Below are 72089 nucleotides of genomic sequence, written 5' to 3'. Positions count from 1 at the left end.
AGGACCTTGGGTTTCTGGTGGTCACAAGTGGAAAATGAGCCAGCAACGCACCCTTACAGCAAAGAAGACCAACAGCATCCTAGATTACATTAGGAAAAGCATTGCCAGCAGGTCAACAAGGTGAGCTTTCCCCTTTACTCTTCCCTTGTGAGACACATCTGGAGTGCAGGGTCCCGTTCTGAGCTCCCCGGTACAAGAGAGACAGGGATGTAACGGAAAGAGTCCAGCAAAGGACTACAAATATGATTAAGGAATCAGAGCATCTTTTTTATGAGGAAAGACTATGAGAACTAGCATAGTTCAGCCTGGAAAATAAAAGGCTCAGGAGCATTTCATCAATATGCATAAAGTCTTGATAGGAGCAAATGATGGTGCCCACTGGCAGGACAAGCAGCGATGCATACAAATTAAAAAACAGGAAATTCCATCTGAGTATAAGAAAACACTTTTTTACTATGAGGGTGGTGAAACACTGGAAAAGGTTTCCCAGACAAGCTGTGGAGTCTCCATTCTTGGAGATATTCAAAACATGACTGGACATGGTCCAAGGCAACCTGCTGTAGGTGACCCTGTTTGAGCAGGGGGGTTAGACTAGATGACCTCAAGACATCCCTTCCCACCTTAAACATTCTGAGAAATGGGCTTTGCAGCTTTCTGAAAAAATTCTGCTGGGGCACAAACACATCATTAGCCAGGACTGTTTTATAATCGGAAAGTCATCGATTGCCACATTTGGATCTTTAAATATGTATTTTGACCATTCCTTTTAAACTAATGTCAAATATTATAGGATTTCTAAATATGATTTCCAAACTTGAATTTTAAAAGAGATCCAGAACAAATTATAAAATTAAAAACAAGTCCATAAGTTATTTAAAAGAGCAAATAAAAAGATCATTATCAACACTGAAACAAAAACAGTTTTGATATAGCAAAGTCCTTTTATGGAAACCTATTTTTTTAACCCTCTCAGTACCAGAATTCAATTTTGTTTTAAGAAGGCAGACTTCTAAAGCAGGATTTCCTCAGTAATTTTCCTGTCTCTGATTTCAGATATAGAATTATTTTGCTTTTCTAGGTGGTGAGGTGAAGGAAATAAAAGTAAAAAAAAATTTAAAAAAGTTTATTCTATGGTGTGTAAGTTCTCCAGAAGAACTGATAAGATTGAAAGGTTTATAGAATATCTAATGTTATGGAATTCAATTTTACGAATAAGATATATAGCATTCAGCCTTTTTCTATGATGTTCAAAGTATTCTTCCTCATTTTTCCATCCTAGAAAAAACTAGAAATAGAAAACAAAATCCTGATTCTTCTGAGATGAGAGACAAAACACCCTAAAGAGGTAGGATTTCACCTAGAGGTTATCACTTTCAGTTTGATTAGCTCTTGCTACTCCATGAATTGTGCTTAGAAGTGGGTAGCTTTCAGGCCACTCGGCATAGTTCACCCTAGGCATAGATCCACTGAAACTCTGGAAGTTATATGAGGAATATGCTGTGTCTATTCTCTAAGAAAGGAGGAAGAATATTAATATGGAGATTTTAACAGACCTATGTATCCAGATGACTTTTTGTAGCATTTAAAAAGGAAGAAAAATTTCTGTAAGGTCAATAAGAAGTTAGGTCATCTGAGCTGGAAGTAACACTGGCAAAAAAGCTTTTGCCTGGCAACATTAAGAATATACTGCACTGAGGATATGTAATGGGGGGGGAGGAGGGCAGAGGTGTTTGGTTTGTTGTTTTTTTTAATTGATTTTGCTTCCCTTATGGATGAAGCCTTTTGACTTTTAAAAAAACTCACAAATTTGCATAAAATTACTCCTGTCATCTCATGTTAGGTTTGAAATGTGACGTACATGTGTGTGTATGCACACATACACACCTGGTTATTTGGCTGTCATTTAGTATATGCAGAATTCGAATTGAAATTCAGTATACATTATTTATACTAGTCTTTTTTACTGTTTAACATGGTGGTATGCACTTGCTCAAAAAACTCACTGAAAAAGGCTTAATCTCATATGTTTCACACTTAATATAGAAATCTTAAGATCTTGAGAATGATCCCTTCTCAAAGATATCTAAGAAAATGAGCAGTAAGGATAGACAGCACAGTGCTCATCATGGTCCAACTTCTGGGATATTTGTTACAGGCATTTTCTTATTAATACTATTTGTATTTTAACTAAATAAACTAGGTATTGGTTTTCCCAACTGTCCTTAAAGCATTAATTAAAGGAACTTTTCAAGTTTTGCATTCTGAAATGAAGACATTGACTTTGCCTTCACAATAATGAAGAGACGAAAATTTTTCTCTTTCATGATCCAGGGAGACAACTCACTTGAACCATTTTTAAAAGCAGTGTAGGGTTATTTTTGCACAATTTCTAATACACTTTTTAAAGCTGATGAATTTTAGCAACTGGGAAAATAAATATGCAATCAAAAAATGTTACTTTTAATAGTTTGGATATCTTTAAAGACAGCAACAAGGCAACTGTGTTTCTATCCAACCACTTAAAATTATAAAGAGTCTTGTTTTATGTAGTGAGAAGCACAAAGAGTAGAAGTTATGATCATAAGGGGAGATGTACAATGATGCAGTTTCTTTTAAAAAGCTTGGATGTTTTTCTCTTCTGTTGTTTCTATATATTGTTACATTTCTATATTTGGTGGGTTCACAACAAAGGTAAGGATTGTTAATAATCGGGGAAAATGTTTGAAGGCATGAAACTTATTCCTACCACTCTTTGCAGCTGTAATTCCTACAGTTTGTTCCAACTGTAAACTGAAGGTAATTATAAGGACTCTTAATAACAATATAAAAACTTCAGATGATGAACAGTCTACGATGCTCTTAAGAAAACTGGTCCGAAGATTTATTATGCTTTTAGACTTTATTGTTAACAGCTGTCATCTTATTTGCAGACTAAATCTGTTTGTTTCCTCTTCCAGGGTTAGGAATTGTCTTTGCCTTCTACCCATCTACCCTTACAAATTGTCTTCTCAGTATTTCCTTGCTGACTATGAAATTACTTTTAAACCTTGTCTTTTACAAAATCAATGGCCTAAAATAAGGTGAAAATAAAACAAAATATAATCGCATTTTTAATTGCAGTAATTGCATTTTTAATTGCAGTAACAGTTTCCCAGACCTAGATCCTGGCAAAAGGTAATAAAACACTTTAATTAATAAGACACTTTTAAAACCCCCTAACACAGAGTCACTGTGCATCCGTTATGCATAGGACACATTGATTTTGTGTTGTCACATTTTATTTAAAGAAAATGTCCACACAATTTTAGCGTGTAATGCTTATATCTTCTGCATGTCACCTCCCTCCCCAAACTATTAAAAAACATAATATGAAGTGCTTTCCTTCTCCTTTCCCAAGAAATCATGAAGTCATGCAATTAGAATGTAATTGGCCTAAGGTGAGGGTCTTGCAAGCAGATCTGAATTATGTCATCAAGACTCCACAGGCAGAGAACACTGAGCAAAATGATGGCTGGAAGATATTGTAGGCTTTAATAAGAGGGACATGGTTTTCAGTAACTCTACCATGTAATTACCCAAAGCAGGAGGTGATATCATGCATGTCAAATATGAAAATTATGATCTCAGAAGAGGTAGAAAGGTGTTTACATAGAAGAAAACAAGAGGTAGGTAGATCTAAAAATATCAGATACATTCCACGTGTTGTCACAGCTGTCTTTTAAAATATACATGAAGCACAGGTATAACACATTACAGAACAGGGGCAGATCAGAATACTTTGTAAAGCAACATAACTCTGCTTAATTGCATTTTATTTTGGTGTTGTGATTGCAAGTAAAGGAATGTTGACCTCAAACTTGGCAGGTCACAGCTAATACTGTTGCACGTTTTTTGACCATATTTGAAGTAAATTGGGTAAGGGCTATGGAGGTGTCCACAAGAGTTCAAAAAGTTTTAAACACTTTTTTGGCACTTCATAGGGAAAAAAGATAAAGAAATCATACTTAATTTACCCCGTGCCTTTAGTTGAGAACTAGTGTAAAGGGGAAAAGTTTATATGGTTTTTCTCTAATTTTAAAGCATAATAAGATTTAAAATGGAATGTCTCATTTGCCCTAAAATATGTTACGTAGGGTATTCAAGGACTGATAAGATTTAGAGACTAAACTGTTGATAATATTATATAACCACTTTAGCATAAATTACTCCTGTTTATAGAGGGCTTGTTTTATAGTCTTGGATGTGTAAACAGAGAGGTGAAAGCACAGTTAGAAACAAAAAGAATGGTTCCTATGGCAGGTATTGGTAAACAAACACTCTGTAAATTGGAAAAAAAAAAAAAAGAAAAAGAAAATGCAAGCATGAGAATTCTAGGCCTAGCTTTTCTAGAATTATGCTATAATTGGGACAGAAATGAAAACCATTTTGCACTGTGAGTCTCAAACCAAAATATGTTCACTTGCTCCGAATTAACCCTTCTGTAGCTGTGTTGAAAAGGTTTGCCAAGGAAAAGGAGACTTTACAAGCTAAGCAGATGAACCATTTGGACATTTAAGCTATTAAAATGATAAAGAATGTTTCTATGCATTATCCAAATCTGTTGGCTCTGTAAATAGCTGAAAACTTTGAGAGAATGCATTTTCCACTGTGATTTCTGGAATATTGAATTGTACTTGCTTTGAAAAATCACAGGACAAAAGAGTAGAAACTTCCTATTTTAAAACTTCAAGAAGTGAAAATGAGGGAGATAGATTGAAAGTTCTTTTCCCCTCAAATTCTTTATTAACTGTGCTGGCTAATTATATAGCACAACTCCTTTGCCCATGATCCTACAAACATTAGAAATTTGTGACAGCAAGCCCAGGCTATACTTTCCTTGTAATTTCTACTGCTTTTTTTATACTTCTTCCTTTCATATAAAATTAAAGATAGGTTATACTGGAGATAGATTTCTACTCTCAATTAATAGGAGTACATAGAAAATGCTCTTTAGCATTTCATTTCTTTCTGTTTCCCATTTTAAGTCTCTTTTTTCCACATTTCCTTAGTTACAATAATAGTGGAGAGCAAATTTAACTATTCATATTAAAGTTCCTTTTTTACCTTGGGTTCCTCCCTTTAGTCCTGTTTTCTGTGTTGATTGCTAAGGAAACAAGAACTTAACAGAAATCGTGCTTCAGATCATTCTCACTAGGTTAAAGAACCAGATATAATGAAAACCAAGTAAACAAGAAAGTGAAACAGACAAAAGATTCACTTCTCATTTCCAGCAAATTAAAAAGTATGGTTGTCTGAACTGCAGAAACCTCTATGGTTAATGAACATGTCTCACAATTTGTCAGAAATTTATAAGTAGAAGCAAAATCCGTTTCCAGTGTGGTGTAACTGGAATGCACCTACTTTGTTTAACTAAAAAACTTGAAGAATAAGTTCTATCTAATAAATGCTGAATATCAGGGTAGTTTGACTTCTTGAAGGAAAGGAAGAAGGCAAATTTATTTTATTATCCTCTAGTACATTAACATCTCTTATTTTGTGTCAGTGTTATTCCATGAGGTTTCAGAGTCTTCTCTTCTGCCAGAGTTACTTTTTACATATGAACCTGCACATTAAAAAAAGAGAAAGCAAATGCAAGTTAAAAATAGAAATGGAAAAAAAAGTTTAAGAAAAGTATAAAGACTAATATGACAAGGCAGATGAAGTAGTAACTCTAAGCATGATACCATTGCCAAAACAGACAATGCTGCTTTTGAATTTAGAAATCTTATTTGAGATAAAGGGAAAAAATGTCACTGGAGAAAAACTTTATTCTGTCCCTGCATTTACAATATTTTTTCTTCATAATCAGGAATGCCTATTTTTTTTTAAAAAAAAAAGTTCTAATAAAGACAACAAGTACTACACCACTCCAACGAAGCAGTGTGTAGCATTTTGAGAGACAGCAAGATCAACTGTATTCTTCAGCCTTCTCATCCTCAAACAATAACAGATTTTAGCAGGGGAGTTATAGATGCCTTTTATGCAAAAATGTTTTGAATAAGGAGAAGTTCTGCAGTCAGTGGCAATTCATTAAGGGATGTAAAAGTTCTGGAAGAAAATGTAATCTATATCAATAGATAAAACAAATTGGTGCCCATCCTTTGGCCCTGAGGGCAAGGGCCAACACATGGCATGTGTCCTTACAGTTTGGCACACTCTCAAACAACTCTGAGGCTTCTTTGTTCCAGGTTTCTCATGTGAATACCCTACACACTGTGATAAGTGGAGGTATGGGTCAACATTAGTTTTCAAATGTATTCTAAATTGCATATGATCACTAAGCCATTGACTTTTGTGATCATGAAATAAATTAATTGAGGAATATTACCTGGGTAGTAATTAATCTTCATATTCAGAATCAAATAAATGAGTTCACAGACAGGATCTTTTGTTTTGAGTTGTTATCTGCAATTCCCGTAAAAACGACAAGAGTTCATTAAAGTGGATGATTAGCATCTTCTATTCCGGTGAGTATGTGCATATTACCTTACACCCCCCATACACACACACACAAACATGACCATGTGCTAGTTGTGTATTAACACATACATTCATTATGTAAAACACAGATTTAGAGTATGTGACTAATTTGCAGAACAGAAGATGAGACTATTTTTCCTTTCACAAGTTCATCCTTGCAAAATGCTTGTTTGTTTCATTAGATTATAGCTCCATGGGGAGAAAGCTGAAAAAAAGAATCCTACAAATGCTTTTTGTAACTTAATCTCTCTGGATTAGGTGTTCATAGAGTAGGATTTGCAGATTTGCTCTTGGTTAAGCTCACTACATTCTCATCAAAGTCAATTCTGTTGCCATCATTAATTTCAAGGGAAACCAAGAGAGGACTTTCAAAATTCCAAATCCTGAAGTCAGTATTCAATTTTTATTCAAGTTCCTGCTCTCCTGACTTTTTCTACCTTGATAAATATCCTGGTAAACTTCTACCTTTGGAGGCAGGAAGAGTTTGTCATTTGGCTTTTACTGAAGACCCTAAATTTAACACCTGAAGAGAGGCTAAAGGCAGTTTAATCAACATTTGAACTATCTCAGAGTAGAAAAGAGTTAGTTTCATTTAACACATTTATTTAATTTTTTTAAAAAAACTCTTTTCAGGGTATGACTATGGAATTAATGGATCATGAAACAGTGGTATCTTAAACAAATCCAATTTTATTTGCAAAAAAACAGCAGGAGAGTAAACTACATCCTTCTACACCCTTTACAGAAAGCTGCCTTGATGCTTAGGTCCAAACCTAGAACTACTTGCCAAAACAAAACCCATCCTACCACTATGCAAAATGAATCTTTCTTTAGCCCTCACCTTTTGTGGGAATTTCCCTTGGTCCCTGGTTTGAAACCTCATGTTGTAAGTCTCTGTCATATGCCAAAGCGCAGTGTGATTTGTATGCCACAACCTGCTTCCCTAATCATTTTGGCAATAGCCTTCTGATGTTTTCACTTGTGTTCTACCTTAGGACATGCAGTCATCTCTTTCACTGGCCCCATACGACAGCCAGTACATGCTTTGCATGAGGGAGAAAACCTTTCTTCTAAACTCGTGTAGTAATTTCCTCTAACATTTCAAGCACTCCTTTGATCCTGTGACATACAATTACTTGCCTTGCCTACACAATGGTTTCTTACCTGTTGGAGCTCATCCAGTGTGCTGTGACTTTCCCTGATGTAAGTGTAAATCTTTCACACTGTTAACATTTACTCCTGCAGAAACACTTTTCTACCTCAGTATCCCTTTGAATGTTAATTAGGCTGTCACCATTCTGATTTCAGATGGTAAACTAGAAACAATTTATTAGACTTTCTCTTTTCAGTCACATAAAGGTGTATCTGTTTTTTTCAAATAATTTCAGTTTATCAATAATCCAAGTCAATAACAAGTATGATTTCTTGTCAGTTCTTGTCCATTCTGATCCACGATATAATTCAGTGATGCTAATTTTGAAGATTCTGAGCATTTTAATCCTGAGGAAGGACAAATGACTTTACTTGCTATTAGTTGTTTAAGATTCAATAAATATGTAGAAAGTATAGAATATGCAAAATAAGACACAAACCTTCTGCTTTGTATAGGCACTTTAGCAAAGACTCTAAGTTCACCACCTTAATATGATGTTACAACCCATGCAGAAACTTAGGTAGTTCCAGGGGGAGAGTGGGTATATCTAAGCTCTCAGTGAACCTATGGGGAAATTTCTCTTGCTCCACTGAAAAAACTCCACTGCAGAGGAAGCTTAGGGCAACTTAGAGCTCAAACATACATGTTCCATCCATGTGCCTCAGGTTACACTTTGTAGAATACAAAAAATGCAATTTGTATATCTTTGGAACAACAAGATCTATTACTAGGCACAAATTATTAGCATTTGAAAGTCTTATAAAGGACTTGATTTTTAAGCATATCTCAGATTTTATTTTTCATGATAAATAAAAAAAAACACTGAAAGGTAATGCAGTGGATTGAAGAGAAAACAACAAATACCATGTGACTTTTCACCATGCCTAAAAGGTCTGAAGAAAAGAATAAGCAATTGCTTAAAGAAATATCCTTTTCTACATCAGTCAACAAGATTTATTCCACATTTAGCAGAAGATTTTAGGTGTGTTATATCAGCAGAAAACAAATTTTAATCAGTTGGATATCCCGTTATAATCTCTCAAACGTGAATTGCTGGAGCTGAAGTAGAGTCTGAGGTTTAGCACATGTCAAAATCTCAGGAATTCTGCAGTTCTTTTTTCTGCCGTTTATATGTTGTGTGAATGTGGATGCTTTGCTTTAATTTCCTGTAGCTCAATTCCCCCACACACACACCCCATGATAAATGCAAGGACCTCTGGATGGAAGTATTCAATATCATTATAATGTCCTCTAATTTGAGTTTGAGAGGTTTTTATCAAGCAGCATTGTGAATGCTAAATGGTGTGCTCCTAGCTGGATCCAGGTGGGGAAGAGGTAGGCAGAAAGGATTAGAAGGTTTGGTTCCAGTTGTTTTTTTTCCTTCAAAATCTTATCTTTAACGCAACAGTAAAAAGAAAGTTTGCAACTTTTGTAACTACAAAGAAAATTAGGATTTTTCCTTTTTGAAACTGGAATATGTCTGTTTCAGGTTAAAAAAATTTAACTCCTCTAATAAACTCTATGGAAAAGATGATAGTAATTGTATATGAATCTAATTTTCCTTGAGGTGCTACTTCAGAACCCCCCTCTGCCAGACAGATGTTTACCACCTTTTTCTCATAAATTTAGTCAATTAATATGTTTACATTATTCTTGATTTTTAAGCATACCTAAGCCTGCGTGTCCCAGTATTGTTACATAAAATACAATAAGAAGGGGGGGTGGGGGGAAGGGTGAACACAAGGGACAACGGGATAACTGCTGTTGTATAAACTTAGACCTATGCAAAGTTTGCTGTTTCTGTTTCAAGTCTGAAGCAAGGCTGGTGCAGTCCTTTGTTCTACACGTCAGGTATTCTAAAAAAAAGATAGTTACCTGTCTCTACAAATTTCTTTTCTACTATAAACAGTGGGCAGACGGGAAAGAAAGTAAAAGTCGTGTTAGTGCTCACTGCTACAACAGAATAAATCCTAAATAAAACTACCCTGAACCTGTGAACATTTAAATCACTTAAACATGTGTGGAGTTTCATTGATGTCGATGGTATTATTCCTTTGCTGAATTTAAGCACATGCTTAAAGGATTTGCTTGGCTGGGGCCTGTGATCAGAAGCTGACCTTGTATTTTTTTCAAGTTAAGTGTGCATAGACATATGCAAGAAGTGTGTAATGTAAACCAGTGCACCTAATACAGACTTGCAATGGTAAAGAGAAACGCAGTTGTGTCAACTTTCTGCCTTTTGGATGTATCTTTCAATCATCTTTTTTGATGTTTTGAGAATCTAAACATTTTAAGGGAAACGACTTCTCACTAGATTGCAGTTTCCATTGCCAGAATTTTAATATGTGTCAATCTTTTGCAAAAACTTACCAAGTAACTTACACACTTTAATGTGTCCTCGTAATTGCTAGTGTTTCTGAAAGACACAATCATGTTTCTTTGGTGCCACTTAATAAAATTAAACAAATCAATCAGTAGTTTTCTCCTTCAATTTTATATTAGCTTTTTGAAACACAGGCTGCTTGTGTCTGCTCTATTGTGTCCAGGGAAAATGGTGAGAGTGTATATTTCTTTCAGAATATATAACTTAAGATCATAAACCATCTATCTACAAAGTGCAGAAATATTTTATTAACAACCTTTCTGGGCACAGTCTGGAAATTAAATGTTCCCCACATGAATGGGAGTAGAGCTGTTATGAATCACTAAAACATAAACGTACTGATGATATTTTGGTTCCTATGCACATGTTATATGGCCCCTTGCTAAAGACATAACTCTGAGCTGCGTCGTTGCCAAGCAAGAAACAGTGGCAAAGGGAGTTGAAAAAGGTAACTTCGTATTAAGGTGGGGGGAAAGAAGCAAACATTTTCCACTTCTCCTTTAACAGAAGAGACACTGGGATAAATTTTTTTGATTAGCAAGTTCCTCTTTTCAGTACAGATCTTTTCAGTGTTCTACTTTACAGCTAAACTCACTCAGACCTGACATGGGATTTAGTAAGCTTTAGATAACATAATCTCCATCTAATGGGAATTTCTGAAGCCAGTCACTAAGTGTATGAATTATTATAAGAGAAGAAAATCAAATTTAATATCAAAGAACTAACTTTAGAAGTTCAAGCAGCGGACAATATTCATTTTCCTTTGACTGAATTGTTTAATAAGAATCTATCAGCAGTACAGGAAACACTAGGTACTCCAGCAATAAGTGAATCATGATGGCTTATTTCCTTTTAATTCTATGATCCCAGCTGGAACAAGGTGTGATTGGAGAATGGTTTAATTGTTCATAGACATCTGTCTTTGGATTCAATTGAAAAATAATATCCTGGGCATAAAATGGCCCACAGAATTTTTGACATTTTTATATCTTTCACAATCAAGGTATTGTCAGAAAGTCAGGTAGTGGAGCTCTGAAAAACTTATGGATATATTTAAAGTAGAAGAGAATAAAAACCTGGTAATATATCAATATACACAGCTGGAAAGCAGATGTCCAATTGAGTGCACTCAATACTTAGAGAAAGCTATTAAAGCTGTTACTTACTCAAATGAGAAATTTCTATAATTTATTGTTCTCGCATTTTTTATTTCCCCCTTTCGCTTTGCGTTAAGCAGACTATAGCAATTTTATTTTTCATATTGTTGAAGTCAATTACCCTAAAGGTCTGACTTAGTGCAGTATACTACATGATTGCTAAAGAATGCCCAAGGCTACTGTCAATCAAATTAGCCAGTGACTTATGAGTTGTTTACTGTACTGTGAAATGAAGTGATAAATGTGTGTCAACCAGTAAAATGTGACATTTCGTATTGGATATACCCACTTGAAATAGGTTTTGCGTCAGCTTTATTCATTTCTTACGATGCTGGCACATATTTTTAACTGAGTTCTGATTATCAAAAGAGACATATAATATTGAGCTTTATAAGGTATTGGTAATCATGCAGCTCAAGCCTTGAAAGGCCTTGTGTGGTCCAGTAACTGAAGTGGCATGCCACTAGGAGGTCACATTTGGCATCTGCCTGATAAACCATGGCAAAAACAATATAATTTTTGTCTTAAGTGTTCTTCTTTCTTTGATTCAAAACAATAATTTTGAGGGAGAACCTCTGGTTCAAGTTATTAATGAAATGGTGATCCAGAACGAGGTAAGGGTTGGGGTTTTTTTAATCCCTTTTGTTTTTTTTTTAAACTAAGTTTGAAATTAAAATCAGAGTGGGATGTCATCACTTGATGTAATCTATTAAGAATAAGATTGTATTGCATGATTTCCTAGATAATGACTTACCAAAGTACCTCTCTGAGGTCACAATGAAGTGAAACTCTAGCCTTCTGGAGCTGTGAAACCTTAATTAGTAGTTTGTGAAAGAAAATCAGAGCACTGGAAGTCCAAACCAAACAAGAGCATTTATGTTTCCTCCAGAGGGAGATGGCTTGCCATTCCCACCAAATGTTTTATTAAAAAATAGATTTAAATGCTGTAAAATTCCTCTTCCCTACAGAAGAGAGCTCACCTCTTGGCTTGCTCATAACAGCCAAGCATTTCTGTAAAAAATATGTTAGAAACACAAAGGAAAAGCTACTGATAACTTTACCTATCATCTTCTGAATAGATACATTCTTGCTATAGTTCCAGAGAAAACTTTTCTCAAACACAATGACGATTTGACAATGTCTGGCTTTAAAGTTTTGCTGTCTGTGATGGATGACCATCCTTTACTTCTGCCATATTATTTTCTATTTTGAAATAGTTATTATGATAGATGGAGCCCTTTTTACACGTATTTACTATCTGAAAAGCAAAAACAAAACCACCAAATCCTTAAAAACCTTAAATATTAAGGCAGTCTCAAATAAAGTGTATTGACCTACAGACACAACTCCCAGGCAATTATCATACAGTTTTGCTAAGTCTTTAAACAGAAGAATGGAAACCAATCATATTCTTGGGCCCAAATCAGCTCTTACATATATGGTCGCTCATTAGATGTTTGGTCATTGAATGCAACAGGAGTATTAAATTAGGCCTTTTCTGTTACATTGAAGCTAATCTAATATTATACTGGAGGCGCTGCTATGCTATATACTAGCTTTTTCTTCATTAAGAAGCTGAGCTGTATATTCAAATTCTACCCATTTGTCTTTCAGGAAAAGCATTTTTGTCCAACTTTTTGAAGAGTGGTTGTTAGGATGACATAACAAATACATTCAAATTAATATCTTCTTTAAAATAATTAATTCCATTCTGAAAGGGCTGCAATGTGATATGGTAAGAATTTTTTTTTATCTAAAGGAAAACAGATGTGGAGGTAAGAGGTAGATGAGATATCTGGGGAGTTGATTCAGGTTTCATTTTTTGTTGCTCATCCATATTTAATGCCATTTCTATCCATAGTCTGATATCATTGTTTTAAAATCTGCAAAGTAATTTTTAAAAGGATGTTTATACTGACTGCCACAACTGTGGCACTGATCCATTTCATTTTATGTTTTGTTTTTTTTTTAGTTCTCATGCAGTGCAGATCAACTTGATATAAGACTGCTTATTCTAAATGCATGTGCACTATTCAAGTTCACAAATATCTTTATGAAGGTAAAACCAAGTAAGCTTAGAGATGGTCAGGGTTGAAATCATTAACATATAATTTTCCCTATTGGTTTGTACACCTTAATTTAATCTTTCAGTCCTACCTTTTTGCACGTAATATGACATCTGGTCCTCATGGAGTAATGCCCGAGTAAGGATATCTACTGGGGACCCAACTGACTCCTCAAGAGCAGACTCCTCAGCTTTTAAGATGCGGGGGCCCTCCTCATGGTGCAAGTGAGAGCAGGCAAGGTCCTTTGCTACTCCTAACATCATCACTAAGCTGACATGGAAATGTAAGAGCAACTATGTTGTCTTTTCCAAGATTTTCCTTTCTTCTCACCTCAGGGGAAATCTTGAATGGGCAACAGGAGCCAGCTGCCAGTTTCTTTTTACAACTGTCCAACAATTCAAAAGAGCCAAACACAGCAGAAGGAATCTGTTCCAATACATTTAGCTTTTCTGAGTGGAAACAATAAAAATAAATAATGATCATCATGGAATATAATGTACCAAAATGATTTATTCACCCTAAGAAGAAAATGTTTAGAATCTTTTACAACTTGTGCTTTAACAAAATATTTCTTGACTGCCTTTGTCCTTTTTGAAAATACATTCAGTACATATCCATATATGTTAGGGAAAGCATTTCCAATCTTTTCCAGGTGGATCTAGGCCTGTGTGCTTGAGCAGTCCTCTAATAATCTGTGACCTTTCCTTTTCCTGAGTCCAAAACTTAGTTTTTCTAGGCCACTTAAACTGGAAAAGTAAAATCCTATACTGGACTGCCTCTGCTGGGCCAAAGTATTATAGCTACAATATAATGCTGTATTTTTCAGTCTTGCACCTTGTAAAAGATGTGAAAAACATGTTTACATCACTGTCTTTACATCATTTCACAAATGCTGTTTTTGACTTTTCTCATTTCCCCTCCCCTTTGCAGGCTTGTAAGTCTGCAAATCTCCTCCATCTTATCCATCATTCTTCCTCTTCTGGTCTACTCTTGCTTTTAGGTACAGCATGGGTCTTCTGACAAAGGAGTATGCAGTGCGTTGTCAGGTGTCTGACCAAAGAAGGTGCTTATTGACCTAGATTTAAAAGAAGTGGCAATGCAGCATCTCAGAGGTGAGGTTGTCATGCCAGAAAATGGAAGAAAACCTGAAGTTTTTCACATCTTTTTTCCTAGGAGGAAAATTTGAGGGCTTTCTTCTTATAGCAAACTGTTATTTTCTGTGAGTGAATTAAAAAGAGATTAGGAAATTGCATAGCAAATAGTAATAAAATCAGACAATGCAAGTATGTATGTGCATTACAAGTGTCTGGAGACAGACAGACACAAGACTGCTCTTAGAGGATTGAATCCCATGGCAAAAGTTTAACCCCCTCAATCATATCTTGACCAAGCAGAAAATCAGAGACCTGGCCAAGGAGTGTAAGAGCTCCACATGTAGAATTTATTTCTAAAAAAAAGTAAGGCTAAGAAAGGAGGGGCTGGTAGCACTCTTGGCTTTCCCTCACTGGGAAAAAGGGTCAGTATGCAGCCAGCACGAACAGCTCCACACGGCATGCAGAAGCACTCTTTGGTCAACCAATTTAGAGAAAGCCACTGAAATCAATAGTTAAAGTCCTGTTGCTTTCAGAAGGACAGGATTTTACCTAGCATGTCTGAAACTAGAGAACACAAGTGACTCCCTGCAGCAAGAGTATGTTAGCCGGTAAGGCTGACAACAAAAGCAGCAGAGTAACATTCCAATTGCAAAGGACACAACAGAGCATCCATCTTTCCAGTTTCATGACCACTCACATACGGGTGAGCTGTACTGCTGTGCTTCGTATTTTGACGTGTTTTGACACACTTGAAAAAATATGCATAAGCTAAACATCCAGGCATTCCAGCCAAAGACAGCTTTAGCAGCTCAGCTCACTGCTTGCTTTTCAGCATGTTTCTCACACCAACTGTAGACAGCAAAGCAGGGACAGCACTCTGGGGAACATTTGTTGTGATGTCGCCTTGCTGTTGTAGGCTGCACTCTCAACAAACATCGTGGTTAGCAGTTTTCAAATGTAATCAGATATTATTCTTCCTTTGGGTTTTGAATGTGTTTTCTCTTCTTTGGTCATGACTCCTGTGGAGCTCTTGCATTGGTAACACATGCCTTCTGCGATACAAAACTGTAAAAAATGTTTAACTGCTCCCTTCACCTGGGTTCAGGAGCATGTGCCATTTCCAAGTCACTACTGTTTTGCTCACTTGCTTAACACTTTATACTGAAGTCCTGATGCCAATGGCATACTTCACCTCACCCTGCTGCAATGCAACCTACACCTACCTGCTTGGGGTCTGCTGTGATAGCAATGCTCTTACCTGGCCACTCTCCACAGGGTAAACTGCTCCCCTGGAGGCAGGAATATTACTGCTCCACTAAGGGATCTTAGCAGATCCCTCTGGAGTACTTCTACTAAATTCCTCTATCTTATTGCACTAGAACTCACTGCTCCTTTACAAACATGTTCTGCTGCTTGTTCTGTTCTACCCTTTTTATGTTTTGCCAGTGTTATATTCATAAGTCACTTTCAAACACATCATCACACATATATTCATCCATTTTCTGAATGTCAGATAACATGAAGGACAGTATCATCAAGAGAGCATTATCAACCTACTTCATTTTTCACAATAAATATAAACACCAATGTAAACCTGAACTTTTCAAGGTAAGTTTCCTAGTAGGGTAGCCAGTTAAGGTGAACAGGAATCTATTTAAGTGTTTGCACATAAAGGAGAGCAGTGGAAAGGAGAACAAGATATGTAGCTATCATCTAGCCTATGCATGGCAATGTTTGTGTAAAAGACTGCCCACAAGGTTGTGTGAAGGCACGTTATTGTTTCTCCTTTTTGGCAGACAGGTTGCAGGGGTGTGAGGAGGAGGAGAGTAAGAGACAGCAAAAGCATACACAGAAATTTCCTGGAGAACTGCAATACATTTAGCAGAAGATAACAAATAAAGGTCATGACTGGGCTGTTTAATGTGTTGTTTGCAACCATAGTTACCATGTTTGCAGATGCAATTATAAAGAGCACATGGCAGAAAAAAAAGAGCCACCTAAATGCATATACTTTTCTAAGGATTGTGATGAGGGTGCTCTCTCTGAGTATTTTTAAATAGCAAGCTAACAAAATGATACAAATCTGATCAAAGGAACATTTAGAAAAGGTGAATGTTACTTTAATATCTTCTCTGAAACTGTTATAGTGGTGATGATGTGGTAAATTTCTTCCTATTTAAGCAAAATTGTTTGTACACTACTGGAACTGTTAGTCAAGTATATACCGAACCATATGCTAATTAGTATATTCTCTTCTCTAGTGTACCAGCTAATTTCTTTTTTTTGCCTTTATTAGCACTTACAAAGGAGCTAGTTAAATGTTTCTGTCTGTTCTGCAAAGAGACTCTCCCTGCTGTGGCTAATAGTTTGTGTTAAAATTTATCTTCACCCAGAACTCAGGCATCAAGTTTAAGGCAGTCATCAGGCTTTCATTTATACCTGCTGGAGAGAAATCTCTACCTGCTAACAGTTTAGGGTACAATTTATCTGATCAAATATACATTTCTTTCTTAAGGTGAGATGAGTTGCATACTAAACTTAAGTGAGAGTGTTGATTAGATTTCTATTGACTATACAGAAAGACTGTATCACCTAGCTCTGATTTAGATACCTCTATTATAAACAGCTAACATTGAGATTTAGATAAATAATTTCCAGATGGATAAAGTTAGATAAAATGAATTACATCTGGTGTGTTATCCAGATAGATGGATGAAACTGGTAAAAAAGCTTCACATTTTCCCATTTTAATCAATTATCTATAATTGATTTTCTGAGCTCTTATTTCTGCTGCTCTTCTGCAAGGTGTGTAAACAAAATACTACAATCATCCAAAATCAAGACAATGTGCCTTGTATTCCTTCCAGAAACATTTACACAGAGCAAGTGTTAATGCCGTCTGTAGCTGCATGAGTCCATCCACAAAAGTATTATTATTAATTTTTTATTTTTAGTGAAGCATTTAATGAAATGAGACTCCTGAAAAGACCTATGCATATTTTTTTTCCTGCTAGAAACATAATCAACAGTGCAAAGTTTCTTGCTGTGAAGCCTACACAATGTTTTCTGCAGCTCCTATTTCTGGGTGAAGAAAGTACACAATAAGTAGTACACCCTCAAAATGTTTAAGATAAAATAAAACATAAATTGTTAACTAATATGATATAGAATTTTCTATTGACCCGTATTACTTTCCCTTCAAAGATCATTACCCAATAGAGCAGTCTTTTTATCTAAAGCATTAGTAGTAATTTGTTTGCTAAATGAGTTTAAAGATCTACTTAGACATAATTTAAATACCATTTAAAACTCCATTAGGTGTGTTTATTGCCAAAATTTAAATAGCATTCTTTTAGTTCTTCTTCACTGCTTTAAAAAAATGGCAAATGCACAAATGTCTGGTAAAGCTAATTAACCGTCTGGTTGTCAGTCTCCTAAAGCAAAAGTTCAACACCAGCATGGTCCATTGACCACTGACATTATACGTAAGTCTCCACTGAAATGGCCACAAAACAGGAATTAAGAGAAGTAAGTAGGATGGATCATTCTGTGTTGTGTTGACGTTTGCAGACCCAAAAAGCATGAAGAAATCACAGGAATTTTTAAGACATCTGTCACATCTAAATAAAAGCTGAAATTTCTGAGGTAAAATATCATCAGAAGGAAAATAAAGATTTTATGTCATACTTAGCCTTATGTCCTGGTTTCGGCTGGGATACAGTTAATTTTCTTCCTAGTAGCTGGTATAGTGCTGTGTTTTGGATTTTAGTATGAGAATAATATTGATAACATGCTGATGTTTTAGTTGTTGCTAAGTGGTGTTTACACTAGTCCAGGACTTTTCAGCTTCCCATGCTCTGCCAGGCGCACAAGAAGCTGGGAGGGGGCACAGCCAGGACAGCTGACCTCAACTGGCCAAAGGGCTGTTCCATACCATATGACGTCATGCTCAGTATAGAAACTGGGGGGAGTTGGCCATGGGGCATCGATCGCTGCTCAGGGACATGCTAGGCATTGATCGGCGGGTGGTGAGTGCTTGTATCACTGGTTTTTTTCCTGGGTTTTGTTCCTCTCTCGCTCTCATGTTGTTTTCCTTCTCATTACAATTTATTCTTTTTTTTGTTGTTGTTCCAATTATTAAACTGTTCTTATCTCAGCCCACGAGTTTTCTTACTTTCGCTCTTCCGATTCTCTCCCGCATCCCACCGGGGGGGGAGGGTGAATGAGTGGCTGTGTGGTGCTCAATTGCCAACTGGGGCTAAACGAGAACACCTTATCATATAATAGGAGTGTTAGAACTTTTTATAGTGGAGAGTCGTTCATGAAAAATGTTTGAACCAATTGTTTTACAACAGAGTTCACAGCTCAGAATTGACAGGATACACAAGAACTGTTCAAAACTTTGTAGGAAGCTAGAGAAATCTTGGCTTACTTCAGGGGCAGAAACAGGTTTGTTTCTTTTTTAATTAAGAAAACCCATTGGCACCAAAAATAGGAGTCTAGGAAACAGAAAAACAAACAAACAACCCCCCCCAAACCTAAACAAAACCAGTCTGTCCTCTCTACCTGCATTAAACTCAGAAAAGATCCAACCTTTGTTATTTCAGTCCCCTTTAGATAAGCCTTACAATTCATGACAACTTACATGTTCAAGTACAAGGAAAGACGCAAATAAAATGGATTGCTAAAATACATGAATAAACACCATGTAAAAAGTAAAATGATTGGTAGCATGCAATCATTTTAGAGTGTCTTCCAATAAAATATCATTGTTCAGAATAGCCTGCTGGAGAATTTTTATCCAAACTGATTTTTCCAGGAAAAAGTGTTGAAGTGTTTTTCCTGCTTTTCAAACAGCTCATTATTTGTCAAGCTTACTGCATTTCTATGTATTAAAATAATCCAATTATTCTTTAGTCTAAGCATATATTATTCTATGCCCTATATTTGCTGTCAAGATATGCTGATTTACTGAAAATTCAAGAACTGAATATTTAGTTATTTTGTATACTATTAAATATTTCTACAAGAAAACAGTTTATACATGATTCTAATAGAGACATGTTTGCCACAGGAAAGAATTACTTTAAAAGGACTTTTATTTTGACAATTTTAATAACGAGTTTCTGTTTCTAAAATACTATTTTGCTGTCTAGAATAAAAGTAAAACTATATTTCTAAGGGTTAAAAAGTTTCTTTCTGGAAAGTACTAAGAAATAAGAAGTTCTACTGATCAGATCAGAAATTCTCTGGGTTCTCTGTCTAAAATTAGGAAAAATGCAGTTTCTAGAAAAATCTGTATTCCCTGTGAGGTTTGAATTTTTGGTTCACCCCGCTATAAAATTAGTCAAAAGTATGAAAAGATGGATATTTTCCCTATAAAATAATTTTATTATTTAAAGTGCAGTCATCTTTTCTGAATAAATGAAAATGTTCACAGAAAGATGCTGCACCTCTAAGTAATTTCTACCTCTCTCTCTTTTGCTCCCTATTTCTCCATATATATACACACATATGTATGTAGCTAAGGTACTGTGAGGCAAAAAAACCTTTTGGTTTTCAGGAAATATCAACTTTTTTTTTTTTTTTCTGACCAGTAGTTGTTATAAGTTAGAACTGTTTAAGGTCTTTATTATATATGTTATGAAGCATATATTCTGCATATGTCTATATGTGCTTAGATGCTACATACAGAACATACTTTGAAACCAGGGACAGTTGAAGAATGAGGTGAGAATCTGCTAACCAAGTCCAGTAAAGTCAGATCATTTGCGCAATAGCTCCTGCTAGTGTGTAAAAAAAACCAAAACTCACCTCCATGCTACCCTATTTGCATAGTTTGTCATTAACCACACTTTCAACAGACTTGACCTTTCCCTTGCTTTTATAAGGAATTCCACAGATAAATGTTACCAAAGAAAAATATTATTTCAATCAAAAGATAACAGATAGCATGCTTATCTATAAATGTCTAGCACATATGACTACCTGAAGAATTTTTAAAATAAATGTCTTGCCGTGAAGAGAATAGTGTCGGGTGAATTAATCACTGGGAAATGGCCCTGCTCCGTGTATGCTGTCTCACCTGGACAGTTACAGCTGCAGCACGAAGCTCGCCTTCTGTCTGGGTCAGTTCCAAAATCTCCTCACCCCGGCACAAAACATAAATCAGATATTGAATTGAGCAGACCTTTTGGACTCTATTCTAGTCATTTATAGTTACACTAGGCTGAATTATACCATGTGCCCTTTATGTGGCCCATGGGACGATTTCTCTGCCAAGAATTCTACCTTTCAGACCAATAAAACGTATGGCAGCATAACAGCCCGGACTGAAAAGAAGGGTTTCATTATTATTTTATTCTATTAAACAGTTTATCACAGCATACCGAGGTATTTATTCTTCTACCTAAGGATACACAGTCTACTTGAGTTAAAATGTTTGTCTAGAGATGTTATATATACTAACATATACCAATGTGATTTCATATATTTTCCTAGAAATCAGAAGCTCAAGGTCAGCAGTCACAACATGAGAGAGAGCATACACATATTCATGAAGGAATATAGTCAGGATGTATATGTATACTGAAAAATGACTGAAAATGTTACTGAAAATAACTCAAACATAAATGAAAAAACACGTTTCTCAGATACAGACATTTGCAAATCCCTGTAAAACTGGTTAAAAATTCCTGGCCTAGGAGAAAAAAAGTAGAAGCAGGATATTGTTCTTAGTTTACTACTTGCCACAAAACTTTCAAGATAACATTTGTGTAATATTGTGATGTGCTGAGGTATTATGTTAATAGAGGCCAGATGGATTGAATTAATTGATAGATAAATAGATAGGACATGTTTGACCAAGTAATATTAATGCACTATGAACTTAAAATAAGGAATAAAAGGATATGAGATTAAAACTAGATCCAAAAGAAGCTGATGAGAAGATTCCTGTTAACTTTAAGGAGATTAGCTCTACCAGACACCTATTAAGTACATTATGTTAAACATGAAATACCATTTCTGTTATGTAAAAAGATAGAACAGCTGCTTAGCATTTTTGACAATAGAAATAATATTAGGACACTCTTAAATTATAGCATACTATGTCGTGGTACTGTTGTAATCCCCAAAAGTTAACTCTTAACTTTAACAGGAGCTAAACTGAGTCTATAATAAATCTCTGTCACCTGGAGAGGGCTTTAAAAAAAGTAACATAACATAAAACAAAGTAGAGATATATAAAACTATAGAATTTTACTGTATTTATCTGGATCTGTTACCCTTATATAAATAAAGCAACAAAATTCTTGCACACTGTTGATTAAGTTGTCAGGAAAAAGTTATCAGGAGGGTTTGATTCAGTTTCTTGTTGTTTGGAGGGGTGGGGGTTTTTTCCTGGCAGGATGAATATTATATCATTTAAAACAGGTAGCTTTTCATTAATTACAGTACTTAATAGCCCCTTTGTCTCCCTTCCTCCCTCCCTCCCTCCTTCCTTCCTTCTGTCCCTCCTTTTTCTTATAAACTCTGCTATTGCAATGTAAGATTTCTGTACCTAAATAGTAACTTTGGATTGAGTTTGCTTCCAGCATTTTACTGGGTCTGGTTGGAATGGAGTTAACATTCTTCATAGCAGCCCACCATGAAGGGGGCTCCTCTGGGATGGTGCTGTCTTTTGGATCTGTGGCTAAAGCAGAGTTGATAACACAACAATGTTTTGGCTTTCACAGAAACGTAGACTGGTTGAGGTTAGAAGGGACCTCTGGAGGTCATCTGGTCCAACCCCCCTGCTCAAGCAGGGCCGCCTACAGCCAGCTGCCCAGGACTATGTCCGGATAGCTTCTGAATAGCTGCATGGATGGAGACTCCACAATGTCCTTGGGCAACCTGTGACAGTACTCCATCACTCTCAAGTAACAGAGTGTTTCCTTGTTCAGAGGGAACCTCCTGTGTTCCAGTTTGTGCTCTTTGCCTCTTGCCCTGTCACTGGGCACCGCTGAAAAGAGCTTGGCCCTGTCCTCTTTGCATCCTCCCTTCAGGTATTCCTGTACATTGATGAGATCCCCCTGAGTCTCCTCTTCTCCAGGCTGAACAGTCCCAGCTCTCTCAGCCTTTCCTCATAGAAGACGTGCTCCAGTCCCTTAATCATCATAGTGGCCTTTAGCTGGACTCTCTCCAGTACGTCCATGTCTCTCTTGTACTGGGGAGCCCAGAACTGGACACAGTGCTCCAGGTGTGGCCTTGCCAGTGCTGAGTAGGTGCTACTGGTGAGTAGTGCTTGCATAGACTCAAGGCTTTCCGGTTTTCTCACTCTCCCCTCTCAACAAATAAGCGGGGAGTGGGAGAGAAGCTGGGAGGGGACACAACCAGGTCAGCTGATCCAAATTGTCCAAAGGGCTATTCCATATCACATGGCATCATGCACAGCAACAAAAGCTGAGGTGGGTGTGGGGGATGTCTTCCAAGATAGCAGTTGCTATGAGACTGACTGGGCATCGGTCTGCTTGTGGGAGGTGGTGAGTGATTGTCTCCGCATTACTTACTTTTTTTAAATCTCTGTGCTTCACTTATTAAACTGTCTTTATCTCAACCCACGAGTTCTGTCACTTTTGCTCTTCTGATTCTCTCACCTGTCCCACCGGGGGTGGGGACCAAGCGAGTGGCTGTGTGGGTGCTTAGCTGCTGGCTAGGGTCAACCCACTACAAGTGCCTAAGAACAGAATAAGAAGAAAAGTCTCATATTTTCAAAATAGATCATCTCAGTATCAGACACTGTGTAATCTATTTTATCACGACTTCTTTATACTACCCATATGAAAATGCTATTTTAACATGCATGCAGTCTTGCATCTGATCTATGGATGTGCAGAATATTTTAAGATCTATGAAATTGGTGACTTAAATGCCTAAGGAAGTATCCCTTGTGTGCTGTATTATTTCAGTGAGTTCTTCAGCCTACATTAGCAGGAGCCTTTGGTGCTACAGTGTCATATTTAGAATGGCATTTAATATTAATTTTTTATTATTGTAATTAGTGTTTTCTTTTGGGGCAACAACTTCAAAATAAATGGTTTGTCAGGCAAAGAGTTAAATTAATCTTGTATCCTGTCTTTCCTGTTTAAATTAGACCAAAATTAGTCAAGTGGGACATTTCAGAAAGGGGTACTAAAGGGCCTCTAATGTTTATTGCTCCCTCTGAAATGAAAACAATTAAAAGAGACAGCACATCTGATGGTATTATCATGCCTTGTTCACCTAGCCCAGACAATACGTTACCTAACGCTAAAGTGACTCAGTTTGAACAGGCAGAGGCACAACTTCTTACTGAAATTAATCCAAAAATTCTTTTACTCCCTTTCCTCTATCCAAAAAAACAATTTAACCATATTCCATACATATGCATGCTTTTCAGTTTCAGAATCTAACACGCACTCTGTTATATTATTGTTCCTAATGAGAGCGAATTAAAACCCAGCAGAGACATGACCCAGAACCTTTTGCTTCCTCTTAACTGTCAGTTTGACTTTCGGTAACACTGTGATCAACTGCATCCTAAGTGGGAGTTGACAATGGCTCAACTTTCTGCAAATGCAGGTAAAATGGAATGTGAACTGCTTGAAACTCAATGCTGATGTAACCTGGTTCTGCACCATTACACATAATCGGTACCTTCAGCTTTGTATAGCTGCAATTTCATTTCTTTAATAGCATGGACTTTGATAAGAAGCGTGTTGTGGGCCTTATTTTTTTGTTGTTTTGGGTGGGGTTTTTTTCTCTTCTCTCTTCTGCTATCACAGCTAACTTCTCACACAATGCAAAGTTCATTTCTGAAAGAAATCCTGTCATTGGTCTTTAATAGCAGGTTAATGGACTGTGAAATCTCAAATTTTCAAGACTGATTTTGTTACAAGAAGAAGTGTTCCTTATATCTTTTGTGTGGACAGTAAAGATCTCTTCCTTTAAAAGACCTTAATACTCAGCACATGAATCATATCACAAATCATATCTAACAATGAGATTTTCTTTATTTTCTTCTGATACCAACAACATTTTGGAAGAACTGCTGCCTCAGGTAGAATTTGCTATTCCTCTGTGAATCAATAAAACTTTCTGCAATAGACTAGAGGATGTGCCCACTGTGAGCTTACAAACATTAGATGAAAGGATTCATATACAACACATCATCTATAAGTTGACAGTATAACCCACTGTCATCTGCTGCATGATTTCTTTCATTATTTGGCATATTTGCTCTATATTTGCTATTCTTGTCTGGACTTTTCATTAAGCATCTTCCGTATGATACATGTGTACGCATACATACATATATATATACACATACATATATATGCATGTAATACCTATGTAAGCAAATATAGAGAGACTGTAAGAGAGAAAATAAGAAAGACTGTGAATGAGGAAGACCATTCCCCTAATTTTAAAGACATACAGACTGTGGCCATTTATAACAGTGTGATACTGAGGGCAAAGAACTCCAGCAGTATTTTACTGAATCATCGAATGACTTACCCAAAATAAATGATCTACAAATTTTGTAGATCCTCAGTATGACTCCTTTAGGAAATATCAAGACAACATTTAAGGAAAAATGCACAGAAATAGTTGCACAGCTAATTAATGTCTATGTATTCAATTGTTAGTCTTGGGAAACAGATTGCTTGCATTTTTTTCCTCAAAGTTGGTAAAGTAGCATCATTCTGTCTCTTCAGTGTTACTTTTTACTGATGTAATATCTAGGCAGTCTATTCAAATTAGAGTGAGTAATTTCTAAACATGAATACTACGCGTGTCAACATAGCTTTCCAAAACACATTTCACTCAGACTAAATTTTTTTCTTTTACATAATATCTCTGTACCAAATGTGTCTGAAAGACATCAAATAAAACATGACAATATTTGAAAACAAAGCACAAACTGTCAGAATTTAAATAATAAAAATAATATTTATCAACTGCCCTGCTCCCAACCCAATATGGCTGCCTGCACCATTACCAGAAAGTCACTATATTAGGGAAAGAAGAAACAAGTTCCTTAAAGAGAGAATCCCTTTTAAAGGTTATTGGACTATTAAATCCCACCAGTGCATTCCCAGAACCTGCTCAACACAGCCAGCTCTACTGGGCAACAAGTGCAAAAGGCAAGGCTCTTGCCATTCCCTACCCAGCTCACTCTTCAGTTCATACAGAGCACATTCCTACCTACTTTCTTGCAGTGTTCAACTGGAAAAGCGATTTCCCTCAAATTCTCAAGCAGGCATTTAGTCCAGTTCAAAGTCCGACTGTCTGTATCCAGATTCAAGATTGAAGCCATGCAGCCAGATACAGTGTCACTGTCAGTAGTTATGCTTTAGGGCACATAGATATGCTGTGTTAACAACCATTCAGAGAGGATAAGCTTAGAATGATAAAAACCAAATAAATTCAGGATCCTTTGCCCTGGCTTTCTAATTTTGAATCTTTAGGGTGCATCCAGGCCTTCTGCTCTTCAGGCTCTGCTCTACAGCCTGAAGGTCAGAAACATTTTTTAAGGGGTTCTGACCTGATCAGTTGTCTGCAGGAGGAAAGTTTTATATCAAATGCCAAAAAAATTGTGAAGCTGTAAGTTTTACTGTGAGAGTTGCCAGATTATCTTTGAATCATAAGTAGTTTTTGCTTTCTTACTATGTGTAAGTAAATTTCAAGCAACTGTTTCTGTTTTTCTCATCAGACACTCTTTCTTGTAAAGGGGTGGTACATGAATAGAAATTATTTCGCAAAATAATTAAAGGACAAATATTCATCACCCTTTGGAGAAAAATAATGTCAATTCTATTTCACCTTTAAATACATCCATCAGTTTTTGAAGTGCTAATTAGACATACATATTTTATTTTACAAAACTGTTTACTAATAATAACACTGGATATGTATTTATTAATGATATCCTTATCCAGCACTCATATTACAAGTATCGTTAAGGTAACATAAAATGTGGAAGACTTACCATTCTTTAATATACTGGAGTTCATGAGAGAATATTATCCATCCCATACATTTTGTAAACATTAGAGCTTCACCAAGTTACACATCAGAGATGAGAAAGCCCCTCTAGGATTGCTTAGAACTCATGAACTCACTGTCATTCACCTTCATGAGGTGTAGGATGAAAAAGACCACCCTGAAAACTCAATATTTATACATTTATATTTAGATATTCTGACATTTCCTGTATGAGAGTGAGATCGATTCAAGAGAGATGAATGAAAGTGTTGACATTTTTCTGTTGGAAAGTTTTCTGCTGACATTAATTAAGATTTCTTTAACTCATGAACTTTGATAACATTAAGTACTTAATTTGGTATTTTAACTCAAGAGGTATTACAGAAGGCAAGTATGAAGTCTGCTTTTACTTTAGTTTTTTGACATCCATCACTAGAGTAGGATGTCCTAAGACAAGAGACCGTCTTCTTTAGTAGCACCTCTTTTTTCAGCAAGTGTTCTCATAGTCCTTCAGATCTAGTAAGTTTCTAATTATGATTCTCCCTGCAGGCTTTTAAATATTCTTCCTGGAATGTTCACGAGTACAATTGTCTTCTGGAAATCCTGTTCATAGTGTTTACCCAAGCTAATTTTAGGAATCTAATTTAGTAGGTGATTCAGAATCAAGACTAACTCAGTTGTTCTGAATCCTCTCTAGAGGTATCTCTTTCTCTTCAGTTATTATAGGTTTGTAAACATATATAAAATAGGCATATATAATAAGCAGACTTAGACATCTGTGCAGAACATATACATACTTCCCATTATTATGAAGATTATATTACTTTAAATGTGCCATAGAGATGCCAACTCAGATGTTGGACAATGCCATTCTTATGTTACAGCCCAGGCGAAGCCCAGGCTACAGCTTAAGTGATCAATAAATATGTGCTTGTGGACAGTCATTAGGGATGACTGATCTCTGTAACTAGCAGTATTCACTGCTATTTTTCTTAATTTATTCTTAAAGATGTAATGTGAATATATTAGAGAGCACCTAGAAAGCTAAAGAGTTCTGAGGATTGAAACTCAAGTAAGGAAATATAATAAGAGTGTTTCATATTTAACAGCATTTTAGAAGCTTAAGTTGATGCCAAAATCTTCTAATTAGCAGGTTGTTAATTGGATAAAGATATATATAAAAAAAAAAAGTAGTGAGAAAAGGAGTTAGGATTTAATACACATAAATATATAGTTTCGGTTAACTAGAGCTGGGAGTCAAGGAAACACAATATGCAGTAGCAAAAGGAGTGCAAAGAATACCACACAGGAGATGATGAATGGAGAATTTTAAACTGGTCTATAAAGGTGAGAGAGGAAGATGAGATGTATCAATACAACAGAGAACTCCTAGTGTTAGTCTGGAAGCAATAAGGTGGGAACTGGGGCTAAAAGACAAATAAGCAAAGGTATGGAGAGTTGAGGTGCTAACTATCTTTACAAACCAAGACACAGGAGTAAACATAGGTGTAACAAAAATAAGCTGAAACATCTAGACTTTTTGGAGAGCAGAGGCACTGATCAATGCTGAAGATAAAAAAAGCTGGTGAACACCTGAAGTGTTTGACAACATTAAGTCTCTGACAGCAAGGAGATAATATTTGGGGGGAAAAGAAAAAAAAAAAAAAGGAAGTTAGGTGGCACAAAACTGAAGGAGGCATCTAGAAAGATTTGTGTAACCAGGAAAGGAGAAAAATGCAGAAAGAAGAGAGGGTACAGACTGGTACAGAATAATGCATAAGGAGGGAGGAACTATGAGCATGAAAGCCAGATATGGTATACACGTATAAGGAGTGTGTTTTCTCACTTTTGAGCTGGGGCCAAGGCATGTTCCTGCATCATATATAGAGTCAGGAACTGAACTGAAAACCTGGTCACTGAGGAAAACATGAAATAGCAAGTTGTGTTGAATGTTTGTGTGAATATTTGAAATGACTATTTGAAAATAAATAAATTATCTTAGAGAGAGATGAAGAAACATAGGTATGAATAGAGCCATGGAGCAAAAAGTGGAAGAGTGGGAGGTGAAGAAATGGGTCAGAAATGAACCAGGGAAAGACGCAGGTAGAGAGGTGGAGATCCAGAAAACATTAGTTTTATGGGAAGTATTACAAGAGTACAAAGGTCCAGGGATAATGTTAAGTTTAGACATAAATGGACAGTGGTGAGAATGACAGACAAAGAGAAAGTAGAAGGGGAATCTCACTGGTGAACAGAGGGAGAAGGGGAGTGGGAAAGAGAAATTAGAATGTAAAAGTATATGTGGGTTTTCTGAATTCATGAAGAAAGGGGAGGCAGACAGAAGCAAATCAGTTTAATAAGGATGGAGTTACATGTCTAATCCAAATGAGGCATGAATCCATTCACTTAATGGAGAAATGTGCCCGCAAAGTCCTCACTGAAGCAGGTCATGAATAACCAGTTAATTATCTACACACTTCCATTAGCAAAGATTGATCTTCTACAATGTACTGGTGGTGTGGATCATAGATGTCTTAACCAAGGAACCAATTCCAGAGAAGTCACAGTTACATGAGTGACAGACTTTATGAATGGAATATAACAGAAAAACAGAAATCACAGTGACTATTGCACCTGGTTTCCTGCTAATTGTAAGAATCAGGGAAGAATTTAACAGACAGCAGAGGACCTTCAGAGAAACATTCAGCTGTACTTATTTGGACCCCTGTGTTTTCTCTTGTTTGATCCCTAAAATCAGTCAGCTGGATTGCATGAATAACAGGGAAACATTGGAGGAGTGATTTTATTAATCTAGTCCTCTCCTCACAGGATCAGAACAACCATCAGATTAGGAGGATTAATTTAGTGCAGACGAAGCCACAATCACTATTTTGAAAATACATCTGCACAGCACAAAGTGTCAGATAGCTTATGCATTAAAAAACATGGAACTGCTGACTTTACCATATATTCTACTCTGCTACAAAGTTCCATGTTTTTCACACCCATTAAGATTTACTGTATTGAATTCTGAGCATTTTGATGGCCTCTGACATTTGCATTTGTTCTCTATCTCTTAAGAATTTTATAATCTTATGGAAATTAGGGAGATATATAAATAACTCTCTAACAGATTGTAAGGTTTTTTTACTCAAGTTGTATGCTTGTAACCATAGTTTTCCACTAAGGAAATTAATGGGACTTTTTCTTAAGTCTTCTTGGGGAAGCAAACTTAAATTGGGCTAGGCCAGCAGGACTCTATCACAACACATCCTTAGACCCCGATCAGGCATCAATTCTGAATGCCACCCCTGTCCAGTCTGCATCTCTTCTTGTGGAGCCTGGGGTACAGAAAATAGAACGGGAAGGGTCAGTGCATATCTTTTCTCATTCTGAAGATATATGTGGGTGCACAGTCCCAGGGCTTGGAAATTAATGTAGTTCTGGGAATATACACACTATCTGTTCAGCCGTGTTCTCTTCCCACAGCTGAAGCATCATCAGAGGAAATCATCTATTGCAAAGGAACTGCAACCAGATCTTAATAACAGAAGACCTACTGCTTCTGCCTCAGACCTGCTCCCAAATTCTAACTGTTCCATAGTATTAAGGAAATCTCCAGCACAGCTGGGCTCCAGTAGCACACTGGGTGTCTTCATAAACACTCTACACTTATTTACTCCTTTGTGGAAGGCAAAGTCCATGGCTCAGTTCAACTCAAGCAATAACATTTTATTGGCATGACAAAATCTGCTAAAGTATAACTGAAAGAGCCAAGATCCTCAGGGGTTCTGCACAAGGTAAAAAAGACCTGTCCCTAATGTTCCTGCTCCCTTCTGTAAGTCCTAGAGGAGCAGAAGTTATTTATCCCAGTTTAGTGGTAATCATTTGGAAATTCCTTTTTCAGGAGGATATGGCATCACTTTCTTCTAAGGTACCAGATTCCAAATATAGTTCAGTGGTTCCTTCTGTGTGCTTACCCAAGTATTCTTAATTTTATATTGTTCTCTGTAAAAAACTGTACAAGGATCGTAATTATATAAAGCTTTTCCTCATGCTGCGATACCTAGAGCGTATTTATTCATTCAACTGACAAGCAAGGAACATTAAGGAATGAAAAAATGTTATCTGTCTTGTTTTTTCTACCAGGTTAAGGCATTGGAGCTGCAGGAGTTTGTACTAACCAAAGAACTTGGCCCTTGTATTCTAAAAAGTGAAATAAATGCCTTTCCCAGCATTGTGAATCTCAGACTGTCAAAAAGTCATACTTAACAATTATGAGATATGCAAATATACCTCACCTATTTTTGTTTTAATCTTTTGTGAAAGAGTATTCACATGTTTTGGCACAACTAAAAAAAAGTTTATTAAGAAGAAAAGGAGAAAAGTCATAATACAATAATTGCAGTAGTTTGTGCTATTAGAAATGCCCTCACCATATCTACCAAAATTGTTCATCTAAAAGATCAAAGGTATATGTGAATGTCAGAAATTTTCTCTAAAATTGAAAAATTAAACAATTCCAGGTCTTTCCATTATTCCTTGTAAGTCACCCTTTTGAGACTGCTGGTCATTCTCATAGTCTCTGAATCTTCTTCTAATAAGCCAATGTCTTCTGTGCTGGTGAGGTTTCAACCACTCCAACAGATTCAGAACAAGCTACCTCACGTATCTCATGGATTATACTTTTGTTTAGGTGTCAGAATTTACATTCACCTTCTTCACCTCTGGTTCAGGTCTGGCTGTCTGCCCTCTCTTCCAGTTCTTTCCCACCCAGAATCATTTAGCTCATTACTCTTGCCTAGGTAGAATAAATTGCACCTGCCTTCAGTGGAGCGAAACTTGTGTGTCACAGTCACTTTGAGTTTGAAATCTGTTCCCCAATCTGCTTACAGCCAGACTGAGCCTGGTACTCTCTGTAGATGTCATTAGCAAGCTCTTGATTCCATTTTCCAGACTGTTAGTGGAACTACTGTATTATTCAGGACCTACTGGACCTAAACAGATACATTTGCTACATCCTTCTGTTTTAGGAGTGAGTCATTGATAATCACACTCTTAGTACAGGTTTCTGCTCCATTTTCTGTTTCTGTTATCTAATCCATGTTTTCACAGTCAGCTTGTAAGACGCCTTGTAAAGCAGTGTCAAAAGCCTTACTGAAGTCAAAATATATATATTTACTGCTTCTCCTCTATCTACAAGGCCTGTCACCCTCTCCTGCAAGGAAGGTAAAGAGGCTTAACATGCTTTATTCTTGAAAAATTGATTTTGTCTGCTGCTTGCTATGTTTTCATCTAGGCTTTTTTTTTTTTTTTTAATTATTATTTGTTTCCCTGTTTACTGAAGAATTAAAATTAAGCTGCCTAGGTCTTTAAAAAGGGCCTTTCTTTTTCTCCATTTTTAAGGTAGGACTAAGTTTCTCCTTTTACTTTCTTCCAGAACCTCATCCATTGCCCATGAACTCTCAGAGTGAATTTCATTGATACTAAAAAGTTTGAAAACTTGCTGCGTTTCACTTGATCCCCACAACTTTACTTGTTTTCAAATCTTGTTATAAGTGTATAGAATTCTCCTCTTGATTTTTTTTTCTTTTTCTTCTTTTTTCTCTTTGATGTCAACCGTTTATTTATTCCCTGCAAATCAAGTTCTGGCTATAGCACTGTAAGCAAAACTTGGGGCATACATCTGAGCCACTACTCACTACATCAGAGTTGGTCCCAGTTCCATGGGACAGGAAGAGTGGCAAAGCTAGGATGCATACTTTGAAAAGTACTCATATACAGTCTACAGAGAAATATCTTAATGCTCCACAAATTTAAAAAAAAAAAAAAATCATAATTGCCATAACCTGTAAAATTGTGTTTTATTAATGGCACTAGCAAGACTGACTTCTACCAAGACTATAAAAACCTTCTCATTCTTATATATTCTTAGCTTATAGGTTTGCTAGGAGTCAGCTGTTTAAGGTGAAATTTGGACATATCTTCAAGCTTTAAAAATTGTTTTTTCATTTTACCCAGACTAGTCCCAGTAGCCCTCATTCCAGCCTAGGGAAGTATAATTTATTTAGCCATGTAAAAACATTCTAGTAAAATTTTCTGACGATAGCACACTCCAACTTGAAATTTAGACAGGTGTATTTTTAGGGTCATGGATATGCCTTTTGCCATCCCTCTGAAAATATTTCCTATTTACAAAGTGATATCTTAGCATTCTCATATGCTCAGTAGAGATTTTTTCGATATTTGGTTTTCCATTGATCTTTTCCAAAGGTTTTCTCTTCACTGGAGCATGCACAGCACTTTAAGGACCAGTCTGTGAATCCCCGTAGGTGACTGTTCATGTTCTATTGCACCTCCTACAAGTGCTGGTCTGAGTTGATAATTCATTAATATCACAGAGAAGTTAGGAAAGCCCCTTCTTATCCTAGTCTTCAGAGAGAAAGCAGTTTTTTTCTTGTGGTTTTGTTGAAAACCCCAGGGCTCAGCATTGCGGCCAGTCCTATTTAATATCTTTATCAATGATCTGGACGAAGGGTATTGAGTGCATCCTCAGTAAGTCTGCAGACAACACCAAGTTCGGCGGGAGTGTTGATCTGCTTGAGGGGAGGAAGGATCTACAGAGGGACCTGGACAGGCTGGATTGATGGGCTGGGGCCAATTGTATGAGGTTCAACAAGGCTAAGTGCCAGGTCCTGCACTTGGGTCACAAGAACCCCATGCAACGCTACAGGCTTGGGGAAGAGTGGCTGGAAAACTGCCTGGCGGAAAAGGACCTGGGAGTGTTGGTCGACAGCCACCTGAATATGAGCCAGCAGTGTGCCCACATGGCCAAGAAAGCCAATGGCATCCTGGCTTGTATCAAAAATAGTGTGGCCAGCAGGACTAGGGAAGTGATCGTGCCCCTGTACTCGGCACTGGTGAGGCCGCACCTTGAATATCGTGTTCAGTTTTGGGCCCCTCACTGCAAGAGAGACATTGAGGTGCTGGAGCATGTTCAAAGAAGGGCAACGAAGCTGGTGAAGGGTCTAGAGCAGAAGTCTTATGAGGAGTGGCTGAGGGTATTGGGGTTGTTTAGCCTGGAGAAAAGGAGGCTGAGGGGAGACCTTATCAGTCTCTACAACTACCTGAAAGGAGGTTGTAGTGAGGTGGGTGTTGGTCTCTTCTCCCAGGTAACAAGTGATAGGACAAGAGGAAATGGCCTCAAGTTGCGCCAGGGGAGGTTTAGATTGGATATTAGGAAATTTTACTTCACTGAAAGGGTTATTAAGCATTGGAACAGGCTGCCGAAGGAAGTGGTTGAGTCACCATCCCTGGCAGTATTTAAAAGACATTTGGATGAGGTGTTTATGGACATGGTGTAGTGGTGGTCTTGGTAGTGTTAGGTTTACGGTTGGACTTGATGATCTTAAAGGTCTTTTCCAACCTATACGATTCTCTGATTCTGTGATTCTGTGAAAATTTGAGTTGGGGCTGGGTACTGAAACAATTTTTGTTTAGCAATCCATTTTAATTCCTATACTTTTTCTATAGACGTGTGTCTATACAGTGGTTCCTTACCCTCTCTTCTGTTTAGTCATACCTAAAGAAAGAATTCTGCACATGTTCCTCTTGGATAACATCACATTCTCAGAAATTATTCATCCATCATATTGTAGGCATCTTCTTTAGGACGAAAAGAACCATACCAAATAGAAATGCTCTTTTTCATTGCGTCTCTTCAGTGACTATAAAAGAAGTCAAGGAAGTTTAGCTTAGATGTAACAACCTATAGTCCAGACATCTGTAGCTAGGAGTCTCACTCCCTGAGGGGCTAGTTAGAAAAAAAATAAATTAAAAATATGAAACTCATATTGTAATCTGATAGACAAAGGCATATAGAATTAAGATAGTAAAAATATTTATTGGGCTTATTTAGGATAAATTAAAATTTATCTTACCAGTGGCAGGCCTTATTCCCATGAAAAAAAGCTTCACTTATGTAGAGGTCATAGAAGGAGCCAGTATCAAACAACTTTAACAGTGAGAACCTTATTTTTCTGAATGTGCCACAGGTTGGAGGTTTTTCTGTTATATTTCTAATAACGCCATCATATTTATCATTAAAATTTTGAAGGTATGGTAAGGTTAGGCAATGCTTTAAAGAAGCATTAGTAGTTGGGAATTCTTTGCCAGCACTTCAGAATACTTTAGATCTAACTATCACATTGCATGTAGCCAAATGTGTTAGTGATAAAATATAGTCAGGACTCAAATGAATAAATGAAAAATTGCTTTTGCAGAATAAAAGTAGTTTCTGACTCTGCAGACTTTGGCTTTGATAAATACAGCTGCCACCTAGGATAAAGCTGATATTGCCTTTCAATGTGTGGCCTTATTAAATAGAAATCTCGCTATAGGTCTTACTGTAGCACGTGGGATATATTTGATTAGTTACCAGAATCACTCAGGGTGCATTAGTTTTCTTTTCTTTAGACATGTGGGCTGGGAACTCTTTTTCACAATGACCTACTGATTTCAAATGGCTATTTGACATTAACATTTCATATCTTCATTGATAAGGGAGATAAATAGCTCCCTGGGCTAGTAATTGCCTATGGAGTTCAATGCCTTCAGATGAAAGAGTCCAATACACTACTGACTGAGCAGATTAGAAGCTTTTTTAAGGATTTTGGATTAGTAGGGATCCCTAAATGATATGTACCTAAGGTTAGTTCTACAAAGGGTCTCCATGCTAGTCTTTGCAATGTAAGCCTCTGGGTTTCTGGCACTCAAGGTGGCATCCAGACTCTGCACTAGATGCTTTTGTTACTTGGGTGATGCCTGAAGAAAGTTTTCTGCCTTACACTGGGGATCATAAGAACCAGCACAGTGAGAAGCTCGCTATGAGCTCCTGAAAGCTGGCTAGTGTAAAAGGCTGAAAAGGAGTGCCTGGTTGCATTACTCAAGGCAAAGGAGAACCTTCCTTTGCTGCCTCTGTTGGCTATAGTCCAAAACCCTCCCTGGTGGAGTTCCTTCCTCACTTCTTTTAAACCTGGAGAAGTAGGGTGTACAATTTTGTACACCCTACTTCTTTTGTACAATTGATGACCGAACAGCATCAACAAATACCCTGAACATGAGAGACCTGAGTTTAATCTCTCCCTCTGCCTACAAATTTTCAAATCTGCTTCCCCCATCTTCTGAAAAGTGTTCTCATTGCCAGACCATTAGTCTCAGGTGGCTTATGAAGGCATCACATTCTGTGTACTATGTGTCCTCCTGGTAAAGAGCAGAAAGCACTGAAGAAGAAAAGCAGCTCTCTAGGCCACAGGAGTGGCTAGTGCACAGCTCGCAGGACTGAGACAGCTGGATCCTAGCTGAGCTCTGGCTACCTACCAGAATAAGTGATACAGCCATCAATTTTTGCAAACACAGTAAATATTTGGGTGTTATGGGAGAAGGTTGCAAGGACATCAGCTACCACAATACTTCTCTCATCAACAAAAGAGAGTGCTATCTCTTGTTTAGCAAAGAAATAGCCAACTATTGTCTGCCGTGCTGTTTATATGTCTGTTTTCCTCTTTTTTCACTCCCTGCAACATCTTACTGTTTCATTAATCCAGTTGATTCATCATTTGAGAGTGGAGAAGTACAGCTCACTGAGCACCCAGACAGTTTAATTTAATTTTCTCAGGTTTTTAGATGGGGGCTCAATTTGATGTGACCCCTTGAAATTGAACCCAGCCCTTGCTGTTGCTAATCAAATCCTGGCAGACTGTTATATCAGTGAGAAGAGTTTTAAATTGTAGTAGCATTAGTTTGTAGAAAAGTTTATTTTGTTAGAGCTGATGTAATAATGAACCTTCTCTTTATCCATTTCAGCAGATAAAAAAATTGATCTTGGATATAAGCAGCTTTGTAGTGAGGAACAAAAAATGAGTCTACTTCTTTATTTATTTATAGCAAAGTAATTTCAGTACAAGAAGGACAAAAGATGGAACATCTGACTTTCAGACGTTAGGGTTTTGCCTGCACTTACTAATTTTTTTTTAATTATTTTGTTTATTTAGTGCTATTTTGCACTTGAAAAATTATATTTTTTTTTCTCTTACCCAGGTACTCTTATCTGTTTCTGTGTGGATGAGCCTTCGTCTTCAGTTCAGTCATATGGATAGAAAGGTGATGAGTTACCCCTTATGACTTTTTCTCAGCACTCTGCTGCATTCATCAAAGTGTGCATAATTTTGGCTGCAATGAATGTAATGTACATACTTTCTAGGAAAGTAGGGCTCAGTTTTCTAGTAGGGCAGAACTTGGGCTGAAGATGAAAATAAATTGATACACAATTAAAGAGTTGTACACTTCAAACACAGATCCGATCTTACTTTCAAATGTGTATGTTTAACCCATGGAATAGATATTTCACCAAGTCACAGATATTTCACAGTCACTATATATACTGTGGATGGTAGTTTAACAGATGAGATTTTTTGAAATATTTGTTATTGATTTTAATGATGTAAAATGTGTAGCTTTGTAAACTGAGTCAATATAACATCCATTAGTCTTCAAGTATAAGTCTGGGAAAATAAAAATTTTGCACTGCCTTTCCAAATTGTTTTCTGTTCTTTCAACTTCTCTCAACTGGCAAAATATATTTTAAGGGTTTCATTTTTCTCTGAACTATCAATCTGCTGCCCAAGGCAAGAACCAACAGATGTGTGGTCAAATCCAGTATAGCAAGTCTTATTTTCTTTGATAATGGCAACTTTGATCTGCCCAAGAAACCTATTCTGGGAAATGTTCCCTGTGATTCTCACTGAAGCTTAAATTGATTAAACCAAAAACAGAAACAGAAAAATGCTTTGCATTGATTTGCTATTTACAGTCTTGAGAATTACAGTATCAGGCATTGTTCAAAGGTGACTAGATACAGCATAAGCTCAGTGGAGAAAACATACTTCAATCAGGATTTAATATAGACTTCAGTTAAGCTCAAACTAGCAGCTTTTTTAACAGATCTCAAGAACTTGTTCTGCAAAAAAGTCAATGTTTCTTTAGAAGATGACTCCATATTAATGATGATCCAATATTAATGACACAACTCAACATCATCAAGGGTTTTCTATCTCAGAGCTCTATTTCCATTTCCAGAGATTTCCAGTGGCAAATCTTGCAGTTTCTATTATTTTATTTATTTTCTGTTTGTTTTTTAAATGTTTCCTATGGTTGTACTCAATGATCTTAAAGGTCTTTTTCAACCTAAATGATTTAAATTATTTTATGTCTCACTGAAAATATAAGATAAAGATAATTTTATATTAAAACATATTAAAGAATGTATTCTAACTCCACATACATGAGGACAAAGAATAGCCAGGGCAATATCATCTACTTTGACAGTTCTCTTTTGTTTTAAGCTCTCTGTCACTAGTCTTAATTATTAGTCACATTGCTACTTTATGAACAGTGCGCTGTATTCATATATTTGTTCCACTCAAAACAATTTCTGGTACTGTTCTAACTTAAAATTAAATGCAAACAATACAAATATTGTCATTTACTAATGAAATATGGTTACCTCAATAAATTGCCACCCGTTATCAAAAACTTGGGTTTATTAACACTTCAGTAATGGAAATAGAGAATATATTATCCTCCAAGCATGTTTGGGAGGGCCCGTTCCTTAAGATTATTAGATTTACAAATAAAATTAGTGAGAGACTTCTATAGCATTGATTCCCACCTCAGGATAGCAGGAAAGCCTTAATGAGCTCCAAATGGGTCTATGCATAAGGCAGAAGGTAAGATGGAAAGGGCAGAAGGATGTGGTACACAAACTTCCAGCCTCTGTAACAGCTGTTTCCCTCTGAACCTGCTTTTAGTATGAAGAAATTTGAGTGTTGGACGTTTGGCACACTATTTCAATGTTCCTATTTTGCAAACCATGTATCAAATTAAGGGCTGCATTTTTTAATTCATAAAAAAAAGGTTTTCTCGTGGCAGAAACAAAGACTATAGATTAAAACACTTTCATTTTTTAAAAAATGTGTTTTGGTGTAATGTTTTATAAAATGTCAGTGAGGGGAAAAAATCTGAAAACATTCAGCTTTACTTTTCCTACAATTTTATCTTTTTTGATGACCAAAGGCCATCTTTATTGCGTCCATTAGCATCGAATGCATTCTGCAAGCCTTTCAGAATTATACACCCGAAGTCTGTGGCACAGCAAGAACAGAATTTTCACTTCTGAAAGAAAAAACATTAATGAATAACTGTGTTTTCATTGTTTGTAATATCAAACAGAAAAATAGAGGAAATTAATTTTGGATTAAAAAAAATATTCTAGGAAGCCAGAAGAAAATTGTTAATAGTAAGCAATATATTTGTTTATCTAAGATAGAACATTTTGAGGTTTTGGCTTATATGTTTTCTTCAATGTAACAAAAGTTAAAGTAAATGGATTGCATTTTTGAACTGAAAAATTAAAACAATCTCAGAAAGCCTTAAACTAGTTTTCGGAAAGGTCTTTAAAAAGCCTCAAGTGAAACAATTTTGCAACTGATAAGAAACTATTAAATATTTAAACAACAACAACAACAAGAATGTTTACAATGACACTCCAGAATGAAAGTCTAATTTGTTGTTGTTGTTCTAAAAATGATCACACATCATGTCTCCAATAGACTTGTGCTTTACTAATTTCTGATGGAGTATTTGAAACTATTTTGTTCAACAGCATAGAAACAGTGATGGGTCTCATCTGAAATGTATGAAATGAGCTGAGATGCAGAGTGATCTGCTGTGGATTTCCCCCTGTATTTGCTTAATATATTATGGTTTGCTACCAGTTTATGCACTGCAACTGCACCTCTTAAACGACTTTCTGATTAAGAAGAGAAACTAAAGGTAGGTCTAGACTGCATGCACAGCTCCAGGGTGAGCCAATGGTAGCTACAAGACTGTTCTTAACAAGTAATGTCCCCAGATGAGGCTGCTGCTCTCCTTGCCTGAGATCTCAAAAACCTCCATGAAGTGCGAGTGTGATTAGATTGCTGGGATGAGCCAGACTGTGGGTCTTGGTACACTTCGTGTGGATTACTGGGTTTATGTGACCAGTTTAGACTCTCGCTTGCCTGTGTGAGATCTCTGTTACGCCTTAGCAGACAGGCTAACATCTGAGTTTACCAGAGTGGAACTGAACAGCACGTTCAAAAAAACGAGTTGTCAGCCCACCAAACCTCATCAAGGGAGATGGTAACTTTCTTCAGTAACGGGAGAGCTCACAGTGGCTAGGGCCCCAGCTGAACACGTCTCAGCTATTTGCCTTAGTCAGGTGCTATTTATCCTGGCCTGCAAAAAAATTTCAATATTTGAGCTGAGAATTCACAGTATTTTTTAGAAGGAGAACAGAAAAAGGAGGTTTCTGCTGCAGACAATTGCATGTCTCCTCTTTGCCACCACAGTTGTAGAACCTCATGTCTATTTTGTAAATAAATTCTGATAAGAGGGTATCTGTTACCATTTCGTGCTCCAGTCAGAAAACTGGTCTCTAATGTTATCCACAACCACTCCATGTTAATTGATGTGTAGAACGTTACACATTTATTTATTCTTTTTTTTGTATAGTAGCCAGAAATTCTGCTTACCTGGAAAATATATTAAAGTCATTCTATGACACCATAGTGAGATATGTAGTTTGTGCGACCTCATTTTTCCATCAATGAGAATTAAGAGAACTTTCAGCCTGCTTAAAATACATGGAAATAATGAATACTTTGTTTCTAGGCTGATGCTGCATTTTAACGTCCATGCAACATATATTCAACAAAGTGTTTTAGGTCTCAGATCAAATTATTTGGATGACATTGGAGCTCAATTGTCCTTGTGTCATAAGACAAACACAGGACTATTTTTCACAGCTCTCTAAAAAAGACTCTATGTGAATGGCAAATCAGCTGCACAAAGACAATGAGCAACAGAACTTATCAGAAATTTTAAAATCCAGAAATTAGTTACAGCTCAGACCTTATAATGTTGAGAAAGGACTTTTAGTGCTATAAAGGAATGGAAAAATTATTTAACTTGCACTGGTAGTGTGACTTCTTATGTTCAGAATTCCTTTATTTCTGTACAAAATTACAGTACAGCATCTTCAGCTAATAGAGTAGCCCAGTGTGTTGGCATGGGAATATATATACTAAAAGATGGCACCCATAGATGATTAATTTATTTTCCAATTCCAAATCTGTCCTGATGCTTATAGTTTTTAAGCATCTCTATTTGCTAGGGAAAAAAAAACAACAGTGTTTTCAGTTTTGTTTTACATTTGTTTTTTTATAAACTGATTTTTAAAATAACATTATAATATCGAACTGATGCTTGCACTAAAAATGTATTCCATAACTTGTTGTGAAAAACAACTTTAATAGTTTCTTAATTGGATTTGAAGAAATTTTTGTTGTTTATAAGACAGAGAAGACTGTGTTCCTTTCTTTCACTGACTGTGAAAATAGAAAATGTTCAGTTAGTATCAGAGAACAGTTACAAATAGCAATGTATTAATTTAGAAATCAAAATTATTTTAACCAAAAACTCAGGTCAGATCATCAGTTAGACTGAAGTTTCAAAGCTCCACTGACTGCAAAAATCTTGCCAGACCTCTACACATTTTTTGAAATGGATGCAGCACAGGGGATGCAGCACAGGCCAATGTTTTACTTCTTAACTTTCCTCCCAGTTTTCAGAATGACATTAATATGATTCAAGCTCTTATTAGAACTGAGCTATCAGATGGCTCCTTGTACTGAATTGTTCAGTAACATTGAAATGTTAAGGGCTAAATCTGGTGGGAGATGGCATTGTTTCAAACTATTCTTGCTGAACTATTACCAGGTTGGTGCCAGTGCCTTGACATTTTCACCAGGCTTCAGTGAGAAGGCTTTCAGAACACTGTTTGAATTTCTATGATGATTTCTTAGAAGATGATACAAATTAACTATTTTGTCTTTCACACTTCCTGAAGTATTTGTGTGTGGTAGTTTTCTTGGTACAAAAGGTGCTTAGGAAGGAACAGGAAACTCCATTTGCATTTCCAGTAAAGACACAATATGTTTTCTGGTTCCTGCAGGGGATTGACAAGACTATTTCAGAAGAACGCACGATTGGTCAGACCAGCCAACCATCTTCACAATATCCATATTATTTCTGACAGTAGTCAATAGTAGATGCTTAGGAAAGAATATGCGAACATTGCAAGGATTATAGTGAACATTTTCCAGAATATTCTGCCAGCCTCCAGCAAATTCACTACTGAGGATTTTCCTCAGCTAGAGGGGAGGTGTTCCTCACCTCATGAGAATATAATTTTGTTTTCTGAAGACCTTGTTTTTGAACACATAAAAGGTTTTGGCATCCACATACCTTATGGCAAGCAATTTTAAAGTTGAACTGCATGGTGTGGGAAGAAGTAGGTATCACATCTTGTTTATTTTAGACCTGGTAGCCCTACTTTGTTTGCAGGGTCCCTCATCACTGCAAACACATCTATTACATCATTCCTCAGTAACTAGTTCTAGTTCCCTAGAATGAGGAGTCCTTATCTATTTGATCCTTCCTCAGAAGGAAATGACTTCGTGCGTTTGATTTCTTTGGTCACCTTCCATTCATCCCTCTCCGTTTCTGCCATATTCCTCAGTGATGGGGGATCAGAACTGTACAGTGTTCAGGATATGGGAGAACTATGTTTTTATGCAATCAGACGGTGATATTTTATGCTTTGTTCCTTACTCCTTTTCCAGTAGTTCTTAACATTTAATTTGCTTTTTTTTTCACTGCTGCTGAACATTGAGCTAGCATTTTTATAGAACAGACTAGTTCCTAAGTTCCTAGGGTATGCAGAATTTAAGACTGTTTGTTCCCATGTTCATCAACTTAAACCTGTCTACACTGAATTTTATTTACTGTTTACTGCTTACCCTCTATTACTACTATGCTAATGCCAATGATGCTTCTTTGTTGAGTCTAGTTAATTGCCTCAGCTGTGCAAGGCAGAGATGCAATTGCTAAGGAGAATGACAGCCTAAAATGAAGACTGCTATAAAATGAAAAGTTGACATCTCAGAAACATGTCTGATTTTATTAGATACATATAGACAATATATTCACATATCTGACCTGTTGATTATTTTACTACTCATGCAGCTTCCCACTTCTATTTCTTTTAAATATCCACAGATGTCACAAGTACAAAATAAAGATATAAAAATGATGTTTCGTGTTTCAAATGGATATAAGACTGGGAAAGAGGTGCTTTTCATACCACTACCAGTCTTGGACATTTATTCTACAGTTTCAAAGCTTTACTAAAAAGTTACATCTGGGTTAATTTTTCCTGTGTGTGACATCTCATTTCTATGTCTCAGAGCTTATGTGTAGAGATTATAAAATGTCAAATGCAAACCTAAAATGGATCCACGCTGTACAAAATAGTTTCTTACTGATATTGAGCTGACTATTCCCTTTAAATGTTAATGAAACTGTTGTAATTACTGAAATACCAAAACAGCCTAAGAGCTGGAGATCACAGCTGTAGCCCATTACTCGTAAATTACTGGCACAGGCACTATCTTGGCAGAAAGAGTTGTACAAGGACTTGTTCATCATGCTTCCTTTTTAAGTAAGGGATGGAGACCAAGTCTAAAGAGCACAGAGAGAAAACTGAGGGACCTTCTTGTTCTACTACAGAGGTATAAACATTACCCTCAACCAGGATCCCCATCTCCCCCACCACCTTTTTTTTTTGAGACACGGAATCCAGATTATAGCATAAAAACTATTGAACATACAGTAAAAGAAAATAAGATTCTCTAAAACTCTTTTTTAAATAAAGATCCCCTTATTACATTTTAATCTGAAATTTATAATTATGCTTGCTGGCGTTTTTTTAATTTTTTTTCTTTTATTTTTTAACAGGAAAACTGACTATATTCAAAAGCACACAGGCAGGATGGGAGGAAAGTGAGTTAAATAATGGGGGGGAGATGGTCATTGTTGCATTTTTGTGCGATATTTTTTCAGCCAGCAAGCCTGTGGCACAGATGCAGTGAAAAGGAAAATAGAGTACTTGAATGGGGTAAGTAACCTCAAGACAAAAAATGTCTAAGGGCTATGCAAGCATAACTAGGCAGTAAAGAACCAGTGATATCTATACTAAAGAAGGCTGGTGACACCTTGATTCTTTGATCTGTGAACTGTGTGACAGGCTTGCAAACGGATAGTTTATTATCTGGGAGGTGAATAGCAAAGTCCTACAGCGTTTCACAGGGTTAATACGTATAAAACAGCCATTTAGATGTGCACCAGGAATAGAGCGTGGGAGGAGTTTGCTTCAGTATGCAAGGAAGTTGTACGTGCGTCTGTGTCTATATGTATGTCTACGCGTATGTGCTTGTGTGGAGCACTGCGCGGTACCCAGCTGGTCACAACAGCTGCAACTGGGAAGATTCATACCGAAGCTGACCATGGAATTGCCAAATCCTCTTAATTCACCTTCTGATGACTTTGAAGGTGGCCCAAGCCCGATCGGGACCTTGTTCTTATTTTCGCAGAGGATCGCTATCGTTACACTCCATTTAAATTCAGGAATAAGCATCTCATGATGCCATGCTCCACTGCATCGGAACTGTATGAGCAAGGCGATCTTGCAGAGAGAGGGAGAGACAGAGAGAGAGAGAGACTTCCCATGCTGAGAAGAAAAAGAGACACTATCTGTTTTTCTTGTCTGTGGGTTGATTTTTTTTTTTTTAAGAAATCTGCAGCTCGAAGGCATTGGAGTAATATTTCTGTAAGCCTTGTCTCAACAGCAATAAATTTATTTGTATCAACAGCAGAGCCAGATAATTCTGCTATTGTTCTTAAAAGGATCTGTTGTTTCATGGATCACGTAGGGGATTCCAAAGAGCAACAATCTTCGTGTTACCTGACATTATATGAGCTTAGTCATCCAAGGCAAATAACTCATCTTTGAAAGGAGCTTACATCTCACCTAAGCTTATTTAAGTGGGCAGTCTTTCCTCAGGTGCAGACACTTGATTTCTTCTCTTTCAGTCATTTTTGAAAGTATGTTTGGCATGCAATGTACTATTGATGTGTGGTATTTTTATTTAGTTACTTTTTCTGGTTTTTTAAGAGGTCTCTTTTTGTTAGATACAAGTAAATGTGAAACTGCAAAATAGTAATTATTGATTCAGGGATAGCAAAGACCTTTGAAAGCATGTTGGTATGTGATGAGTACATGGAGACTACCTGGATTTTTCCATCATCATTACTCCACATCCATGTAACTGTGGAACAGTCAAAAGCCAGTCATGGTAATATTTGGAAATAAAAGTGACAAAAATGTTGCTCAGATAAATGAACATTAGCATGATAAAGCATTAGGGACTTGTTTTTTTCAAATGATATTATTCTTGAAGAAAAAAAAAATAGTTAGTTGAAATGAACAGTTACAACTGGATGCAAAGGTATTTTGTAAAGAAAAATACACTTACAATGGAAATCAAGGGAAAAAAGATCTTATACCTTAGCTGCATGAAAATAAAACTGAAATACTCAAACTTACATTATTGAAAATAATTCAGTGATTACAAATCTGAAATGAAAAAAAAAAAGTAGAACCACGACTTCGCTTGCCTGATATGGTAATAGGGTAATAAGATATATTTTACTGCAAGTCAATTTCCTCATTCCACTTTAGAAGTACAATATAGCTCTGGCAAGTAGCATCTTTACGGTCCTATGGATTGACATCACAAAGCCGTGGTTTTCTTTTGAAATCTATGGAACTGTGATAAATCTTCATGGCTCTGTATTCTAAAAGAAGAAAGGATTAAAGAAAGATTTTCAAGAGTGGCATATTACCTCCTCTACACTACTTGGAGATGAAAGGATGCATTATGGTGGGCTAGCAGTTATCAGTTTTTCTTGGGATTAATAATTAAATAGAATTTATAGCAACAGGGAAATAGCGTTACGGTATAAAGATTTAAACAATGGAAAACTGACTAAACCACTGGGCTTAAAGATGGAATTATAGGTTATGAGTATAAACAGTGTGTATAGAAAATCTTCCTTTAAGATATATGTTTTCTTAATTGTATCCTACATCATCACCAGAGAGAACCATAGAAAAACAACCATCCTAACAGAACTATCTTCAGTTCTTGATAAATAACGTCAAATGAGTTATAAAAGACAACAACTGTCATTCACAGATGCAGATCATAGTTTAGCTGGCTGAGTAGCCATTCTCTAAGAACAAGGCCTATGATTAGTATTGCTCTCCTTATAGCTCTGGGAGTCTTCATTTGAATTCTCACCTAGGACATTTTGGAATAAGTGGTCTCTGGGAACAACAGGAGAAAATAAGACCCAACTAGGGACAGAGGCTGCTTGATGCAAAACAGTAAGTGTGTTTTGGGTTGCAAGGGCTGGTGGAAGAAAATCTGTGTTGTTTCTGTGACAAAATTGGGCATGTCAGGGTTTCTCGCTTGCTTGTTCTCCTGTTTTTCAAGTTAACTGGGAAATATTTCGTACATGCAGGCTTTTGGGATCATTCCACAAGGGGACGGAAACTACATGACTTCTGTGGATGTGAATGTTGATCCCCATCATGTCATCTGGCAATGAGTTCTCCCACTCATTTGATTTCCAAGGTCCAGTTCAGCAACACATGAGGTCCTTATGTATTCTTGGACCCCTAGGCTGAACACAATTTTCTGTGTCCAGGTTTATTGAAGGTAAAAATTCACAATGAGGAAATAGGTTCATCATCATTATAAATATTTTAAATCTAGTCTTTCTTCAAATTCTACTCTTGTTTAGCTTTGTAAAAGGCTGTGTTTAATGTGTTCTCAGAAGCAAAAATTTGATGAAATTCTTTGATTAAAATACTAAGGCAAGAGTTTTTTATTCTGTTTTGTTTTCCTTTTTCTTTTCCTTTTTTTATTTCCCCCCAGGATTCATAATTTAGTCTAATCCTTTTCATTTGGCACAAAGAGTGGATGCCAGGAGCTATCATCCTCCCTTATTTATTGGTGTATCAGAGACTAAAATTTCAAGCAGAGACAATGACTTGCTCACGGTAACCCTAAATCTTTTTCCATAGCAGAATACAATGGCTCCATTACCAAGGGATACTTTATACCTTCAGAAGTAGGCTAGAGTTAAGTCAAGTTTGACAGGGCTCAATAAAGCTACATCAAAGTTTTACGCCAAATTCCTTTTATAAAGTCATTGAAAGTTAACATGAATTTTTATGAGGTACTATTGCTCCCATAAAAAAATAAACTAACAAATATGAAGCAGAATTTAATTACCACATGTAAATATGTATGGAGGTATAATGATTACAATGCATTGATTATAATATGTTTAATTTAACAGTCTATTATTGATGTCCCATATAAAGAAACTTGAAAATTAAAGTACACGGCACTAAGAACACAGTTGTCAAAGATTCAACTATAACAATTTTAAGATATTTTAAATAGTCATATAAACTTGCTGTATCTTTTAGATCTAGGCTTGTAAATAGAGGGTCATGTAACAAATCATCCTCTCACATAAGCTTATTGCTTCACTGTTGTTTTTCTTCCTAAGCTGGTGACATCAGCTTCAGAAAAACAGGTTTACAGGGAGTTCAAAGGATTCCAAACAGGCATGAAGAAAATGTCTGAAGAGACTTCAAGGTCTGTGTCAGGCCATGGAAATGAACAGATATTCCTTGATCTAAAATTAAAACCAAAGCCATCCTCGTACACTCAGTATTAATGCTCTGGTTCTTTATTATGCTTATGAACTATTCACACACAGGAGAAAGTTGAGGTTTTTACCCAGATAGTCAATTTGTTCCAGTCCACATCTTTATTTCAGCTGAAGAAACCTACTATTAGCTCAAACAGCAACTTTCCCAGCTGAAAACATATGTAACATTTTAGTAAGCTAGATTTATGTCAGGTAGGTCATGAACCTTTATTGTATTCCTGTGGTAAATAACATAAACAAGCAGAAAAGCTGTTGACCACTTGTAGTGAACTGGCTCCCCTATTTCAGTTTGAAGACAGTTTAAATGAAGCAAAAAGAGGAAAGCTTGCATAAAGCTGTAGAAGCCACAAGAAATTGATTTTTTCCACTGCTTCTGTTACCTCCTGGAATTTCCACAACATGAGAGCCAAACATAGTTCCAGTTGAGATTTTTCCTTCTATTTTAAGGAGAAATTATACACTTACCACAAAATATCTTGCACATATCCAAAATCTAAACAATTAACTGGGTAAACACTTTGCTAAAGCAACAAAATAAATATTTTTCTGCTTATATTTGTTGTTCATTTGTTTGCAGTAGCATTTAGCCATCTTCCAACTCACTGAGTAGGCAGTTTATACAGAGTTCTCTTGAACAGATTGCACTTCTCAAAGGATTATCTGTTTCATACCTGAAAGTATTACACAAAGGCTTATAATTAAGGGCACGATTTGTGAAGCTAGGCCAGCAAAAAGCTTTTAAATCCCTGGCATCTGCAAGCTTGTGTGTCATAGTTCCTTCAGTAGGGTGGGCAATATCTCCCATCTAACTTTCCTTCGTGGACTTAGATTATTTAGAGCTATCTCAGGTGTCTAGATCTTGCTTTGCTATGTGTAGTACAGTCATATTCTCAGGGCATATCTATATTGCAATCAGAAGTTTGACACCTCCATACATAAGCACACCTGTGGTAGCTTTTCCCTAGCTGGCTCAAATACCAAGAGAAATGCTGCAACAGTTCAGAAGTGACTGTATTTGTTCTCCTGAGCCACTGGGTATTTAAATGACTGGCCCACCTTTTTTACCTACTACTTATATTTGAATTAGAATGGCTGAAAGTATGTGGATTTTCAACATACATGCTGTAGTCACACTTGCACTTTTAGTATGGCTTTAACCTGAGTTAAACAATCACTAGAAATATGCACCTCCAACTGTCAGTTCATCCCATCCTGAAATATAGGAGACAATGAAACACCATCTGCAAGGTTTTTTTCCTCCAGTGACTGTAAGGTGAAGACAATTAGCATAGATGATTAGCTTGGACCAGCTGTCTTACTTTCAGTTGGATAAAGTTAGGTAAGGTGAATTTCACCCTGAATGATTAGTTTATTTCTTTGTTGAGCTGAATATTGAAGGTGATAAGGCTATTTAGAAAAATTCTGGTTTCCACTGGACAGATGGGGATAGTCTTGCTTTCAGCACCAGTGTCCCCAGCTGTTCACCACCTCAAGCCGAGCCATGACTTTAGTTCATGCATCCAACACCAAAAAAAAAAAAAATCTTGTTTCCATCTGGATCAGTTCTTTCCTCTGATCATACACTTACTTGTGCTTCTACAAATAAAAAGGATTGAGCAACCTTAAGAGACATGAGGAAAAGGGGGATTGATTCTGTTTACAATTGCACAGACATATGCTAGAACAAAGTGACTGTAAAACCATGGTCTCAAAAATACTCTTCATTGGCATTCTCTCTTGGCTGGTTTAAGTGTTCCAGCAGTGAGTATGCTGTCTGCTGTGAATCCCAGCCGAGGAGCCTGGCTCTCCTCCATTTAGTACTGAGGAAACTTTATGGCCTTAAGTCAGGATTGCAAATTCCAAGTCCAGAGAAGACACCTGGCTTTCAGGCACTGCAGCACTGAGCATCACGATTCCAAGGCACCTTTTCTGAACCTGAGCCCCACAGCGACCACACCTTTCCTCCTGAGTTGTTGCTGATGTGCGATTGGATGCAGCCTTGGCACACTTGTGTTGCTAAACTTCATGAACAAGGATACCAAGTCATCACTGCTCCTAGTTTTACATTGTTTAAATGAAGACCCAGATTCTGATTTCCTCTTGGCAGCAAAATCTTTCAGAGCAGCCTTCTGGACCCCAAAGCAGTTCCTCTGAGCGTTCCCACAGCTGCATATGAACATTCCCCACCAGCCTCCCACCTCTCCGTGTCAGGTCTTTGGACTGCAGTTTCACTTTTAAAGGAGGGACAGTTAGGCACCCATGCAGAAAGGTACCCTGAGTGCAGAAAGACATCAAGGTTGTGCAAAGAAATGTATTTGTCCATTCATTCACCACCAACCCCAAGCATACATACACATGATCCAAAAACGTAACAAAAATTTGATAAAACAGGGGATTCTGTTGTAGAAATGGTTTGGGTTTTTTTTTTCAGTTTTCTGTCCTCCACCTCCTTCCCCCCAGAAAGTGTTTCTGGAATAGAGGGGCATATGTTCTCTTCTCTTTCTTTGGAGTTACGTTATGTTCCAAAAAACGAAAATTCTGGAACTTCACTGGTGTGAGATTTTATTTAACACATTCCCATTTTAAACAAATTGCTAATTTTTTATTATGAAAAACATTGCTTTGTCTTAGTAAGTCAGGTATGACAGCCACCCCCAGCCATAACAATTATTTTTCACTATTTACAAAAGCTATTTTAAAAAGTATCTTGTAATTAGATAAGCGAAACAGTTTAACAGACTAAGTATATATTGAATGGGGGACCAGAAATGTTTAATCTGGAATGATTTACAGGGAGACGCACATTTAATTTTTTCTTCCAATGCAATGTTCCATAGTCTTAATCTTTGTACTTGTATATGTCAAAATAACAAAAGTTAGTCTTTAAAATGAATAGGAAAGCACAAAAATCCATATTCCTTCTCAGAATATTCTTACATATGCTTGCAGGTGTTTTATATGTGCATGTTTATGCATGTGTTATGTGTACGTGTGGCAATGAATATAAATGTTTCTGATGGTGGGAGTTTACAAGGAATGTGACTCATACCTGAAATGTTGATTATGTGTATGTTTGTTAGCACCCATTTGTATGAGCTGCAATGCATGAATCAAAGCACTTTAATCTACAAAGATATTCCACACAACACAGCTTGGTTGCCACAGCATTTATCATGCAAAGTCTAGCCTCAGTTCATTGCTGAATTAAATAATACGTCTCCAAGCAGCTATATATACAGCACAAATTCTGCAATATATTCTGTGGCCGAGAACCCATGTCAATACAGCAGCCGTTCCCACCCCACCAACCATAGTTGTTTTTTTTTTAATGTATTCAGTCATGTCTGGGGTGCAGAGAGCAGCAGATATGCTGCCTCTTATGTATACGCATTTCTGAATTTTTGGCTCCTTTTTGCTTAATTTAGAGCTTAATTGAAATTGCTTTTTCTATTGCTCCCTCATCTTCATAGTAGCTAAATAATGGGCATAATTTTCCTCATCCTCTTACATAATGTGTGTTCTCTTCAAGTCAGAATCTGCACTACATTTTTATAGGGCCATCAAATGTTAAAGACCAGTCAGCTCTCCTCTGGCAAGTGGTATCACAGCCTTGGTTGTGGGAGGTCTAGATTCAAGCTGTCGTTCTGCCTCAGATTTCTTGTATGGCCTTTGGCATGGCCATTAAGAGTATTTAAGCATCAGTGCATGGTACTCATCTTCTGTAATGATGGACAGAGATGTACCATGCAACACCACTGGAGAGAACAGTGTTAAAATCTACTTTTCCCTAGAATTTAGGCATAAAAAGGCATGTCTACATAAGGAAATGAAGCACGATCCAAAAACAGTCAGGATGGCACTAACACAACCCCTAGGTTTTCATGGTGCATCCCTTCATGTACATTTTAAGAGAAAAATGCAAACACTACAAAGTTTTGGACTGGAATTCAATTCTGAAAAATGTTTGAGCCGTTTTCTGCATCATCTAAGAAACCTGGTAATAAACTTAAATGAAGAATGACTAACATCTAGATCGAAGTGAGTGTTAGGCATGCTATAGGCCTGAACTCTTTGTAATGATGAACGCAGAAACATTTGGTGTCTCAAGCAGGAGGTGGCTCTTGGCCTGCAGGAGTGCTTCTGGCTTTCACCTCCTAAATTCTGCCACTCTGCCATGTCAGACATCTGAATCATTTCTCAGACAGCTGTAATTTTTAACACTTGTGTCTGTCAGTACCAACTGAAATGTGACAAAAGACCTGTACTAGTGTTTTTAGATTAACATTTGCTTTGATGCCTACATTAGTGCTGAAAAATGCCAGAATTCCTATAGAATCATAGAATCATTTAGGTTGGAAAAGACCTTTAAAATCATCGAGTACAACTGTTAACCTAACACTGCCAAGTCCACCACTAAGCCATGTCCCTAAGCACCACATCTACACGTCTTTTAAATACCTCCAGGGATGGTGACTCCACCACGTCCCTGGGCAGCATATTCCAGTGCTTGACAACCCTTTCGGTGAAGAAATGTTTCCTAATAGCCAATCTAAACCTCCACTAGCGCAACTTGAGGCCATTTCCTCTTGTCTTATGGCTTATCACTTGGGAGAAGAGATCAACACCCACCTCGCTACAACCTCTCAGTTTATGACACAGATGACATAATTTTGTTTTAAACAGGGAGTTTATCTTAACAGTGGTTTCTTTGTATGAGACAAGTAACTCACCTGCTGAAAGATGTGGTTGGGAAGGAGAAGAGAGCACAAAAAAATTCTGCAAATAGCACTGTGAAAGAATGCTCCTTGGACATATTAAAGGTTCTTTACACAGATTAAAGGATTGTTATTGCTTAGCAGCAACACATGTGCTTTGCCAGAGGTTTAGAAAACTTTTTTGCCTGAATGGCACGGAATAAGATTTATGAGAGGGGAATAGCATCTTCTGATTATACCAGGTGAGACAGCAACAGACATCAGTTTAGAACATTAATTCTGACAGGCACAATGGCTGAGCAATACTTGGAGCTGTTGCATCGAACTAGATTGTGTTCCCAGATGTAACCTTGTGTGACCTCAGTTAATGTATTCCAAAAAAATGCAAGAAATTTCTCTTTCTTCTCTTCTGTAACATGAATGTTGTGGGCAAGCACAGAGTAACAGTTTTGAAGTGGACAAGAGGTAGGATAGACACAGATTTAGACTTCATAGTTGTATGTTCTCCTATAAGCTATCGAGTATCATGACAAAAATTGTGCTCAATCTCCTTTTAGTACCAGTAAATTGATATTGAAGAAGAAGAGGTCAAATTCACATGTGCTGTAGAACATGTCACTTTTAGGAACATTGAGAGGCAGGGATATCAATCACTTCTGCCTACTCTCTACTTTTTATAATATATTTGGAGGGAGACTATGGACAAAAAGAACAACTTGGAGACTGATTTCTAGCTTGTGGAAGTATACAGTAAATCAACAGGGGTGCTAGTAGTCAGGGAGCAGTAATAATGGAACAGCAATACTATTGACTTCTTAATTTATATTTTAGGGATTCATCTACATAAAAAGATTATACTTACTATCCATAATTTAATCAAAATTACCTCCAATTCTACATAAATTCTGCTCTTAAAATGTGAAACTTTTGATCTGTCTGTTTAGTTTGCTAAGAAATTTGTCTGCCTTCTTTGAAAAGGCAGTCATTTGTCAAAACTTAATTCTATATTGCTTTTATTTGTCCTAGCTATTGTCTATAAATCAGAGCATACTGATTTATATGAGAGCCAGCTAACACTGATATAGCCCAATAACCTTAAATTAAAAAAGGAGAATAGCATGAAAGAAATATAGTTAATTGCATCAGATCATATCATTAGGCCAAGCAGTGCAGGTTCAGACATCCCTCTGCACACAGAAGGGAAGAAATGAAAATGCTAGCTAAGTGAGAAAAGCATGACAGAAATAAGATCTAAAATAATGTTGATGGCACAGCTTTTTAATAAAGTTTTCTATTTCACAATGTAGATTAATTTGTATTCCTTTCTGGTGGTTCATTATAAACTTGTGTCATTCCTTCTTTCGACATCATCTTGTCATTTAAAGAGCAGCTTTCCAGTAGTCCAAAGCGAGCACCTTAAAATAGTCATACAAATGTGGTGACAGGAACAAAGCAGCAGATCTGAAATATTTAGTGCCAATCTTTTGCATTCCAGCTGCACAGTGTCTAAAACATTGTAAACATTTGTTTGGGAGCGTTTGTGTGTGATAAATATAAACAATCAAAATAAAATTATTTTTTAAATAAGCCCACTTGCTGAATTTTTAAAAAACAAGTGGGGAAAAAATTTGTGGTATCTGTTTAAAATAATGTATTTTTATAAGAGTCAGTTTATCAAAGCTTCTGAAAGAATGAGAGAAAAACATTTCTTCATTCACTCTAAACTCAGAGAAAATTCTTAGTTATGACTTCTGCTCCTCCTTTCAAATCACAAGGAATTAGAAATAAAGTCTTATTCTCACATACAAAGCCAAAATTGAGACCATCCAAGAACTGGTTGATGAGGCTTACTAGGAAAGAGTGTAAACTGTACTGATATGCATGCTAGTTTTGTTTTGAATTTTGCATATTTGGTGAATTTTATAACATGGTCAAAAAAAAAATGAGGGAAGATAATTTTGTCCAATAAATCTTCATTCTAACTAGCTACATAAAACAGGCAAGAAGATAATCTTTTTGCTGACAAATGTATTGCTGATGATGAGTAGCCTCTGAAGTTCCCTTTCAAAGCCTCATAAAGGCTGTGTGGAATAAAATGGCTTTGTTTGTACTACCATGGATGAATCCCAAGCTCATTTTGCCAGCCCGTAAAGAATTAATCTGTAGCCTTTGTAGGATTACTGAAGCTTTTAATCTATCAATGTTTAAAAAAAAAAAGTTCAGATTTATCTAAGCTCAATGTCCTGCAAACATGCTTCCCGTTATATAATCAGCCTTAAACTCAGACCAAACAGTTTTGATGTTTGTCTTTTAAATACATCTGTATTCTTCTTATATTTTTGTCTTGAAATAGTGCGTGTTCATCATACTATAGCCATGCAAACAAGCATATTCTGGCCTAGAGTCTTTAATGGTAATCTGTCTTTGTTAAATTGAGTTAAATTAAGTAATAATTACTTCTTAATTTGAAAGATTCAAAAGCAATAAAAATCCACATACTGTGAGCCATGAATTCCCTTCTTGCATTTTACAGTGAATCTTTTCTGAAGTCTGTTTTACATATATATTGAGGTTGGGGGTGGGGATTATACTGATACAGTTTGCCTCTCAAGCTAAGATCAAAACCATCATTGCTTCTATATGAACGTATCAATGAGGAAATGAGCAATGAAAGTTTTAGCCACATGAGGAGCTAATAATGCAAGGCTCAGTAGCCACCTGACAGCCATGCAAAGGAACGAACATTCACAGTGATATTTTGTGTCCATAGGAGATATGGGCAAACGAGTCAGAACGGATCAGCAGCAGGAATTAGTAATTTATACTTCATATATCAACACAGCAGTTAGATTCCATCAAAAGGAATGGGCAAAGTATCACATTAGACACCCACCAGTGTGAGTCACAGGGGACTTTCCTTAGATGCATGTAGGGTCTAGTTTGAGGTAAGGAAGAATGGAAGAACTATCAATCAGAGTAGTTTTACTTACTTATCTCAAGGATAATGTCAAATTTAAATCAATAAATATTTAAATACCTAGTTGTTTTAATATTTGCTAAAATCTTAAGGCAGTGTTTCCCATTGAGGGGCCCAAGCTATGTGTCCCTTCAAAAAGAAGGGAGGGTTCAAGATGCAGTAATATGATATTTCCATTCATGAAAAAGGAATATAATTAGTTCCCTTGGAAGGCAGGGGTTAAGAATGAGGGACTTCAAAAAGTATGTCAGGGTTAGGACATGTAGGGGAAAATGGATTTTGATTTTTGATCGTGTATATTGTATGCAGCAAAGGGGTTCTTAAGATATTTCTGCATAACATTTACAATCATTTTACATTCACAGTGTATATCTAAAAAGTCAAAATTAAATGGTTAAATGATAATCTTTACAATTTTTTTTATTCAGCACATTTTTAATAATAGATTTGTGTAGGCATACTGTAGTAATGAATTATTTCTTTTTATTTTAAAATAAAAAGTTGAGCTAGACCTTGGGGATAGTCTTCTTTTTCTCCTTTTTTTTTCCCCCAGAGGAAATGTAAAGACCTATACTCACTTTCAGAATACATAAGAAAAATATTATAACAGACACTTAGCACAAACACTCTGAAGGCCATCTTCCTGACATAAATATTTCATATGCAGATCATCTTTTATTTCTACAAACATAATGACTTCTACATAATGACTAAAATCGATTGCAGTGATCCAAACCAACACCTGAGTTGCTCTCATCTCATAATATGCAAAGAAATATTTTTTTGTTTTGATTTACTAAACCATAGTACCTGATTTGAGTGGTTCTAACAAAGTTATTAGACTGTAAAACAAAAAGTATGTTATAGAACTTTCACCATACACAAAAAAGCTATTTTATTGACTTTATTAAACTGTTACTTACAGTCAAGTGTTTTTTCTTAAAATGTAATTTATACCTAAAACAAAACCTGAAATAACCTAAGTTATTCTTCCGTGACTGATGTTAAGTTGAGCCTCTATTCTTGGCCTAGCATGAATGAAATAAAGTTCTTCTAGAGTTTCACCTCTTTGTGGGAAGCCCTGCAACCCTTCCAGAGGCAGATGGCCCCAGTCACCATTAAGGTCTCTTTGCTGCCCATGATTCTGAGGCAGCACCTCTAGTGTCTCTTTCTCTTTCATCTGTACTTTAGTTTACTATTTAGTTTTTAGTTCATCATGCTCTTTCTTTCCTTCTCTCTTTCTTGTTTGGTTTCTTTTCTCTCTTTCTTTCTGCCCACCCACCCTCTCCATCTCTCCCTCTTTCTTTTGATTTAGCCTGTTTAATCAAAGCAGATTATTTAATTTATTTAATTCCTGGTACTGATTAGTTCTATGATACAAGACCCTCTTTTCATTTGTTTAGAGGCTTAAAATGACTGAAAACTAGTCGCTTAATCTGCTGAAATCTGTTCTGCCATGTTAAATGGGGAAGAAACACTCTCCCAATCTGCAACAGACACAAATTCCTGAAAGTTAGTCAACACACAGCTTCTTCTCAGAACAGGTCTGTAAGAAAAGGGAAGCTGGAGAGAAGCTGCATCTCCTTAATATGACAGTAGGGACTTTATCAGATCAGCCAAGTGGCTGTAGAGACTGCCTCTTGAGTGACTGATTTAATTATTTAGTGCTCTGGTTTCCCAAAAACTCACCAGCCAATTTAAGTTCTATCCTAACTCTAAAAAAATGGAATGCAAGGAATGTGTTATAGCAAGGCTTGTATATAGTCTGCCTGCTCAGGAGGAAGAAACCTTCCAGCAAAGTAAGGAATCAAAGAAATTTACTAAGACATCTATAGTCAAACTGAAATTTATATCAATACCCACTTTATAAGTGTAAGTCTGTATTCAGTCTGATACCAGTTCTCAACCGAGCTCATCTACAACATTTAATATCCTGGTCTCGCATAGCTTTACATTTATTGCTGTGACAGTGAAGAAACCTGTGCTGTTATCCAGGAGACAATTAGTGTAAACAGCAGCAATAAATCCATCATTTCTAACCTAACCCTCAGCAACTCCTGGCACCAATTAAATTACCTGTGGAACCAATATTTGAATCAGAGTCAGGGTAACAGATAAGGATGGGTTCATTTAAAAGAAATGGGAGAAAGGAACACACATACACTTTCCACCAGCACTGTGGAGTGCATGTGCTTCCAGTCATATGAGAGGGGAAAAGCAACACTGCCACAGAAATCCATTATCTACGCATCCAACCATGGAAGAAACCATAAGCAAATCTGATCCTTATAGCAACACCTTGACACCTGTCATACATTTTTCTACACTGAGAGTGCTTAATTGTTTTGATCACTGTATTGAAAAGAAATTCACCTTTTTAGGCTCTTCAAAGTAATACAACAGTCTTTACTTGATTGCTATCTCTCCCTGACAAGAGCAGGTTGAGAATGTGAAGAGGAATGTGTTACAGTCACCTATAGATCTTTGGTATGATACAGCCAAGGCCCCAGCCTGGTACTTTCTGTTGTACCTTGCTACTTTCCATTTATCCTTATTAGCAGTGGATCCTGGCACTTCTACGGATGATGAGTAAAAATTAGCTTCTTCAACAGATGTCAGAGCAAGAAATGTGCACAGGTGACTTACCCAGTTCCAACTCCACGTTGGAAAGAGAGCAAGATACGCTTAGAAGACGTGAGCTCTTTTCTGACGGGGATTTCCAATCAACACTTTTTCTACATGCTCCCATCAAAGATTATGAGTTGATTTTTTTTGTGAGTGGAGCAGTGAGTCTGCATTTCCATACAGACACTTACATAATTGTTTGGTTGATACATGTTCATGTCACACTTTGGGAATATTTCTTCTTCCTTTGGACATTAGACCCGAAATATGCATTTCCATTTATTCTCACGATCCCCAGGCTTTTGAGAATGTTGCAATGAAATTCAGCAAATATCATCACAGCAGTATGACTCTAATACTCTTGATGCTTAGACTTGATGAAGCTGTTGTTAGGGAAAGCAGTCCTCCTGGTGGATTTTGCTCACCTACTGCTTCAGAACAATGTCCAGGTGGCTTCCATGGAGAAAAACTGCTTTGAAGCCATTTATACTATTTATTTTAGGAAAAACAAACACAAAAACAAACCCCCCAAAAACCTTCAGTGATAGGCAGTTAACAGGTCTTTGAGATACCTTGCATTACCCATCACCTCTGCAACCAACACCACCAGAAGTTTCTGACCATAGTAAGCAGTGGTAGTAAGTCTAGATTACATATGGTTGTGATTTCATTGAGTTACTTTCTGATGCAAGCTGTCTGGGATTCCTTTTCCCTACTGTGATGAAATTTCTAAAAGGGATTCTCACAGTTTTTCACCATTCAGACAACATATTTTTCCTGAGGAAATTATTTCAGTTTCAGCAGTGCTACTGTTGGGCCACACAAACCTTCTTTTGCTATGATAACAGCGTTCTTAATGGGTGTTAAGAGCCTAAAAATTAACAAAGACTAAAAACTAACAGAAACCTTTCAGTTTCTTAAAAATCTTTTATTATTACCCTGAATTTCTTCTGTATCAAGCTTTTATGTTGGCCAATTTCTGAATCCTCTCTTTCAACATTTTGGTATTCAAGACAGACTTAGTCCTCACCTAATCATGTAATAGTCTTTTCAACCAAGATGGCAGAAGTAAACAGAAAAATATTCTGACCTGGTGTGGGATAATTGCTGAGGTGACTTAGAAATTAGAACTTATATTCACACTTTTAGGTAAGGCACAGCATTGAAGAAGCTCCCCAGGTGGAATGCGGCTGACATGTAAGGAATCCATTCCATGGGAGTTCCCTAGGCCTGCAACCTTAGATGTTGGTAACGCCAGGGGAACTTGGTGTGCTGACTCTAAGAGGTGCTGCCCAGAGGGTGGAGCAGTGTGGAGATGCCGTGGCCAGGCTCTGCAATAATATGGGAACTTAAAGGTGTCATGGAACTGATAAGCTGCATATTTACTACCCTGGGCCAACAGCCTGCCACGTTTTTGACGAAATGCTGTCCTTTTGGTGAACTTTGCTCATTATAACATTATAATACCAAAACACACCTCCATCCCAAGAGCCACCAATCTCCAAGGTGCGACCACCCCTCACTGAGCTTGCGCTCTGAATTTTCCTAGCTTATACCTTTAAAAGCGAAGCGAGAAAACTTTACAGCAATCCTAAACAAAGGTATGTATGACTAGAGTCGCTCAAGCTTCACCTGAAAGGTGAAAAATAGTATAAAATAGCTTAAGAGAGAGAGAATGTTAGGGAAGACACCATAGTGTACCACTCTGATGTTTGGGATCAGTCGACGGGCTGAGCCTCTCTTCCCCCCCATCGGGACGCCTTTGGGTAAGAGTCGAACACTTGGTTATACCAAGTACCTCCCCGGGAAACTTAGAAATCTCTATATAGAATCGCTTTATTATCTTTTAACGCGTTTGTGTCCAGCCGTGTTACTCATATTCTTGGTATTTGCATGTGCTTTGCAGACAGTGAATTTATCACCGGTAATCCAAAGAATCTGTGTGTCTGTTGCTCTAATAAACTGCACTCTTCATTGATCTAGCCATGGTAGTTCTCATTGAACACGACCAGACTCTTTATGTGTGGCCGTGATAGTTCATGTAACACGACTAGACTGGGGGTGTAAGCGTGTTATTAGTGAATCCGTAATCGTGAAGTTCAGTACGCTGGACACGACCGGACTTATAACATTGTAAATTAATGCTGTTGCCTTAGCGAAAGCCCGGAGAGGGCTCTGGTTCTGAAAAGTGGCTATACACACAGTCCTTAGAAAATAAACCGTTAACCAAGTCTGAGACTAAGACTGGACCTAGCCGCACCTAGACTCCTCTCTGAGAAGGAGTTTAGAAAGCAAGGGGGTCCTGTCTGAACCTCGTGACTCAAAGGGAGGGTTGCCCCCCCCCAGCCACTCCTCAGACTCCTATTTGTATGCGACAGTAACTCTTAACGCAAGCCCTGGTAAGTAATTTGAACCACAGAAGAGAACACATAGAGTTTGGTATGTAAGTGGTGTTAATGGTACCACATATGTCCATTCTTGTAAACAGCAATGGGATTATATTTCCACTACTGCAATAGCATTCTAATACACCTGCAAAAGTTTTCCCTTATAAAGACAATCAGAAATCCATTGGTGAGTTAGAAGTCCTCTTTTCTTCCAAAAGTTTGGACTAAATCTTTAAAAATCATTCACAATTCAATAAATGGTCTAGACCATTTATTGCATTACCACTTTTGGTTTGTAATTTACCTGATATAATGTTATTTAGTTTGGAGGTGAGCATCATGGGACAACAGTTTCAGTTTGGCAGAAAATCTCAAATATATTTCATGGTAAATATTTTAGTATATCTGTCCTATTGTAGAGATACAGCTGAAGGGAAACTAAGCCTAATGAACACTTATTTGCACTGGGAATTGAGACTACTTCAAACCTATGGAACTTCAAACTTTACGGACTTTTTTTTTCTCATTTTGCTGTAACTACTTGTCATTACTTGGTCCAAATATTTAAATAACTGCAAATCTTCTGACTCTGACTTTTTCTTTCCAAACTGTGAGTACAGCTATAGATTGTTAGACTGGTGTTCAGGCTTGATTTCTGATCCAAAAGCAGTAACTTCAACGGTCTTTGGATCAGAGCCTTAGAGACCTTGTTTTTAATATCCTCTTTCCAGTAATATGTACTGCATAATTAAGTGCAGTCTTAAAACTGACCCCTGTGTCTTCTGCTCATTATTCCTTCCCAATTTAATATGTTTCCATGCATGGCTACATTTTGTCTCTTGCTCTTTATCCCATTTTCTATCTAGCACCTTGTCTTATCTGTGACTCTTTACCTAGTTAGTAATCTCTGATGTGGAACCTTGCCAAATACTTCTTGAAAATCCAAATGTATTATATCTAAAAAATTTCACTTATCTGTCATGTCAGTGTTATCTTCAAAGAATTCTAACAGGTTATTTAAGCATGACCTTCCTTGACTGAAGCTATTCTGGACACCTTTAATGAACCATACTTTAGCAGGTATTCTCCTACTGACCTCCATCAAGATTTTTTCCCTAAAGCTTGTGTTAAACTATGTGGCCTGCACGTTCTAAGTTTATCTCTTAAGACCTTTTTTTCTAATAATGGACTTCTATATGTTGCTTCTCGGTCCTCAGAAATCTCTTTCATATCTGGTGAACTTTTAAAACACGCCATTTAAAGGGTCTCCAACACCTCACTTTGTTCTTTCATGAAATATATTTATATGTGAAAGACATCCGAATCTGTGCATAGCTTTGGTTCCTGTTGACTGTTTTACTACAGAAGAATTTATAAAAATACTATGTTAGTAACTACACAAACATAAGCATACAGTAAACATTTACAACTTATATAAATGAGCAAGGAAGGTTTGGGAGGGGGGGAAAGGACATCCAAGTCACAGGTTACATCTGTCACAGATGAGCAACAGATTTGGGAATTCTCCCATGCTTGGCAATTAGTTCTAACCAGGTATAACCCTCCCATATTTTATTTTTTTTTAAAATCATTGTCTCTACCTGCTTTAGCTCCTCCCTGAATAAATAATCTTTGCTTGAATAGCTCTTTGCCCTTTTAATGTATAAACCCACAAATCTATAACTGTGCACATATTCTGCCATTTCTTTATCCCTGTAATGTTCACTGGCATTATTTTAAGAGTTTAGGTTATTTTATATTTTAACTAGCTTAGTTGCAGTGGATAGTTAGAAATTCCATTTGCACTTAAAATTCTTTTGCCTATAAAAGGAAATTTGGACTGGATAGAAATTGGCATGAGATATTTTCACCTGTCCCATGGAATATTTTTGAGATTTCATTTTTTCTAATATCCTGGCAATTATTCTCAAGTCTTATTTCAGTGAATATCTGAGCATAACCCTAGCAGGAGAAAGCAAAAAAGTCATAGGAAAAAAAATACATTTTTCCAGGTCAGTATAGGTTTCACTGTTGGGCTGTTCCAACAGGAATTTTTCTTTCTGCCTTTTTTTTTTATAAACTCTATTCTGGAGCTTACAAACTTTTGCCTTCTAAAATGTTATCTCAAAAACAGTATGCAACCTTTCTTCCTATGTTTTCTCCAAAACATTATGAAATGGTCTGAGAAACAGAAAAGGTTTCTGTGGTTAAAGAAAAGAAGAAAATTCAGGAAATAATTGAGTTCATTCCTTACTGAAGTCAGAATGGCAGAAATCAGGAGTTTCATAGATGTTTCCACCTTTAAGTAATTTGGAAAAAGTTTAGTATCATCAAAAGATTATCAAATTCTACAAAGCTTCTGAGGAAACTGGATGGGGCAGATCTAACTCTGCCTAGTGAAATCTGTGACCTAGCAGTGTCTGTGTAGATTCAGAGACTCCACCAGCTCTGAACCTGAAACTGCTGCAGTAAGATGAGAAAGCAATAAAGAGTATTGGACCTGATAGCTAGTTTCACTAAATGTGTTTTGAACAGCAAAAGCATTGGTAAAATCCAATCTGGCAGCCATTAAAGCCAAAGACAATAACTAAAAAGGATTAGGGAAAGCCATGGATACCTGCAATATGAAACTAGGAGGTGCGGTTGTGAAGAGGAGCAAGAGTCAAACAAAAATTATAACAACTGTAAGATAGTAGTATAGAGTTTCCAGCACAGAGGACGTCTTGGATGACAGGATTCTCCAAAACTGGACTCAAAAAGGCAACAGAATCCTTATGACTCAACTGTGAGGAAATGTATATGATAATACAGTGACAGTGGTTTTAAAAAGGCAAATTCTCAACAGACTATACACTAAAGGAGGAGAAGACCTTGATTAGTAAGACAGAGAAATCATTCTCTCCATGAAACAGGAAAAAGGAATCAAGAGGCTGGGAAGTCTACTTGAACATAGACTAGATATGCGTTTGAGCTGTGCCCAACTCAGAATGGGGCACTCCATAGGTCTTGACCATTACACTTTTGCTCACACTCTGTCCATCAACATTGCAGAGTTACTGAAACACATATACAGGAAAGAAAATGCAATAGAATTGCTGCCTTATGGTCACAGATAAGAGCTAGAACATAGCGCACTTGCAGTGCAACAAAGGTTTGATTTGAGTTTTTAAAAAGAAACAGCATAGTATCCAAAACAGGCAAAGCCATTCAAACTAATGTGGTTATCTACTCAGATCAATATTTTTAACGCAGTGGAAGCCAAGTTCCCTGAGGGAATCACAATGTAGTAACTGTTAGCAACTGTTGACTATTTAACAGAAACCCTTGTCTGGAAATAATCAACTGTAGAAGAGAGAGCAGAGAAGCCTGGCTGGTGACAAGTAGTCTTAAAAGTAAACGGTGGCCTAGTATTATGAGCGAGGAGAGATAATTTGACTACCTGTCCTCTTAGAAAGAAATCTTGCAAAGACCATGTGAAGTAGATACATCAGTGTTTCAGTGAACAATTTTTGACAGACAGAATATTTAAGTTCAGCACCTTGCTTTTTTGTATTACTTTAAAGGTATAGTAATCATTTGATTAATTACAGACATATGTGTCTCCCTCTGCTGCTGATGGCTGTATTTTGTATGCTCTGACATCAAGCTTTTCATGTATAAATAAGTAGACTTTGAATGTCATTTACACCATCTGTAATGTCACTGTGTATCTTTTCTCCCTTTTTCTAGAGTGCAATAATTCAGTGTTTGACATTACAGAGATTCAGGTTAACGGCACAGGTAGTGCAAGGTTTCAGAGATGTTTTACTGCTATTCTTTTTTCTTCTCTGTACATCTTGCAGCCTTTACTGTTTAAATAGTGAGCTGTTCCCACACAGAGAATTGGGAAGTTATTACAAAGATTATGCTATTTTAACATTTATGGAAATCTCCAGCAATGCCCTATGGAGAAAAGGGAAAAAAATAGATTTCCTTGATGTTTCTCCAGATTTGCAAGGTTGCTATAGTTTGTTTCATTGCCAGCTGAATTCTTGAGCTTCTATAAGGCAGATTTAGATATTCTCAACCCTTTAATTTTTGAGTAGGCCCAGTTATCAAACTATTTTTTGTGAGATAAATAGTATGAATCATACAACACATTAAATAGGGCAGGACAAAATAAAAGAAAATAGTTCATAGTCTATCCCACAAAGAAAATGTACCTACAAAATTATCCTGTTCTCTGTGCAGATGTAGTGCCACCATCATCTAGGTATTCAACCCAACTCAGCCTTACATGATTTCCTTAAGTCCTTCTAAATGATTCTGGTCAAGTCAATTTTCATGGTAATAAAACCTTTTTCAAATGCCAGTACTTTAAGCAGTTACACCATTTATTCCATAATAAATTGTTTCTTGGAAAATGCTATTTACAAGCTGAGTTTCTTTGCTCTGGGCTGAATGCCACCTCATTTTGGCTTGCTTCATAGGACTCTGCATTTAAATATGGTTATAAATTGGTATAAATCTCCTGTAAGATTCTCCTACAGCTCTCCACCCAGAAATACAATCTGTTTGCCCTCTTCAGCTTCTGAGAAACGGCACACCACTCAAATACTCATAGGATGTGTCCTTCATTCAACAGAGATAATTAGTTTCAGTTACTTAAACTGAGCAACTATTCCCCTTCAAAGAGGATATTATATTTGCTTAATTGCATTTAAGTGCTAGACACTGTAAAGGATAATGTTTCCTGAGAATAGCATTTTTTTGGGTCTTTGCTAGTAGGCGGCTAGCTGCCTGTTACAAGGGTCAATAGAAAGCTACAAACAGTTAGAGTAACAGATGAAAATTCACAGATCACTGAGCACAGGCACATTTTTTCCCAAACAACTCACAGTGAATCTCTCCCCTACAATTCATATCCTTATCACATGCACTAAGTAAGCATGAAAGGTAAATTGTTGACTTTCTGTTGTGTTATGAAACAATCAAGATTGAGCTGAGGTAAGTGAGAAAGATACTACTCTGCAGATTTCTGCAAAAGACCTACTGAGACATCAACCACACTAGCTTTTTTCTTTTCTTTTTTTTTTTTCTTTTCCCTCTCTTAATTAAAGAGCCCTTTCCACTAGCTTGTTCCAGCAAGACATTCACAGTGCAGATGCTGTGGTTTCATTCCAGTCAGAATAGAGACATGCTACACAACTTTGCCTTTAGTTTTTGGCTAAACAAACAGGCAAACAAACAGTAGATGAAACTAATGGAGAGCTTAATTATATCTATCCATCAAGCTCTAAATTTGCTCCCTTTCAGAATAGCAGGCACTGTCTTTAAATCCAAAAGGACTGATGGCAAGATACCAAGTTTAAAATTCTCCCACTGTCATAGGCTGTTTTACTAATTATCCAGATTCCAAGGCAATCATACAACCGTAATCATTCACCTCACGCCTGGAAACATAAGTCTTGTTCTTTTGATGAATATTTATAAGACAGTGTAAAGCAGTCTACTTTCTTTTCCCTTCAGGCAAGACAATTTGGAGTTCATCAATATGTATTACCAAGGACTTTTATAAAAGGCACTTCAAAGGAAATTCACCAGGCATTCCTTTTGTCTTGATTTCTGTTAGACTGATACTTCCTTTTGACAAGTATCAATAAATTATCCTCTGATGGCTAGAAACTTGATGTCTTATTCAGAAACTTCCTCACACAGCAAAGTCTGGTCCTTAAGTTTCCGATGAAATTTTTAGCATCTAGTTTCTAATTTAAGGATAAAGGAGGAGAGAGGAAGCAAATGAAGGACAAAATAATCAATGTATTTATACAGTGGTTCTATGACATATTTTGCTTTCACAGATGACAGAAATTTTCCAGTTAAGAATTTCCATGACCTACATTCCTTATTACTTTTTCCATTTGACTTTTGACCATATTTGGAATTCCTTAAAAGAAAAATTGAAACTCTTAGTCCACAGTGCTCAGACTGAACAATAAGCAAATTAAAACCAGATTAATGCAGATACATAGTGTTGAATGACAGAATGTCTCTGTCCCAGTTGGTTATTACTTTTTCTCCTCTGGATGCTGGCACAAGGGCTCATGTTTCTGGGAAAAGAGGGTGGGATGTTAAAGTAGAATAGAAAAAAAAATGCTTTTCTAATTAACGTGCAATAAAAAATACTTTAATGTTGTATATTGTTTCCTTTCCTCATTTAAAAGTAAATATCATCTTTGTGATTATTTATTTATTTATTTTGCCAAATATGCATGCACAAGCAAACTATCGTGGAACATACAAAAATGCATAAACTAGCATGTGATGATAAAATAAGTACCAGTCTGGGTAATAAATGGGCAAAATAAGGCGGGGGGGGGGGGGAATCATAGTTTAACATTTTCTTGTTTTATTTTTTAAAATAGGAAACTGAATTATTATAAGAATACTTTATGAATGTGTGTGAGTGAATTGGAATTTTAGCTTTAAAAGGAAGGCAGGCGTTTCCACAAGTAAAAGTGAACTCTCCAGTCATGTTGTGCCATAGTGGGCCCACATACCATGATCAGGCTCGCCTCAGTTCCTTGACAGCAGAAGCAGCAGCCTGAATGGTTGGCCATTTTGGTCTTCAGTAAAGCGCACGTAGCAAGTGCCTACTTCTTCCCCCATGCCTGGGTCTATGCTTGTATCATTAACAAAACCATTTTGAAATATTTCTTGTCAGAACACAATCCACAATTGAAAGTCTAGTTTGTGTGTGCATTGGGGGAGGTGAGGGGTGATGGTCTTTGTTCTCCTTCTAAAACACATGTATTGTGATAAGGGCTTCAAAAGGTTGTGTCTTTTCTTGAAAATTTCTGAAGGAACCTGGGAAAAATCAGTTCCCTCTATGGCTGTTGACCAAAAAAGTGCAGTAAAATTAACCTGAGTACTGACAAAGGTTAATTTATCATTTAGATTTAATTTATCTGGATCAAGATGCAAACTGCACAAGGGACTTTCTGAACTCTCCACCAAAAACCAGCCTGAAAACACAGCAAATTTTCCCTTGACAATAAAGACTTACAATACAAAAAGGCACAGATAGCAAAAGACTTGAGGAAAGAACTGCGCAGAGCAGCAAGTATATGGAGATGCCCTGAAAATGAACAGACAGATTTAATCACTAGATTTGAGTTCTACTTAAAACTTTCTTTTTATCTTCTGAGGGTACAGAGAGACCTTGTAGATCTACAGTAGGTAATAAGAACTTTAAGTAACTGAATATGAAAAAAAAAATTACAGAACATATTTTCTGTCATGAGTAATATTATATGAGGTACAACTATCTTGTGTATCTAGAAAATAAAGTAACTTGATAGGAGGTAACAGAAACTCTGAAGGCTGATACTTATCAATTACATAGTACTTAAGCCGAAAAAAAGTAACATGCCATGGTACATGAACAAGGTTTACTATCACAAATTGGCAAGCTGCTGTGCCGTGATCTCAGCTAAATTGGATTGTTTACCAATGGAAATAGGGGAAAATTAATTTTCTCAATCTTTCTCTGAAAAAAAGCCCCTTTATTTTCCTCATAAATGCATTCTTTGTGCCACATGAAGTGCTTAATGTTTAGATTTGAAATGCTGGTTATTGTGGACATCTAATTAGAATAAATCACTGTCTAAATTACTGTGCTTAATGTGTTACTCTGAATAAATATTTAATATGCTACCTCAGGTGTTCCTGTCTTAGGATTTTGATATCTATTTCCTAATTACAGCAGAGCAGTTGTAATATTGAAGCTTATGCCACGGCCAGTAGAATTTCTAAGGAGAGGTTCAACATGCATTTTAAAATATTCATGCAAGGTTAAACTGTCAAGACTTGTGAAAATTCAGGATGAAAATAGGTAACTATTCCCTCATGCTACTTGCGTTAAATAGGTGCATACTAATAGATGGATGAAACTTCCCTAGGGTTCAGTTTATGACAGGCAACATTTCTTTCAAGCCTTGACTAGAAAAATATACCAAAACCAAGCAATGCAAGTGGGGGAAATGACATATGACAGTCAGCCTCTTGGGATATTATCTTCATGAACTTCTGATGCTCCTGGCATCATGTTTTCAATTTGATGCAAAGTTTTAAGGTCAGCGACAAGAAACAGCATCCTTGAGTGACCCTTGTATGAAAACACATATGAAGTCTTACATCTTGGAGCTCTCTTTCTCATGTCATTCTCTCTCTTGCCTATTCTTTCTTTGGCATCGTGATTTTTAAAATCAATTTGACATACTCAGCTTCACACGTCGGTGCAGAAGATTTCTGTTTCCTCCTGGATCTTTGTCTACCAGGTAGGACATGTTTCAATGCCTAACTCCAGGAGCTGTACCACTCCAACCTAAGGAAAAATTTAAACCTAGCTTGGCTGAGTCAAATAGTCGTACTTAATGAAATATTTTGGGTTATTAAACTTGGTGGGTTTTTTTTGGTTTTTTTGTAGTGACACAATTCTGAGCCTGATGGGGTGGGGATTGAGGATCTTGTTCACTTGCTGTTTTCCTTTGATGGCTTTACATGCTTGCTGTGTAAATGGCTTGCAACTTCTAGGCTTTGACTCTACCTTCTTCATCCACCACATATGGAGCTGTGGAGTCTACCTGAGCCCTGGCAGAGGAGCACAAATAACTTGGATGCAATGATGCTCAACAGAGCTATCCTTGCATCCTTTTGTGAATTTGAGCTGAGTGTTTCATAAGGATGCCTGCAACAGAAAGAAAAGGACTGAGAAGGAAGCAGTACCTATAACATGACTAAATCAATTCCAAGTTAAAGATGAAAGCTTGTCTTATTAAATTTATAAAAGTCTGTCCTGTTATTTAGGACTTCCAACAGAGTTCACTCCATTTGATATAAATATCTTACCCACCAAAAAAAAGGGGTTGAACAAGACCCAGCCACCATTACAGCTCTAAAACCACTTGCACATGAAAGCTTGTAAAACATATAATTGTAGTGCATACGGTTATCAATTTGCTGATTTTCACACTTGAGATCACACATTTAAAAGTAGGCAAGGACAAGAGGGATGCTGGGTCAAATGCCCTTTTAAAACCTGTATCAGGGTGTCTTCTTAAGATCTGCAGATAGCAAAAGTAAAAAAATGTCCTGAATTTCAGTTTTAGTGATAAATAATATTCCTTCATTAGTCATGTTCAGTTGCCCAAGTTGAACATAGAAGAAAACAAAATTTAAAATATCAGAATTCAGAAAAGAATTAGGTAGAATTCCACCTTTCTATTCCAAAGGTTTTGTATTTGCTCTTCCTTTTTACATTATATTTTAAACCCTCTGCATCAACAGATTGCATGTCTGGAAAAGAAAGAGCAGGAGAAGACAAAAGTGGGTGACTGATTTCATGCCACTTTTCCTTCCATTGGAATAGTTAAAAGCTCACTAAAATCAAACTACCTAATGTAGGTGATTTATGCTGAATATCAGGGCACTTCTGCTTTGTATCAGCTTTTGAAAGCTCAACAGTTGCTTTTGTTACACATGAAGACAAGAAAGAAGATCTTCTGAACTGTTTTGCTTGCAAAATGAGACGTTTTCAAATTAAGTCTAAGGTTCTTTTGTATTTGTCAAAATAAAGAATAGAAAGCATGTGAACCTGTGAGAGTGAGTGGGTGTAACCATTTATGACAGGGAGCGAAAGAGGCTACCTTTCTATTTTGGAAATTATTACTTTAAAGCCTTTTAAAGTCATTTCTGCAAAATATATTAAAGTCTGTTTCCACCAGATTATAAAAGTTTGGTCAGGAGTGTTCCCATCAGCTCTCTAAACCATCAGATTGTGATGTCTGTCCTCTGTCAGAACTCTCCCAGACACCGGTAATATAATGAACTAGTACTTAATTACTAAAAAATACTGCTAATGGAGAGCTATTCCCTTCCCCTTTGCAAGACAGAGATATCTGTTGTGTTCTCATCCACACATTGTTGAGTTTTCTCCAATGGCGGGCATTTTGCTCAATGACAAAGGATTATGAATTTCAGATTTCAGCCACATGATTCCAAACAATGTTTGAGAAAGATTCAAAATACACATCTGCTAAAATAAAAAAGATGTAGATCATACGTTCATTTTTTACATCTTGTAGCACATATATTATTTGCAAGTTCATGGATACCTGGTAAGCCATATCATAAACATATCACGTATACAGAATGAGCAGCTCTGAGCACTATAGTCTCACAGAGGAACAGATGGAGATATTCAGGACATTGGAAAAGCCATAATATTTAGTGTCTTTATATTTGCACTTCCAGTTGTAATGGTAGTGTATTGCAATGATAGAAAACATGGCAGAATATTAACTGAGACAGCAGTTTGACAAGGTTTTTGTTATCTTTCATTAACTGGTCTCTGTTTACTCTTATCATTTTTGAGTATTTATTGAGCTCATTTGAATAGGGCCAAGATATTTTAAAGTTGTTACCGCTGGTGGCAAAACAATACAATTATGTAAAGGGACTGTAGCACCTCATATATGAGGAAAGGCTGAGAGAGCTGGGACTGTTTAGCCTGGAGAAGAGAAGGCTCAGGGGGATCTTATTAATGTCTAGAAATAGCCAAAGGGAAGGTGCAAAAAGGATGAAGCCAGGGTCTTTTCAGTGGTGCCCAGTGACACGACAAGAGGCAAAGGGCACAAACTGAAACACAGGTTTCCTTTGAACATTAGAAAAAATCTTTTTTACTGTGAGGTTGACAGAGCACTGGCAATGGCTGCCCAGAAAGGTTGTAGAGTCTCTGTCCTTAGAGATGTTAAAAAAAGTCTAGAAATGGTCCTGGGCAACTGGGTCTAGATGGCCCTGCTTGAGCAGGGAGGTTGGACCAGGTGATCTCCAGAGGTCCCTTCCAACCTCAACCATTCTGTGTTTCTGCAAGTCTGTGAAGGAAAATATATAAGAGAACAAAGAAATAAAGGCAGCTTTAGAATTGAAGGTTTTCTGTGCTATTGTTAAATGTTTGTGAACCTGACATGGAAGGTTTTGTGTCGAAGAAGCAGTCAAGATCAAGAAGCATTAATCTTTACTATATTTGATGCTTCAGAGCAATTTTGTAAATAAATTTAACTTATGGGTTTGTGTGTGTAAAATACAATGAAATATCCATGTGGAAAAGGAATTGGCCTGCTCAACACAAATAAATTATGTGAGACCTGAAGAAGAGAAGAGTAGAAAACCATTCTATGGAGTATTAGATGTTTTTATTTCTCTAGGATCCACAGATCTCAAGGAATGAGCTCCAAAACTATATTCTATCATACACTGTTTCATTAAATTTATTTTTAAAGTTTAATATAACTTTAATATTTTTAATTAAAGTTACAGGTATTGTTAAAATTCCCTAATAGCTCATTATGCAATGGTTATCATCTGTTTGTTTCTTCCTCTGCAGTAATTTCCTCTTTCGGTTGAGTTTTAGGTGCTTGGATTGCTTTTCATTTTTTTAATTCCCTTCTCCCCCCCCCAGTTCTCATAGACACATGTCTAGGATATAATATCAGAAGAATAACGGTCAAAGAAACATGCCTTGCATATGCAACAAATGATGAGATCTGTGATGGCCCCTTGGTTATTTAGGGAGCTTATTCTACTATATAAAACCAGCATACAGGAAAGTTTTGTTTGCCAAAGAACTGCCCCCTTTGCCCTAACTGCTGCATCAATAAAGCAGATTTGTACATCATGACTTTTCTTTTTGTGTTCCAGTCAAAGCTGTAGATATTTTAAATCCTGAACTGCAATGTGGGTTAGGGAGATGAATAGAGAGCAAAGATATATCTGTCATCTGTCACGCTGCTGAAAGGACAAGCTATAGTATTCTTTACTAGTGGCTGCCTAGCTCAGAGGTAGCCAAGGGAAGAATAAATAACGAGATCATCTTCTGGGTCTGTTAGGATGGGACAGAGTTTCCCAAGGAACCAGAGAGGTGAGCTGTTGTTACCAGCAGCTACTGCTGCAGATCTGGTGTTTGGACTTAATTCTTTTAAGGAGATCTAAGCTTATGGTCTGGTCTAACATAATATAGAATATAGCATATGAATAAACATTAGAAATAGAATAATATGCAATTTAGTATATATGAGTAACCAAAAGCATATGCTATTGTAATTATAGGAAGTCAGATAGGAAGACAGATCAAAGATAAGAAGATTCAGAAAAAAGAAAG

Source organism: Ciconia boyciana, chromosome 3 (assembly GCF_034638445.1).
Source record: "Ciconia boyciana chromosome 3, ASM3463844v1, whole genome shotgun sequence".
NCBI classification, from domain to species: domain Eukaryota; kingdom Metazoa; phylum Chordata; class Aves; order Ciconiiformes; family Ciconiidae; genus Ciconia; species Ciconia boyciana.
This window is presented reverse-complemented; position numbering follows the sequence as displayed.